The sequence below is a fragment of the Pteronotus mesoamericanus genome, unplaced genomic scaffold (genome assembly GCF_021234165.1).
Source record: "Pteronotus mesoamericanus isolate MK-2021 breed Mesoamerican mustached bat unplaced genomic scaffold, CSHL_Meso_final scaffold_137, whole genome shotgun sequence".
NCBI lineage: Eukaryota > Metazoa > Chordata > Mammalia > Chiroptera > Mormoopidae > Pteronotus > Pteronotus mesoamericanus.
In genome coordinates, this window is record NW_026555306.1 from 4,543,999 (window position 1) to 4,613,622 (window position 69,624).

The 69,624-nt window shown below is 49.9% G+C and overlaps 2 protein-coding genes and 1 non-coding gene across 3 annotated transcripts; 1 reads left to right on the plus strand and 2 right to left on the minus strand.

Annotated features, from left to right (window-relative positions):
- Nucleotides 1–5,646: 5,646 nt before the first annotated feature.
- LOC129082786 (cone-rod homeobox protein) lies at nucleotides 5,647–9,188 on the minus strand. The gene is made up of 3 exons (XM_054588515.1): nucleotides 9,086–9,188; nucleotides 8,277–8,428; nucleotides 5,647–6,297 (listed from the first exon to the last, which is right to left on the minus strand). The coding sequence occupies exons 1-3, from the start codon at nucleotides 9,186–9,188 to the stop codon at nucleotides 5,647–5,649; spliced, it is 906 nt and encodes a 301-aa protein (XP_054444490.1).
- A 10,052-nt stretch (nucleotides 9,189–19,240) lies between these two features.
- Nucleotides 19,241–19,404, plus strand: LOC129082990 (U1 spliceosomal RNA). Its single transcript, XR_008530454.1, has one exon. It is a non-coding gene; the product is annotated as a U1 spliceosomal RNA (small nuclear RNA).
- A 17,101-nt stretch (nucleotides 19,405–36,505) lies between these two features.
- On the minus strand, nucleotides 36,506–53,996 carry SULT2A1 (sulfotransferase family 2A member 1). Its single transcript, XM_054588662.1, has 6 exons — nucleotides 53,795–53,996; nucleotides 51,844–52,052; nucleotides 49,185–49,311; nucleotides 43,516–43,610; nucleotides 39,817–39,988; nucleotides 36,506–36,995 (listed from the first exon to the last, which is right to left on the minus strand). The coding sequence occupies exons 1-6, from the start codon at nucleotides 53,928–53,930 to the stop codon at nucleotides 36,883–36,885; spliced, it is 852 nt and encodes a 283-aa protein (XP_054444637.1). The 5' UTR covers nucleotides 53,931–53,996; the 3' UTR covers nucleotides 36,506–36,882.
- Between the last annotated feature and the right edge of the window lie 15,628 nt (nucleotides 53,997–69,624).

Here is a 69,624-nt window from a genome sequence, read left to right on the forward strand (position 1 = left end):
ATTATCATTAATCCTCATCCAAGGATATGTTTTATATTATTGATTTGAGAGAGAGAGACATTGATCCATTGCCTCCCAAACGTTCCTTGACTGGGGATTGAACTCAACACCGGGGATCAAACCCCAAACGTTTCAGTGCTCGGAAAGATGCGCCAACCCCCTGAGCCCCCTGGCCAGGGCTGAAAACTTCATCTTTGAAGTCGCCAAACAGGAGTTGCCCTCCAGGCTGTGTGGCGCTCGGCGTCATTCCCTTCTCGTCTCCCAGCCTCCATTGCGTTCACCTGAGCTGCCTGGGAGGGCAGGGACTGGATTCTGTTTGTCTTGGGAAAGTGACCAAGTGGCTCCTCTCTGTAAAATAGGGGACATGGAGGTGACCTCTACCTCCTGAGGTGGCGCTGAAGATGCAGAAAGGGAAGAATTACAAGGGATGTGTTAACAGTGCCGGCCACGGGGTGAGGGCTTGACAGAGAGTTTAGGCGCAATTCGATTGTCATGTGTGTCCCAGGCACGATTTCACACTGAGAGGACGGGAGTGGGGACGGCACCTCCTAGTGAAAACTCAGCTGTCTCTGCAAAGTCCCCTCCCTAGTGGATGAGGAGTCTGAACCTAATCCCCTCTAACTCCCCTGCCCTTCTGCTGAGGCTGGGCCCTTGGGTAAGAGGATTAGAGCATTTGCTAAATTAGTCCTGTTCCAGGACAGAGGAAATCCCCGGAGGGGCTCAGAGAGCAGGAGGGACAGGAGGGAGGATGAAAACCAACAGGCGAGGAGAGAGATGGAGAGGCAAAGAGAGCAGAGAAACATTGGCTTGGCCAAAAAGTTCGTTTGGTTTTTTCCCTGGAAGTTGGCTCTAGTAGCGCTTTGTTGTCTTTAACTTCATTCAAAACAATTTTGTTAGATTGTATTGTGACAGCTGTGATATCGGCGTGCATTAAACAAGAAAAGCCTTATCAAAATTGGTGAATTTGGGGGTAGCCACTTTAGTATTGAAGATGGAAGAAAAGAAGCAACATTTTTGGCATAGTATGCTGTATTATTTCAAGAAAGGCAAGGATGTAACTGAAACACACAAAAAAAGATCTGTGTAGTGTACAGAGAAGGTGCTGTGACTGATTGAATGTGTCAAAAGTGGTTTGCGAAGTTTCGTGCTGGAGAGTCCGTGCTGGACGATGCCCCAGTCAGGTAGACCTGTTGAGGTCGATAGTGATCAAATTGGAGCCGTTCATTGAGAACAATTAACATTCTACCACGCAGGAGACACCCGACTTACTCAAAGTAGCCAGATCAATAAAGTTATTGGTGAAAATGAAAATGTGTCTTTTATTTTTATGGACAAAACTAAAGGGACTTTCTGGCCAGCCCAGTCACTCAGGCCTGCATGCTCACTGGGCCAGGGAGCAACTGGGTGGGGGCAGCTCTTGGGGGACCGAGAACGGGGGTAGGTGCCAGGGAGGTCACGGGGGTGCGTCCCAACAAGACACGCAGACATCATAGTGCCATCTCTTTCTAGATGGGGACTTTGGTCAGGTTACCACCCTCCCTGCCAGAGGTGCTCATCTGGGAAATGGGGATAATAATACTAACACCTCTCGGGACGTAGCTGCGTGTGCCTGCGGGTTGTCCTGAGCGTTTGGAGTCAGGACTGGCTTTCACCAGTGTTGGGCAGATTGCACCTGCTCAGTCCATTTTTCTTTCTTTGCTTTTCCAGCCGATTTGTGGAGGCATAATATACAAACTGTACAGTCCACCTGTTTGAAGTGTACAGTTGGGCGCGCTCGGGCGCTGCTGCGCAGCCATGGAGCCACATCACGATGGAGAGGTAGGACATTTCTGGTCCCCAAAGATTCCCCTGTGGTGAATCCTGCCCGCTCCTGGCAACCGGTGTTTGCTTCCTGCCACGATAACCTCCCCTTTTCTAGGATTTCGGGTACGTGGAGTCGCACGGTGCGTGCCGCTCTGAGCCCGGAGGCTTCCCCGCATCACTGTGCTCCTCGCCCATGTCGTTCTGTTTGCCAGTTCGTGGCTTTTTTTTTTTTTTTAATCCTCACCCAAAGACATGTTTATTGATTTTAGATAGAAAGGAAGGAAGAGAGAGAAAGAAGCATCGGCATGAGAAAGAAACATGGATCAGAGGCCTCCCATGGGTGCCCGACTGCGGATTGAACTGCAACCTTTTGGTGGCTGGGATGATGCTCCAACCAACTGAGCCACTTGGCCAGGGCTCCATTTTTTAGTTATTGTGAATGACGCTGCCATGCACAGGAGTGTACAAGTTTTTGTTTGAATAGCTGTTTTCAGTTCTTTGGGGTATATACTTAGGAGTCGAATTGTTGGGTCACTATCTAATTTCAGGCCTGTTTTTGGTCACCCAAATAGACACGCGTACCCATGAAGTGGTCCCTCCCCTCCCTTCAGCCCCAGGCAACCTCTCATCTGCTTTCTGTCTCTATGGATTTGCCTATTATATTCCACTTATGTATACATTTACTGGTGGATTCTTGTATGTGCCCTGATTGGGGATCGAACCCACAACCTTGACATATAGGGACAACGCTCTAACCAACTGAGCTACCCTGCCAGGGGAATGTTTATTTTAACCACAAAAAGAAATAAATGTATATAGGCCTATTAGCGTGGACCAGTCTTCAGGACCCCCTACTTAATATATAATCATCACATTTAGTTCTCTCGAGGTAGCTCGTCTCGATGCCCCCTGTGGGGAAACTGAGGCTGGGCAAAATGAGTTGCCTAAGGTCACGTGACCAGCCGTGGCTGCACAGGCTCGGACAGCAAGTGTGTCTGACCCCATCCATCCTGTGTGCCGCCCCATGGGACTCAGCAACTGAGAGGACCAGGGACAGAGAAAGACGACTTAGAGGTGGAGAAGCAGAGAGTCAGAAGCAAAGGGAATAAAGGAGAAGGAAAAAGACAAAAAATAGAGCAAGAAGAAACAGGAACCTGGGAGCCTGAGAGACAGTTCAGAGGAAGAGAGAGAGAGAGAAAAGAAGAGAATGGAGAGAGATGGTGGGAAATGAAGGTGGTCCAGGGACAAGAGATGGGAGGGGTAGAGTGCAGGGCGAGGCCGCGGGGGTTGATGGGAAGGCTTCATCCTTGCGTGGGCCACTGAGGCAGGAGGTCTGGGGGACCCAGCGAGGCCACGGTGTGTGGAGGCTGGTCATCTGAGCCCATGTCCCCGCTTCACTGACTTTAGGGAGGAAAAGGCGGTGACCAGACAGAGGAAGGCTGTGGATGGGACCACGTCCCCAGAGATGGAAGGTAGGGAGAGAGGGAAGGGACGGACAGACAGAGCAATTCCTGTTCCTACCTTTCCGGTCTGCCCTTCCATGGAAATAAAAAAAAGTCACCCAGACTTTAAGTGGGATTCAATATTTTAATCCTTTTCACTCTGAGAAGGTCCAGGGAATGGGCGCCTGGAGTTCCAGGGAGTGGGAAACGGGGGCGGCGACGGTGCGACCGTGGCCCCTTCCTTCTGCCCCCACTTCCCTTGTCAGTCTTCCTGGCTTTGGAAAGTAGACCCTTTGGCATCCGCTCTGGACGGCTGAAGCGCCAGAGTTCAGGAGGTTAGCCCAGCCACCTCCTGAAAGATCCTATTCCTCGCTCTTTCCAATGCCTCGAGAAGTCTTGAGAGACTCTGAGATAGGGGTCTCTTGTGTCCCCCAGCCTCTGCTGCATCCCAGCCTCCTCCAGAACATCAAGTCCATCCATCAAGCGCTCCCGGACCCCCTGATCAAGCTGCCTTTCAGTTGCTTGCACAGACGTACCCTCTCCTGTGGATGGGGATCTCTTGTCTACACCCCAGACCCCAGGCTCCCCGCAGAGCGTGGGAGTGTCTACAGCATGTGTAACTAACATGCAGTCTGGTCCCAACTTGGGACCTACCCAGAGCACGATGTCCTCTCCCCCCGTCCCTCTCCCGTGAATCTAGTCTGGATCCCCCATCCTGCACCCCAACACGTCCATCCCCCTCCGTTTATCAGTGACCCACTCTGGACTCTGAGCCTCTCCTGGGTTTAATGTCACAGAGCCCAGCACGACCAGGCCCACAAGAGATGACCAAGTGGCATGTAAACCATCTCGGTGGGTCCTAGTGATCGCACTGTGCCCACTGGGGGTTCAGGAGGTGGGTGCTCTCTCTTCTGGCCTGAACCCAGGAAAATCATCCGATGCCTCCCAGCCTCTCTTCACACTGTGGCTTCCTCCTGACACCCCTTCCCATTCTGGGACCTGGAGCCCGCTCCTAGTGCCTCACGAGCTCCGGTTACACACATCTCTCCCCAAATCCAACTTCTGTGAACTCAGCCATCGTGGGAGTATTGACACCACAGTAATTGGCAAGCACTACAAATCAGGGCTCTTCTTCCTGGGGAGCTAGTCGTTATCCATCTACCTGCATCCCACCGCCTTCCCACCTCACTCTCTTTCACCTTATACCTCGTGAAACCCATGAGTGAAGCTCTACAAGCTGGAAATGAAAGGAAAAGTCAGGCTGAGGAGGCAGAAGCCAAAGCATCCAATTCCAGGAGTGTCCCAATGCCTGACTGCTTCCTAAAATTCTCACCGTGCTGTCTCTGTGTCTGTGGGTCAAACTGTATTGAAAGAAATATGATGCTGCCCCAGGAAAACACCCTCAGGCCAAGCACTGCTGTGTTGCCCACCATCAAAACCGCAAACAAAAATCTGAAAGAGGGGTTGTTTGTTTGAAATGGGGGCCTTCCTCCAAATCCTTTTCTCTCCCCGTCCCCCTCACTGGCTTTTGTATATTGATAGGTGGGGAGCCTGTCCATCTCCTTTTCTCTTTGAAATACCCACAACTGTAGCTGGAACACCCCTTGCAACTCCCGCAGTTCCTGCAATGTTTGGGTGAACTTCACCTTTAGAACACTCTGAAACAAAGGGAAAACGAACAGGCATGGATTGGGTAACCTGCCTTCCATTCTACCGAATGTGTCCCTGCCCCATGTCCGAATGGATGAATGGCTGAAGGGCGAAGTCTCGTTAAGAAGAAACTAAGAAGAAATAGATACTAGGTACAGAGCACACAGCCCCCTACACCTACCATGCAACCCTGGCAATTGTGAAGTCTGCTTAAGTTGCCAAATAAGCGTTCTTGATTTAACGGTATAATTGGCCTAAGTTTCCATGATGGGGCTTCTTCAAATCTGTCTTCAGAAGTTCTAAAAGGATCTCTAGCCATGTGCTAAGGACGCATGTCACATGGAAAGTTAAGGGATTGAGCCTCCCTACTTCTTTGTTCAACGGCATCTCGATTTCAACCTAACTATTACCCCCAAGTCAACTGCAAGTTTGGTTTCATTTCATGTCGGGGCAAGTCCTCGGCCCCCGTTTCTGGAGTCTGGGGCTCATGGGTTAAAATGCCAGTTCGAATCGGTGTGAGATGGTGCTGGGCTGAGAGAAGCGCTGAGCTGCCCCCAGACCGGGAGGAGCCCTGCCCCAGGGAGGAACGGGGTAGACGGTGTTGAGTTAAGCTGCCCGGGAAGCAGACGTGGCCACAGCCTCTGGCAGCATGGCCGGCTCTGGCTGCTTTCTCAGCGCTGCCGTCCAAGTATCGAAGCTTCAGGGAGGCAGATTCCAACAAGAGGTGGAGGGGGATGGAGAAGAGTTGCTTCTACAAGATCTGAAACTTCCAGGCACTCTGATCCTTGTAGTCCAGAGGGTCCAGGGGGTTGTAGGCGAACTTCCAGGTGCCTGTGGGGTCCTTGAATTCCAAGCTGTCCACGGGGCTGTAGGCGCCATAGCTCTGGCCTGCCAGGGAGGTGGGGGACTGGGCCAGGGGGGGGCCCACGGAGGGGCCTGAAAGGGGACTGAGAGCTGGGCCCCCCAACTGGGGCACCATGGGAGAAAGGTAGGGATCCAGGCCACTGAAGAAGGAGCTGGGAGACCCGTAGGCTGAGGGGGAAGGGCAGAAAGCAGAGGCCGGGGCGTAGGTCATGGCATAGGGTGCCGGGGTCAGCGAAGGCCCGGAGGCCACTAGCCCAGCCCGCTGGGCCTCAGGCAAAGGGGACTCCGAGGCTGGACTCCAAATGGACAGAGTGGCCACTGCTGTGGTCGGGGAGCCTGAGGGGCCCGGCAGAGGTGGGCTGTAGGAATCGGAGATGCCCAGGGGGTCTGGGCAGACATCAGTGGAGGGCCCTGGGGGAGTGCCCGCCTTCCTCTTGGTGGGACGAGCCTTGGCTTGTGCTCCTGGCGGCTGCTGCTGCTGCTGTTTCTGCTGCTGCCGCTGCTGCCTGCACTTAGCCCTGCGGTTCTTGAACCAAACCTGGGGAGCAAGAGGAGAGAGCAGGTGGGTGAGTGGGGAGAAAGCCCAGGAGAGCCCTCGTGGGGCTCAGCGGTGATGCTGCTTATTGGTGAGACACGCCAGAGTCACACCTCTCCACTTGGCAGTCCGTCATGGGCACTCCGTCTGTCTGTCCATCCATCCATCCATGCATGCATCCACTCATCCTTCCATCTATTCATCCACCCATCCACCCACTTACCCATTCATCCATCCACCCACCCACTTATCCATCCATCCATCCATCCATCCATCCATCCACCCATCCATCCATCCACCCACCCACCCGCCCATCCATCCATCCACCCGCCCACCCATCCATCCATCCACCCGCCCATCCATCCACCTGCCCATCCATCCATCCAGCTATCCATCCATTCATCCATCATTCATCCATCCATCTACCCACTTATCCATCCATCCATCCATCCATCCATCCATCCATCCATCCACCCGCCCATCCATCCATCCACCCACCCATCCATCCATCCATCCACCCGCCCATCCATCCATCCATCCACCCGCCCACCCATCCATCCACCCACCCACCCATCCATCCATCCATCCACCCGCCCATCCATCCATCCATCCACTGGCCCATCCATCCATCCACCCATCCATCCATCCACCCACCCACCCATCCATCCATCCATCCACCTGCCCACCCATCCACCCATCCACCCGCCCATCCATCCAGCCAGCTATCCATCCATTCATCCATTCATTCATCCATCCATCTACCCACTTATCCATCCATCCATCCATCCATCCATCCATCCATCCATCCATCCACCCGCCCATCCATCCATCCATCCACTGGCCCATCCATCCATCCACCCACCCACCCATCCATCCATCCATCCACCCACCCATCCATCCATCCATCCACCTGCCCATCCATCCACCCATCCACCCGCCCATCCATCCATCCAGCTATCCATCCATTCATCCATTCATTCATCCATCCATCTACCCACTTACCCATCCATCCATCCATCCATTCAGCTATCTGTCCATCATCCATCCATTTACCCACCCACTTATCCATCCATCCATCCATCCCTCCGTCCATCCACCCACCCATCTAATTATTCATATACATATAAATACGCTTATCCACCCAATATGTACATAGTCATATATATCCATCCAGTATGTGTACATACATACAATCATACAAACACACACACACACATACATTCATCCATTCAATCAGTTAATAAACATGCATTAACTGCCTTCTACATCAGTGATGCTGACATTCTACTTGAGATAGATTATAGCAAACAGTAAGCAAGTACATCACATGTACTTAGAAGGTGGTAAATACTATAGAAGAACCCATTGAACATGATAAGGGGGAGCAGAAGAGTGGGAGGGAGGGGGAAAGATCACAACTTTAATGACTGTTATTTATTTATTTTTGGAGAGAGGGGAAGGGAGGGGAAGGGAGGGAGAGAGGGAGAGAAACACTGGCGTGTGAGAGAAACAATATGTTGCACAGATTCCGAACCAGGGACCGGCCTGCGACCAGGCATGTGCCCTGGGATGGACACCAAACTGGCGAACTTTCTCTTCGATGATCGATGCTCAACCAACTGAGTCACACCAGTCAGGCAAGATTGCAATTTTAAATTCGACTGTTGGTATAGGTCACATTGACTGGCAAGGCGATTTGCTTGGTTGGTAGAGATCTTGAACAAAATGTGGGGGAGTGAACGTTCCAGGTAGAGGGAACAGAGAGTGCAAAGGTCCTGAGGCAGGAGTGCGTGTGGCAGGCGTGTTAGAGGACGAATCCGTGGGGACACCAGGGGGACGTGTGAGAGTGATAAGAGACGAGGCCAGTGAAGAATTTTTAGGGTCCTTTCTGACCGCGGCGGACCCTCTGTGACCCCTCCCTCCTCCCATGGCTCTGGGTCCCAGGAAGGGCTGGGACGGGCCTGGGGACCAGAACGTGGCACCTGAACCCTGGACTCGGGCAGATTGATCTTCAGAGCCACCTCCTCGCGGGCGTACACATCCGGGTACTGGGTCTTGGCAAACAGCGCCTCCAGCTCCTCCAACTGGCTCCGCGTGAAGGTGGTCCGCTCCCGCCGCTGCTTCCTCGGGGCGCCTGGGTAGGGGCAGGAAGGTGGGACTCGCAGACGACCCCGGCCTCCCGTTCTCTTCTGCAGCTGGTGCGAGGCCCTGAGGGTGTCCGTCTGCCCTGACCTTCCAGACCCGCCTCTGCCCCCCGGGGAACGGGTCCCTCTTTGCCTGTCCTCCCGGGGCGCATGCCTCACCCCGAGGAGAGCTGGCGTTAGCCTTGTAAGGAGGTGTACGGATTTGATTTTAGCCCCCTTTCTAAAATGTCTTAGGCACTAAAGCATGACATTGTGGATATGCAACCATTTCTAGCCTATCAAAGTGGCAGGTCTGTAATATTCAATTTAATGAAACATTAAAAAAAAAAAAAACCCAGCTAAAAAATAATGCCCCCCACAAAAAACGGAGACCTCACGTCGTCTCTTGGAAAGAAAGCGTTGCTGACAGATGGGAATTTCTCCGGCCCACCTTCCAGACCGCTCTCCCCACTCCCACGCCACCGCTCTCCTAAATCTCTATGGAAGTCCGGACGCTTTTCTCCCTGCAACGTGGAGTGGCCTTTTGCCTTGCGTGTGGCCCTCATGTCACCCTGTCCGTGCTGTGCCGTCTTCTTCCCGAGGGCAAGGCTCCCCAGAGGCCCCAAAGGCGGCCCGCAGGGGGAAGGCGGGGGAAGGGCTGTACTCACTCGGATAGGACGCGGCCGGGTGCATCAGGTCCACGCCGCCGGCGCCGCTCAGGGCCAAGGCGCTGACGGAGTAGTGCGGCCCCGGGTTCACATACGCCATCATGGTGGTCGCGGACGCTGGGGCCCAGGCCGGCGGGCCTGCAAGGGAAGGGCGGGCAGCGCTCCCACAGCCCCCAGCTACCTCGCGGGGACAGGAAGGCTTGGGTTCGAATCCTGCCTCAGCCTCTTCTCAGGTACGTGACCTTGGACTTCTGTGCCTCGGTTTCTCCACCTATAAACACGGCCCGCTGCTCAGGGCCCTCAAAGTTTCACTGAGGCCCCATAAAGCAGAGCTGAAGCTGTCATGGACATTGTAAAGCACAGCTTTTCTTCCTACTCCGTCCTTTAGGAACGTCTGACCCTGCCCTGGCCGAATGGCACAGGTGGTTGGAGCATCGTCCTGTACATCAAAAGGGTGAGAGTTTGATCCCCGGTCAGGGCACATGACTAGGCTGCGGATTCGATCCCCAGTTGGGGCATATTTGGGAAGCAACTGATCAATGTTTCTCTCTCCCATTGATGTTTGTCTCTCTCGCTCTTTTTTCCTTCCTCTCTCTAAAAAACAATAAACACATCCTAGGGTGAGGATTAAAAAAAAATCTAATCTTGTCACTTCCCTCTTCAAACCTTTCCTTCTTTGACCTCGGCAAAGATGTTCAGCCTCATGCAGAATCACGGAGAGTAGCGTGGCCGGCTGGGACAGGGGGTTTTCTAGAATGTGGGACTTCAGGGCCACACCTGGGAGAGTCCCAGACACACTGAGCTGCTTGGCCACCCTAAGGGAAGGTCACATCAAACACCTGGGCGACCCTGGCCAGGGAGGCTCAGTTGGTTGGAGCGTCGACCCGTAAACCAAAAGCTTGCGGGTTTGATCCCCACTCAGGGCACATACCTAGGTTACTGGTTCGGTCCCCAGTCCAGGTGCATATGGGAGGCAACTGATCGAAATTTCTCTCTTACATCGATGTTTCTCTCCCTCTGTCTCTCCCTTTTCCTCTCTCTAAAATCAATAACTATGTCCTCAGGTGAGGATTAAAACCAAAAAAGTTCAAATGATGACCTTCCATGCGCATTTTTGACCTATCAGGTTGTAGGTGGGCACTGGACAGATGAAGGTGCCTGTGTGTGTGTGTGACTAGATGAGTGGACGAAGGGGCGGGTGTGTGTGTGTGCAGATGCACATGTGTGCAATTGTATGTATGCATGATTACATGGGGGCGTAGCTGTATCCGCCTCTGTTCCTTGAACTTGTCTCAAAAATAGCCGGTTCCCAATGACTTAAATAAATCTTCGACTCATGTTTATTATATATGTGTTTGAGAGGTTTTAAAATATGTTAAAATTACATTTGAAAATAGGGGTGTGTGGGAGCATGCGTGTGTGTGTGTATTTTAGAGACCACATACCACCAAAGCGTTATAATGTAAGTTAGATAATATATCCACATAGAGTCCATATTGTATGTTCAAAGGAAAATGTGGGGTTGAACAGTGTGTATAGCATACTACCGTTTGTGATTTTTATTATTTTATTATTTTATTTTACTTAAGAACTTGAAACAATGTCAATTACAGTTGACATTCAATGTATTCATTTCAGGGGTACAGCATAGCCATTTGCAATTCTTAAAACAAGGCAGTGATTATGCATTATTATTATTATTATTATTATTAGCTGGTCCAGGCATAGGACATTTCCAGAAAGGACACGAGAGGGTAAAAGTGGCCGCCTCTGAGGAGGTGAGCTGTATCCAGACCTTGTTTTCACATTCTGGAAAAGTTTTTTTTTTTATTCTCACTCGAGGACATTTTTTTCCCGGTTGCTTTTAGAGAGAGGAGCAAGGAGACAGAGGGAGAGGGAGAGAAACAGCAACGTGAGAGAGAAACAGTGATCGGTCGCCTCCTGTACGCATCCTGACCGGGGGCAGGGCGGCGGGGGGGGGGGCGGGGGCGGGGGGGGGGACTGGACTCGCAGCGCAGGCGTTGGCTGGGGACCGCGCCGCGACGCCTCGCTGTCTGGAGTGATGATGCCCAACCAACTGAGCCGCACAGGCTGGGGCTGGGTAACTTTTTAACCATGAATGTGTGCAATGTTTTAAAAAACAAAAGCAACAATAAATCCTTAAAAAAAAAGAAAGAAAGAAAGAAAGAAAGAAAAGGACAGAAAAGAAAAGAAAAAAAGGAAACAAACACGAGAACCTTTCCATGGCCCCCTGTCGCCCTCGTTAAGATTCCTCAGAAAACCTCGCAGCTTCTCAGGACCCTGGTAGGAGCTCCTCCCTGAGCCGGGAATGCCTGTCCCTGCCCCCGCGCCCCCTCCGCCCCCCCCCCCCTCCCCCCCCCGCCCAAGTCCCCCCTCCCCAGCGAACTCCTCCTCCTCCAGGTTTCAGCTCCAATATAACCTTCCAGGGTTGCCCTTCCCACCCCCATCTCTCTCTCTCTCTCTCTCTCTCTCTCTCTCTCACACACACACACACACACACACACACACGCACACACGCACTCATTTCCCCTCTCCTGTTCTTCAGGACCTCGCACATACTGAGTGTGACACACACATAAGTTTGCCTGCCTGCCTGCCTCCCCTGGCTCTGTCAGCTCCCTGAGTGCAGGGACTAGTTCTATTTCCGTCCCTGCCGTCTCCGCAGCGCCCCCAATAAATACTTGAAAAAGAAGTACATCAATAAAAAAATGGATATTTATTTCCGCGCCCACCTCTCCCTCCCCTCACGGGCCCCTCCCTCCTGCCTGTCACTTGGCCGGGGAGTCCTATTTATTAGAAATTGAGGTTCTCCTGTCCCTTCGGGGACGATTTTTCAAGAGTTTACCAGCTCTAGGAACGAGGGACGTAACAAGAAGTAAGACACGCAGCATCCCCCTGGTGCTGGGAGTGAACTTCCAAGTTCAAGTCGGAGAAACAGACACTGAGCCAAGAACTAGGTTTTTCTTTAGAGGATCAAAATGCCTTCAGAGAGTTTCAAGAACTCGGAGGAAAATTAAATGGGGGCAATCGCACAAGGATGGGGCGTGGGGGGAAGGCGAGGTGTCTAATTAAGGTCGGAAGACCTCTCAGTAAGGGGCGGCCTTGGGGCTGCCCGTGCAGAGCTCCGTGGCGGCCACCGCGCGCTCTCAGCCCGGGCTGCTTCTCCAGGCTGAGGGCACAGCAGGTGCACAGGCCTGGAGGCTGGAATCGTGTTTATTCTTGTTGGAGGAGAAACAAGGCGTCCAGGGTTAGTTTAGTGAGAAACTAAACAAGGGGAAAGTGCACTAAGATTATGTAGGACCCGAAAGAGAGGCAACGGGGAAGCTCAGCGCTGATAATAGTAATAAAAGCAAAACCAGCATGAAGTCATGGGCATCTCCTGGTGTCCTAGGCGGTGTCCCTCCCACTGAGCAGGGCTGACGTGTGCGCCAGCCCACAGGATATCCCAGAAACGGCAGTGCGCCCCCCGAGGCTGGCTCCCCGTCTGGCGGACGCCCTAGCCGTCCTGTGGAGAGGCCTGTGTGGCGAGGAACTGAGGCCTCGGGCCAACAGCCTTGGAAGGAGCCCTGAGCCTAGCCCTCCCATGGCTGCAGCCTCGGGGGACGCCTGAGCACGGCGGCGTGAGGGCCACCCCCCCCCCCCCCCCCGCCCCACGCCGCGACTTCCCCCAGCCAGGACCCTGCAGTCGCACTGCTCCTGGATTCTGGTCCCTCGGAAACTGCATGACAGCAGAAACATTTACTGTTTGTGATTTGTTACACAGCCATAGGTAACTCCTGCCCAGGCCTTCTCTGCGCGGACGTCCCCGAGTTCCCCGCACAACCGAGGGCGGTCGGGACCGTACTACTGCTATGTTCCCGTTTTACTGGCGAGGACCTCTTCAGGCCCTGGCACTGAGACTTGCCCAGGCTCACACGCAGGATGCGGGTGGAGACCGGGGATTCCGACCCTGAATTCCCCACGGCCCTGTTCTCCCAGCCCCCAGCCGGGCTTCCCTGTGTTCTCTCTCTCTTCTCCTGGGAGCGAGGATGCTCTAGCGGAACATCCAGAGAGAGAGTGGAAGCAGAGGATCGTGAACGTGGCCTGCTCAGGACTATTCGCAGGGCCCAGAACAAAAATCTTCATGGTGGAATCTGCCCCCGGTTACCCTGCTAGGCGGCTGGCCTTTCTGGAAAGCCTAGAATTCCTCCCGGATGATTCCAACCTATTGGTGGGGAATCGGAGTCTCAGGGAGGAAGCCACTTGCTCTGGGTCCAGCAGCTGATAGTGATAACAACCTCCAAGATGGCCATCCGATAAGAGCACACAAGTTTCGAGCAAAGAATAATAACAAAAGTAATAGTGAACACCGACGGAAAACACTCCCTGGGTTTGGCAATAAGATGAGGCTGCTGGGCCCTGGCTGGGCAGCTCAGTTGGTTGGAGCGTCATCCCCATGCGCCAAGGTTGCGGGTTCAATCCCCAGTCAGGGCGCGTACAAGAATCAACCAATGAGTGCATCAATAAGTGGAACAGCAAATCGACGTTTCTCTCTCTGTCCCCCTTTCTCTCTCTAAAATCAATAAATTAAAAAAAGATGAGGCACCCGATGACCTCGGAACCTCAGGACTTGTCCCCTCAGCAGACACTCAGCCAAAGGCTTTTCTGTGAGCCTGACCTGAAGGAGCGCAGACAACAACAGCGACGTCTGCCTCTCATTGGGAATTTGTGACAGGCCCGACCGCAGACTTAGGGACATCCTGCCGGGGAAATTCCAAGGCAATGATGCTTCATGATCCCAAAGGGTAGGGAGAAGGAGACCGCTGTCCCTGCCCTGGGGCCCAGCGCTCCTGGGGTTCAGCAGCCCCTGGGCCCAGGTTCCCACCTGGGCAGGTGCTTCGGCAGGTGAGGCCTTTGAAGGCTCAGGCCCACCCTGTGGGTATTCATGGAGATCGCCCCATTCAACAGGCGGGGAAACCGAGGCTTAGAGGACAGTCTCTGTCCTCTAAGGCCTGTCTCGCATGTCAGTGGTAGAGCCAGGGCTGAGCCAGTCCCTGTCCCCTGGGCCTGTGCCCTCCTGGTCACCAATCAACTCGGCTTCCCAGGGACGCTCACCACAGCCCCACGGAGCTCGGACGTCCGTTTCTCAGATGAGGAGACGGAGGCTGAGAGTGGTTCTGTCAATTCTCGAGGTCGCACGAGGTGTGTGCGGCATAGCCAGGAAGAGCACCCAGGTATCTCAGGCCCCAGGGCCCTGCCCTGGGCCCTCACGGCTACCTGGGACCCCCACCGCCAAACAAGACGAGGCCAGCTCCATTCCCCGACTGTGACGTGGGCTTGCCACCTGACTGGATCCCTGTGGCAACTTGTCTTTGTCCCCATGTTACAGATGAGGCAACTGAGGCCCAGAGAGGCTACGTGAAGGGCCCACGGCTGCCCGGTGAGAAAGGACAGACTCACGGAGCTGCACAGCGGCCTTGGCAGGACTCCTCCCGACTCAAGGTCCGCCTTTGTCAGACCGCAGAGGCCCCGTGGGCTCCTCCACTGAGTGGGACAAGGATGTGAGATGCCCGTGCTGCTACCAGAGATGGGACAAGGGAAAAGCTGGAGCCTCTGGAAGCAGGGAGGGGCCCACGTTACCAATTCATCAGAATCGTCCCTAGATCGTCCCATTCCCAGCAGGGAGAAAGAGAGAGAGAGAAACATCAATGCGTGGTTGCCTCTTTCATCCCCCAGCCAGGGACCTGGCCTGCACCCCAGGCACGTGCCCTGGCTGGGAATCGAACCAGCAACCCTTTGGTTCGCAGGCCAGTGCTCAGTCCATTCAGCCACACCAGCCAGGGCATGACAGTTCCATTTCTGTCATCCAGACAATCTAATCAACACATTTTTAAGCATCCCGAGCACATGGCGGGCGCGGGAGGAAATCAGAGTTCAGCAGGGAGCTGGCACAAACGATGAGGAAGGTTCCCGCGGGGAGGAGCATTAAAGTGCTGCGGGGAGCGGTGCCAGGGGCCTGGGCGTGGGAGGGGAGCCCACGCCGGCGACAGCCCGGTTGCCGCGCTGCCCCTGCATCCCCCCGTGTCCCCACGCGTGGGCTAGTTCCCCTGTCTACCCTCATTCTCTCCTGCAGCGGTCGCAACCCAGCGGTGCCCCCAGACGTCAGGATGGAACCTCTGTCCCCTGTGGGATCGATCCACACACATCGCACATTCCTCACCAGCCCCCGTGTGGCCGCCGAAGGCCGAAGGCCGTGTCGATAGAAGGAACCCAGTTTCTGCCCCCGCCTGACCCCTGTCTCGCGCCCCCTCCCTTAGTCCCCTCCGGGGCTCCTGCAGACACTCACCTTCAGGAAGGAGGGACAGGGCCCACGTCCTGGGCAGAGCTGTCCGAGCGCAGAGGCTGAAGGAAGCTGGTCCCCTCACCGGGGGAGATTTTAAGCCGAGGCCGGGAATGATGTCATTTGCTGTGTGGCCTGGATCTCAGGGGGTAATCCTGGCCTGGGTGGGGGACTGGACTGGGCGCCAGGAGGTGACTTTGGCCGGGAGGGGGAGGGGCACCCATCTGCCTAATCCCCTCCTCCCCCTACCACGCCATCTTGGCAATCAGGGTTGATGGGGAAGGGAAGCCCCATCTCCTGCCTGTGACCAGGAGCCCCCACTCCTCAGGGCAGTTCTTTCTCGGGTCTAACTGGTGTCCCTCGAGCTTCAGCTACTGTCCCACGAAAGAGTAAGGGGAAAAGTGCTGGGTGTTCCTGAGGGATCATTGGAAAAATGAGAAAACAGGGCTTTCTGGGCCCCTCTCCTGGGTCGCCCTTTCTCTTCCCAGCATCTGCCAATTAATTCGTCTCTGCTCTGCCCCAGTGTCTTGGGGTATCTGCGCCTCAGTTTCTCTTTTCTTTGGGCCTTCGATGACACCACCTCTGCCAGTTTGCCAGAACGCCCCTCTCCTATTCTCCGTCTCTGTCTTTCTCTGTCCCGGTCTTTATCGATTTACCTGCATTTCTATCTTGGCCTCTCAGTCTCTGTGTCTCACTCTCTCTCTGGGACTCGGTCTGTCTCTGTCTCTCAGCCTCTGTGTCTCTCTGTCCCTGTTCCCTTGTCCGTCCGCCTGTCCCTGTAACTCCAGGCTACCCTCAGAACCTCTGTCCTTCTTTATCCAGCCTCTTAAGCTCCAATCTCTCTTCCTGTTTCTTTCTGTTTCCCCTGCTTCCTCCAATTCTTGCTCTTCCTAAATGTCTTTTCGTTTCTCCCTATCTCGATACTTCTCTTGTCCTGTACTTCTGGTGGTCCTTGTCTCTCTCAGGCTGTGTTTTCCTCTTTCTGTCTCTCTGAGCTCCCGGTCCCCATGGGGGTCTGTTCTACTTCCCCATATACGCAAACATGCATGCGCACACACACGCGTGCCCGAGATCATGGTAATCCCGCCGGTGGCTGGTCCTTGCGTCTCCCCATAAGGGGCCCTTTCTTTCTTGGCCTCCCCCTAAACTCCCTGCTAGCAGAGATTAAGGCCAGAAGCCTGGCTGGGGAATCAGGGCGGGACACAGTCACTCGAAGAGCCAGGGGTGACAGGGAGGGAGGGGCCATCTGACCCACAGACCAGCCAGGGGGCCACTTGCTGGGAGGATGCGTCCTACAACAGAGCACCCCGTCCACCGGCGCAGGGATGGAGAGGTGGCTGGGCGGGAAGAGGAAAGAGCAAACAGGTCCTTGCAGGCTCCCAGGAGAAGGGTCAGCTACTCTGGAGTTTTGGCTCTGGGGCTCTGGGCGGGAGGGTGTGGAAAGGTGGGTTTCAGCTCATTTGCCGGGCCGAGAGGTCAATTAAACTGAGTCCAAATCCACAAAGGACACCCTGAGGCAAATCGCTTCCCCTCCCCCCGCCACCCCCGCAGGGGGAAACCTTGACACTTAGCTTTTCCCTCCTCATTTTTCCTCCACTCCCCTGTCCAATCCATCCATAACCCTTTCAGTGGCTCTCCTAGCCAGGTGTGAGGGAAATGTTGATTGGTTTGCCCTTCCCACACGCCCTGGGGGACTGAGCCTGAAGCCTACCTGACCGGGAATCTACCCAGTGGCCTTTCAGTTCAAGGGATGGAGCCCAACCGGGGCCTTTTCATGGTGATTTTAGAATGTACTCTTTCTACTTATAAAATTTTTTCTTCTTTCAGAGAATTGTCCTGTTGAAAACTTCAAAACACTGATGGGAGAAATAAAAGGAGACCCCAGTCAATGATGAAATACCATGTTCATGGATGGGAAAACTCAATATTGATTGTTCAAATATCCATCATTTAAACTAATCTTTTTTTTTTGTTTTGTTTTGTTAATCTTCACCTGAGGGTATGTTTAATGATTTTAGAGAGAGAAGAAGTGAGAGAGAGAAAGAGGTTGAGAGAAACATCCATATGATAAAGAAACATGGATTAGTTGCCTCCCATATGCACTTCAACCAGGGATTGAACCCACAACCTAGGTATGCACCCTGACCGAAATCAAACCCACATTCTTTTGATGTGCTGGATGATGCTCCAACTAACTGAGCCAACTAGCTGGGGCTCAAACTAATCTTTGGATTCACTGCAATTCCAATCAAAATTCTAGAAGGATGTTTTTGTAGAAATTGACAAGCTAATTCAAAAGTCTATATGGAAATTCAAAGGAAATTCAAACTTACACTACTTGACTTCAAGACTTATTGTTTCCACAGTGATCAAAACAGTGTGGTGTTGCATAAGAACAAACAAATAGGTCGCTGGAACGGAATGGGCAGTTTAGAAATTGACCAAAACTTTATGGTCAACCGATTTTTCACAGAAGTGCCAATGCACGTTAACAGGGAGGTCTTGTTGATAAATAGCGCTTGAATAACTGGATGGCTACATGGGAAAAAACAAAACCAAAAACCTCAATCTCTGTCTCACACAACACACAAAAATTAATTTGTGATAGATTATAGTCCTAAATGTGAAAAAGCAAAAGCATGAAACTAGAGGAAAAAAAAAAAAAGAAAAATAGTTTCTTGACCTGAGAGTAGGTAAAAGTTTCTTAGGCAGAACACAGAAAAACAATAACCATGAAATAGAAAATTGGTAAATTAGATTTGATCGAAATTGAAAAATCCTACATTTCAAGAAATATCATTAGGTTAAAGAAAATGTTAACCATGGTGTGTTAAAAAGAATTTGCAAAATATGCAGGTGGCAATGACATTGTGTTCAGAATACATAGGACACCTTAAACTCAGTAATAAAATAGCTGGAATAGACACGTCACACGAGATATACAAATGGCTGATATGCTCACACATACAAAAAAAAAACCCCAAAACAACACTCACCATTATTTGTCATTAGGGAAATACAAATTAAAAACATAGCAAGATACCACTACATGCTCACCAAAATGGCTATGACGAAAAAGTGTGATATCATAAATGTTGGTGAGGTTGTGAAACAACGGGAACTCTCCCACCCTGCTGCCGGGAATGCCACGGGACAATCACTTTGGGGAGCTGCTGGGCTGTTTTCTCTAAAGCAGAACTATTTATCCTGTAAATTGAGCCAGTAATTCTACCCCCATGTACAGTCACGGGCCACAGGACGATGTTTGGGGTCAACAGAGGACCGCGTAAATGACAGGGTCCTATAGATTGTAAAGGGGCTGAAGAATTCCTATGCCTAATGACATTGTAGCATTCTTAATGTTGTAGCGTAACTCCTTACTCGGGTGTTTGTGGTGAAGTTGGTGTAAACAAGCCTGCTCCTCCATCAGTCATATAAAAGTCCAGCAATTCTGTATAGTAGGTAATACTTGATAATGATAATATATGACGATGTTACTGGTTTATGTATTTATTATGCTATACATTTCGTCATGATTTTATATAGTATATATATATATTTTTTATTTTTTGTTTTAGAAAGAGGGGAAGGGAGGGAGAAAGAGAGGGTGAGAAGCATCTATGTGAGAGAGAAACATTGATTGGTTTGCTTTCCCTTTGCCCCCGGGGACCAAACCTGCCACCCGGGTATGTGCCCTGACCAGGAATTGAACTAGTGACCTTTCAGTTCATGGGATGATGCTCAACCAGCTGAGGACTTTTTATCATGATTTTAGAGTGTACTCTTTCTTTCTACTTATGAAAAAAGTGTGCTGTATACTTACCTGGCAGGGGAGGTCCCATGATCGTGAAGATGGTTTTCCCAGGGCGAGGCTCACCCATTGCTCTCTGGGTGTGCCGACCTCTGCGATATCCCCAAGTGTGGGAAACTCGCCTGCGTAATTTGTGGTGGTGGGCGACTGTGTTCGCGCTCTCCCCTGGAAAAAGAAGAAAAGAAAAAGTGTGTTGTAAGACAGTACACCATGTCACACCAGCAGCAACCTCATACATCTCGTGTTTACCGTCTCTCTTGGTCGAAACATTTTCTCTTGCACTTGAATTAACCTCATGTTGTTTTGCACAATAACAGATTTGTCACTCAGGAGCGATAGGCTAGCTGGACCATACAGCTTAGGCAGGTGCTACGCTAGACCATCTAGGTTTGTGCAAGTGTATTCTACGATGTTCGCACAATGATGAAATCACCTAAAGACCAAATACTGGTCCCAAATGGGAAACAACTCAAATGTCTATCAAGCTGTAAAAGAATAGACTCTAACACAGGCATAAAATGGAATACTACTCAGCAGTGCAAAAGGAACTGTCTGCTGCGTGTACAACTCACAGGTGGTTCCTGTGCTGAGCAACATTATGCTGAGCGAGGCCAGACACACAGAGAGCACACCGCACGTCATGTTGTGATTTATAATAAGAAATACGTGTTTGTCTTAGACCCAGTCCTGGCGGCAGAGCTTCTCAAACCCTTCGAATTCCCTGTGATGAGACTGATAAAGGTATCTTTTGTTATGCTATTGAGATTCCTTTTGGAAAGCCGCTCATGATCTATGGATGGGCTGCTTGCCAGGGAAAGCAACACAGGATTAGAGGGCGGGAATTTTAGTTCTCCCCACCCCCACCTCCTGGGACTTGAGAGTGTCTGGAGTTTGAGCTTAATTGCCAACAGCCAATGATGCAATCAACTACGCCTATGTAATGGAGCAGCCATAAAAACCCAAAAAGATGGGGCTCTGAGAGCTTCTAGGTTGGTGAACCAGAACACATGCGCGTGCCCGGAGGGTGTCATGCCCCAAGTTGCCCAGTGACAGAAGTTCCTATGTTTGGGGCCCTTCTGGACCTTGCCAAACATACCCCATTCAACTAGCTGTTCTTACCCTTTCATCTCCTTTTATAATAAATGGGGAATCTAGTAAGTAAATGGTTTCCTGAGTGCTGTGAGCTGCTCTAGCAACTTCATCAAACCTGTGAAAGGCGAAGTAAAATGGAGTCACTTACGTCAAGGGTTTTTAAATGGAGGTGGGAGGCCACTAAGGAAGTGGACCTCATGCCTGTCCTCACCAGGTGGAGCCATGAACTTTTAAACTGGGCCAATCCACAAATATTTCAAGGACTCTGCAGAAAATGCCTGCCACTTGCTACAGTCATTGGACTTTGGCTTAGCGATAGCTTTAGCAAACCACTCCTGTTCGGTCAAGACTAGCTTTCTGCTTCCAACACAATCAAAACTCTTTCTAAACAACTCATGCACACATTCCTTTTTTCTTTTTCCTATTTTTTTTTTTTAAACCTGACTTTGCTCCCAAGTGGGATACTCTTTGGGTTGCTACCCAGATCTGTGAATCCAGACTTGCCATTCCTTGATCCCAGATAAAAATCTTTTGCCTGATTATTGCTCCTGAAAAATTGTAGGTTGAGAAAACCAAAGAGGAGGTCATGGGACCATCCCATTTATAGCCGGTTGGGCAGGACCACAGGTGACAACCAGGACTTGCAAGGTTTTCTGAAGGGGGCGGGGGAGTCTTGTGGGGCTGAGCTCTTAGCCCGTGGGACAGGTCGCTCTTGTAAACAACGGCAGAAACGGAGCCACTTTGAAATGGAGCCAAGTGGCCCTCTCAGAAGAAAGGCTTTGAGCATCTTATACCCCAAACCCCTGGAATGTTAAAAACAGGGCAAAATGACCCTTGAGCTGGGCCTCCGCGATCTTGTTGTCCCAAAGGACTGTTTACAGAGAGCACGTTGGCCTCAGGCTGAGGACTAGTGGGGTGAAAATTAAAAACCCTGTTTAGAATTTACGTAACTGTGTTATCTGCACCAGGAGAAACTCCTTCCTTCTCTTGCTGTCATTGTCCCCTTGTCTTTCTCATAAATCCCGCCCCCCCCGCCCCCCCCGCCCCCCCCCCCCCCCGCCGCCGCCTTTGTCTCCGAATTGGAACTCTAGTTGGGCTTCTGTCTGAACCCTTGCGCCCTGCAGAGCTTCTTATTCTTATTGATCTCCAATAAACATTTATTCCTCTCTCAGTTTGAAAAGACTTTTTATGTTCAAGGTAACACTGTCTCCAGACAGATGGTGTCAGAATCGAGTTAATCACTTGGAGGTGTTAGAAAAGACGTATCAGACTGTAGAATTACCAAGTTCAAGGACACATAGAGGAGGGAGGTATAAAGGGACTAAATGGCAATGGAAAAAAATATAATAAAGATGATATATTAAAAGAGAGAGAGAGAAAGAGAGAGAGAGAGAGAGAGAGAGAACACACAAGCGCTGGGCTGGGTGGCTCCGTTGGTTGGAGCGTTTACCTGCACCCCAAAAGGTTGTGCGTTCAATGCCCAGTCAGGGCACGTACCTAGGTTTCACGTTTGTTTCCTGGGTCAAGGCACGTACAGGAGGCATCCGATCAATGTTTCTCTCTCTCTCTCCCCCTTCCTTTCTAAAGTCAGTATTTATATCCTCGAGCAAGGATTGAAAAACGATACACAAAAAATGTTAAATAAGAAAATGGTAGCCAGAGGCTGGGGTGGCGGGGGAGGATGGAGAATGGAGAGGACTTAATGGGAGAGGGTTTCTTTTGGTGGGGGCAAAAATATTCTGCAGCTAGGTAGTGGCGATGAGTGCGTGGCATTGTGAACGCACAAAACTCCACTGAATGGCAGACTTTAAAACGGTGAATTTTATGGTATGCGAGTTAGCGCTCTCTCTATCTGTTTTAAGTCAGAAAAGTAATTGCCCCCCGAGGAGAGGGGGTACGGACTGCAAAGTGGCAGGAGGGAGCTTTCCGGGTGGTGAAAATGTTCTGTATCTTGGTAGGGTATAGGAGAAAAGCATTTGTCAAAGACCCTTTGAGAACAGCTGCTTTTCTGCAATAAAAAGGAATGAATCACGAGACACACAGGACGCAAATGGATTTCACAACCCTGATGCTGAACCAAAGGAGCCAAATAGAATAGAGCGTGCAGTGGAGAGACGGGAGAGGGGAGGGAATGGGCGTGAGGCGCGCTCCAGTTCACGCAAGTGGCAAAATCTGGCAGCCAGAGAGTGCTTGCCATTGGTCGGGAGGAGGGGGCAAGTTGGGGGACAGAGACGGGCTTCTGGGGTGCCGATGGTGTTCGTGTCTCGTTCTAGGTGCCGGTAAATTGGGTTCACTTTGTGAAGATTCATCAAGATGTACTTTTTTCACACGTAAAAGAGATACACAGGAAAATGGAGACAGCTATACCTGAACAACAAAATGAAAAAAGATACAAATAGATAAACACATACATAGGTGTTGTTTCACATTATATATTATGTTATTATTATATTTTATATGTTATATATAAAACTCCCTGGGCTCCAACAGGGCTTGCGGAGCCTGTGGTACTAGACCAGGTCCTGGGGACATTAACGCTGCAGTGACTGAACCATGGGGACACTCAGGGCTCCCATAAAACCAGGCCAAAGCTCCCCATCCCAGGAGCCTTGGAACCCGGAGAAACGAGGGCCTCAGTCCTGATGGGGACTGAGGAGCGCGTTCCCACCGGCGACCGTAGCCCCCACGCGGGTGGTCAGAGCGCTGGGCGGGCCGTTTGCTCCGGGGGCGGGGGCTGCCACCGCCGGCCTTCACAGGGGAAAGCAGACTCGGAGTGCCTGCCGGGGACACACAGTTAATGATGAACAGGAGCGATATTTGGGCCTGCGCCTGTCTGCCCGACAAAACCGTGCCCTCGATGTCCCTGCCGCACGCGGCCGGGGGCCGAAGGGGTCTTCTGCCGAGGCAGACATGCCTGAGCCGCTCCAGCTCTCCGAAGCTGCCGAGGACCCAGAGACGTGCTGTTGCTATCAGTTGCGTCTCTCACTGCTTACTGTGTTACAAACTGAATTAGAGGAGTTTAAAAAATATATTCAAATTGATTAAAAATGTATTTAACATCGTGCATTAACATTTTTTCTTGCCCTGGCCAGCTGGTGCAGTTGATCGGAGGGCCCTCCCGCACACGGAAAGGTTTCGGTCCATCCTGTGTCGGGGCGCCTCTGGGAGGCAACTGATGGATGTTTCTCTCTCTCAAAACAATAAACATATCTTCGGGTGAGGATCAAAGAATATCTTTTTTTCTTTAATGCTTTATACTTGGACACCCTAAAGCTGCAAGATCACTCATGTCAGAGAGCCCAGGCTCTGCATAGATTCCTGGCAGATCAGACCCTTCCAGAACTTTCTCAGGGCATGAACTCCCAGGCCATCTCTCTTTCATCTCCGGCTCAGACGCCCCCAGAGCCTCGTTTTCCCAGCCTCCGGCACTACCTGTGGCCCCCAGGGGGACAAAGACAGGAGAACTGGTAGGAAATCAGGATTTAGGTTCAGGATAAATTTATTTATTTATTTTTTAATTTTTATTTTTAGACAGAGGGGAAAGGAGGGGGAAAGAGAGGGAGAGAAACAGCAATGCACGGTTGCCTTTCTCATACCTGCTACTGGGAACCTGGCTGGCAACCCAGGCCTGTGTCCGGACTGGGGATAGAACCAGCAACCCTTTGGTTTGCAGGCTGACGTTCAGTCCACTGAACCACACCAGCCAGGGCATCAGGATAAATTTTAAACATCAAGTGTTGCCATCCTCCTAACCCTTTAGTGATGTTTCCTGCACAGCTGGGGACCGCGACCCCTCTATTCCCTCACCCTTCCCTCTGCCCCGCTGCTCCATCTCCTCTGCCTCCCCGCTGTGGCCGTCCTGGCCCCTTCGTCTCCCCCAGCCGGTTCTCTGACCCTGTCCTGGTCCCATTTAGCAAATGCTCCAATCCTCTTAGGCCAGGCCAGCCCTGGCAGAGCAGAGAGAGAATTAGATCAGATTTGGGGGATGGGCGAGCGACAGGCTATGTGTATGTGCGTCGGGGGTGGAGAGGCGGAGAGCGGACAGACCGTGGGGCAGAATGGAAACTTGTGCCTATCAGAGATGATACGAGAGGGTCTGCGGTTTCCCTCACACTGAGACCCCCGCTGGAGACAGGGGCAGTGAGAGGGCAGCCTGAGGGCAGAGAGAGGAGGACACCGAGGGTCAGAGAGGGCACCTGGAAGCCGCGGTGTCTTGTTCCCCTGCGCCTGGGAAGTATTTTCCCACTTGGACTCTCACACTCTTGGTCACTCTGCAGCCTAACGCTCCTGTCTGCTCTTTTAGAACCTCCCTCCAATCTCTGTGGGCCCCACTTTCTCCTCCAGAATTATTAATTCATGGCATGTGTATCTATATTTTTTTTTAAGCTTTTATTTATGTCTTTTTAGAGGGAAGGGAAGGGAAGAGAAAAAGGAAACATCAGTGTCTGGTTGCCTCTCGCGCGCCCCCTACCGGGGACCTGGCTCGCAACCCAGGCTTGTGCGCTGGTCGGAATCCGACCGGCGACCTTTTGGTTCTCCGGCCGCCGCTCAATCCGCTGAGCGACACCGGCCAGGGCGGCATGCGGCATGTGTGCCTCTATAGAACAGATGTTGGCAGTTCCTTGGTTCTCTCCACGGCTGGGGGAGTCTTGAGTAGGAAGCATGAGGCTTGAGAGGCTGCAGTGAGGTTGCCCTGGGGCTGCCCTGAGGAGCCCCCAGGCCTCCGCCTGCGGTAGGGTGGACCCTGGTTAGAGGGGATGTTTGAACGGCGCAGCAAGTGGCCCGCCCTTGAGGGTGGGTTTTTCTTCAGCATTTGCTGAAAGCTCAGGGCCTCATGCCAGGGGCACTGTCCTGCAGTGAGCGCCCAGGAACTCAAATCCCAGCAACCGCATTCCTTCTGAGACCTTCGGAACAGGGCGGGGGTGAGGCGCTGAGGCAGGAAGCTGCTCAGGGAACCAGCCCTTCCTGGTGTCCCTGCACTTTGCTGGGAGTTTTCGGACCTCCTCCCTACCTGGCGCCCAGACCTTGCCCCACCTTCCTTAACGCTCTGAGCTCACTTTTAATAGGCTTTGTGATTCTTTGTGAAGTTATATTCTTTCTTTTTTTAATCCTCACCCGAGGATGTGTTGATATGTTTATTGATTTGGGGGAGGGGGAGAGAAAGAGAGAGAGAGAGAGAGAGAAACGCACATTGATGTGAGAGAGAAGCATCAATCCATTGCCTTCCCATGTGCCCCAACCAGGGACGGAGCCCGCAATAGCAGCGTGAACCTGAAATCTTTTGCTGTACTTCCTCCAATCAGCCCAGCCACCCAGCCAGGGCGGAGTAGTTATGTTCTATAAATTCACCTCAAACACCAAAACAATGGATTCATTTCTGCCCCTACATTCCTGTGAGCCCCTGCTCACATTTTCATCAACTGATTGGCACGTCACCTTGTTTTATGTGCATTTCTGTGTATGGAGACCTTATGTAATATATACAGTGGGCTCTTTCACGTTGAACTCACGGCCACCAGCACTCAAAGCTGTGCCTGAGGAAGCTTATCCAGCGTATTTTTTCTTTCTCAGTAAGGCACATCAGAGCCCGCGTATGCTTAGGGACAACAGCTATGCGTGGGGACCATGTTAAGCCGCAAAATCACCAGAAAAAAGCAGAGAAATACCCAACGGCCCAGCACTTCCACCGCCGGGTTACACCCGAGAGAACTGGGAGCCGGCACTCAGACGGCTGTTTGGGCATCCACAGTCACAGGTGCACTATTCACCGCAGCCCAGGGTGGAAGCGACCCAGTGCCCGTCAGTGGGTGAACGGAGAAAGGACAGGCAGCATATGCAGACAACGGAGTATTAGTCAGCCGTGAAAAGGAACGAAATTTCTAATACGCTACAGCACAGAGGAAAAAAAGACATTCTGCCCAGTGAAATAAACCCGACACAGAAGGACAAGTAGTGTATGATTCCACGTATATGAGGAACTTAGTCAGATTCACAGAGACAGAAGTGGAGCAGAGGTTACACAAGGGGCTGTGCGGAGGGTGGGGGCGTCTGGCGTCGCAAGGATATGCGGTTTCTGCGGGGGGCGACGCGCAAAGCTTTCGGGTGTAGGTAGCGGTGACAGCTGCGCAGGGTCGGGAATGTATGTCACGCCACTGAACTGTATACTTACAGATGGTTAAAGTGATAAATACTATGTTATGCGTATTTTGCCTCAATTTTTAAAGGCCGAGAAATGCAAACATTGTGGCACTGAGTATACCTGGCAGACGTGTGTCTACAGGGCAGGAAGGCAGAGCATGCGCACGAGCCCCCGGCATCAGGGAACCCCCGAATCCGGAATCCACAAATGCGGGGGCCGACTGTACTTCTGAATGAAAGAGGAGGCAGAGAGCAATATCTAGAGACACAGGGAGGAACCCCAATGAAGAAGGACAGCTAGGCCAGAAGGTTCTAGAAGACAGACACCAACTCCCCCACTCCCACCTCTCCAGCTGTCCGTCATTGTCTTCAAAGCCCAGCTTGATCTCCTGCCCCTCCCCCTTTTCGCCCCTCCCCCCACGGAGTGATGCCGCGTGCACCGAGGGGGCAGGAGGCGCCCGGTGTCTGTGAGCATCTTGAGGGCAAGAGGCCGGACAACCGCCCTGGGAGGCCCAGAACCAGGGCTTGCCGGGAAATATCTAACGTACATGTGCGTACACGTGGGGTCTTTTTTGCATGTGCTAATTGCATGAGTATGTTTTCAGCAATGAGACATTACTCCCTGTCAAAAACCGCAGGCCCGCTCATCATTGGTCATCCACTGGGGGCTTTTCTCGGTCTAAACAAGGGGGTTCGGGGGCAAAGTCTGACAAGGGCCCTGTGTTCAGAACACATTCACTTTGGCAAAAGGAAGCCAGGCCTCCCTCCACCGGGCACACACCACATGCAACAGGCTGAAAATCTTCAGTTGTTACTAAAAGTCCTACCCCTGATGCATTTTAACAGGCACGTAGTCTGACATTGCCAAGAATTATTTAACTGTTTCTCTTACTCACGGACACGCATTAATTCAATAAACTCGGTTCATTGATAGCTCAAAAAATGTATTTGTGCATGTTCACAGTGGACAGGAATTCTCCCAGAATAATTTTTTTTTAAATGATAAAACTATTGAGTCAAAGATACTCTGCCCATTTGATCCTCTATCAGCTGTCACCCACTCAGGCTCCCAGAATCTCCCAAATTCTTTCACCAGCCGGCACTCCATCAATGGCAAGAGAAAGCCGCCTCCCATCTGGCGCCGCGCGGGGCCTGGCCGCAATCCATCTCTCTTATCTTAATCAATTCAATGGACAATAAAGTGAGCATTGCTTTCGTGTACCTGTTACTGCTATATGTCCATGCAGTAAAACTCGCCGATTAAAGGAATGCAATTCAACGTTTTTCAGTTTATCGATGCATCCATCATCGCAATCAATTTGAGAATCTTTTCATCACCCCAGACAGAAACCCCATATTCCATATCACCAGTTCCTCCCAATTCCCCTCCCCCAGCTCCTGGCAACCACTCCCCTACTACCCCTGCCTCTAGGGAACCGTCTGTTCTGGAGATGAACGCACGGCACATATAGGCCCTTTTGTGTTGTGTTGGGAGGTTCATCCCTGTTGTGACATTGGTCAGCATTTCACTTCTTTCTATGGTTAAATAAGATTCCATTGTGTGAATACATGATGCTTTGTTTCTCCCTTCGTCAGTTGGCAGTGGTTTCGGTTTCTTTCTCCTTTTTTGGCTACTGTGATTAGCGCCACCAGGGATAGTATCAGTGAGCTGGTCCCTCTGTTCACACCTTTATTGGCCCAATAAATGCTACCTTCCCAACCCCTGAGGGCTTTCCCCGCCTCCAGCAAGGTTATTGGGAGTGGTTATCAGGCTTGTCTGCCTGTTAGGGAAGAAGACTGATGGCTTGTGGTATTTATCTTCCAGAACAGAGCACAAATAGCAGGTCAAAATTATGAGCTAGCCCTAAATAAAAATGTCTGTATGTTTTATTTGATTTTGAATTTGATCTCCCAGGTAATTTCCAGCTCGTTGGTTGAACAGGGAACTTTGACAGCCAGGTGTACCCTGACCCTTGACCCCTGACCCCAGGAAGGTTCTGTCAGAAGATGAGTCTCCTAGGAGTCTGGACAGAACAGATTCCTCTCCAGTGTCCTCCTGATGGTCTTTGGCTGAGGGACATTGGCAGATGTCCCCAAGTCTGCCTCAGAAACAAACTACACGCCAAAAGATGGAGGGCTGGCCCCTCCCACCCCACCCCCGCCAGCCGCCAAGCCCGGGCAGGATCCCGCCTCTCATCTTTGCCGATCGAATCAGCAGAATGCTACATTTATCTTCCTTTCCACGCTAGGGAGCAGGGGTCTCTGCTCACAGTTTGTAGACCCAGCAATTGCTGGGTTACCGCTTGCGGGCGTCGGGGCCCTCAGCCGTCCCGGGCCGGTGTTCCCAAGGAGCAGGAGAGATGTCCCGAGAGAGCAGAAGGCACCGCGGGGCAGGAGGCGGCAGTTCAGGCTGCGAGGCGACTCCAACGACGAGATCGCTTTGCTTTGTTGCTTTTTGTACTTGGCCCCCTAGAGAATTGTCACGCACGTCGATTATAATAAAAGTCCCCGGGGATGAGCACTGGCCCTCGCGCTCACGCCTGACCCGCGTCCCCAACAGGCCCTGGACAGGCAACGAGTCCAGTCTGACGTTTAGACGCGCGTCTGTGCCGCTCCGAGGGGCTGGTCCGGGTGACCGGGAACACACAGAACAGAACCCGGTTCATCCATTCGCAAGGGACATTGGCCAACTGCCCACCCGCGCCGCGTGGGCACCGCCATCGCGTGGGAAAACCAGCCCCGCCGAATGCAAGCCATGGTCAGCGCCGGCGTGTGTGAACCCTGCCCGGCTCCGGGCCCGGGGGACAAGTTGGAGAACGGGCTGGAGAAGCGCCAGCGGGCTCCGGACGGGGACCGGGAGGAGGCTGCTGGGTGGCGGGAGAGGCAGGACGCCCGGGCGGGAAGGGAGAGGATGAGCCCGGGGCCGCGGCTGGCCCGCTGGAGGGGCGTTTCCAGCGATGGAGACCGCGCAGCGAGGACCGGCTGGGACCCCCACTCTCTACCGCACACCCCCATCCCCCATCCCTACCCCACCCCACCCCACCCCCTCCAGGAGCTACAGCCCAAGGCTGTCTTGCCCCTGGGGGTTTCCAGTCCCCAGGACAAGGCCCCCCACGCAGTGGGTGCTCCATGAAAGGATTAATCAATGACTGAGTTTCCCGATGGGGGCGGAGCTAAGGGCAGGGGATGATGGTCCCAGGACCCCCTGGGTCCCACCCAGGTGATATTTAAACCCCAGGCCTAATGGACAGAGCATCAAACGCAGCAGGCCCAGCAGCATTGAGAATGGAAGGACGCGGGTCTCCAGAGGGTGAGCCTGGGCCGACCGGGGAGCGGGTGGGGGCAAGGGGCGCAGGGGGAAGGCTGTGCCAGCGGTGCCCTGGGGCTGAGGCTGCGGGGCTCCCGGGCACCCAGATGAGGACCCGCCTGTCTGGGAGGACCGAGTGAGCCTGGAGAGGATGGAACGATATTTTCGGCGGCGTGACGAGCAGTGGCCTCCTGCAAGTGTCACAGTGGCCCCCGGCATTGAGTGGAGCGTGGCGAGGGCCGGGCGAGCCGCCAGCCGCCAGCTGCCGAGGAAAGCAGGCGCTGTTATCAGACCCATTTCAGAGATGCGGACACTGAGGCGCAGGCCGGTCAGAGGCTGCGGCGGGAAGGCGGAGGGTCCGGCAGCTGGTCGGGCGCCACACTGTAACCGCCACACTGTGTCCGCGGCCCTCAGGCCTGGGCCCCCGGCCTCCGCCATCTGCTCACGGTGGCCAGGCCCCGGCAGAGGGAGGGCGCCCGCAGGCTGGGGGCTGTCTGTGGGCTCCCGTCACCCCGTGTTCCTCTTCATCCAGGTTGCTTGGTGCCCTCGATGCCCCCGAGGCGGCGGCGGCAGCAGCGCACGGTGTACAGCGTGGAGCAGCGGGAGGAGCTGGAGAAGTTCTTCGAGGGCAACCATTACCCGTCCTACGAGGAGCGCGAGGCGCTGGCGGCCAGCCTGAGCCTCCAGGAGCACCAAGTGCAGGTATCCGCCACCTCCCCGCCCCCCTGAGCGGCAGGTGGGGAGTGCAACGAGGCCAGGGGAGCTGCCCTGGGCCATCCCCACAGCAAGGGGCCACCATGTGGGCCCAGGGCTGGGCCTCGAGTCCCCCTCGCAAACTGGCCAACGCAATCCAGCCAGGCAGATGCCCCCGTGGTCTCCCCGGACCTAGACCTCCAAGTCCCAGCCCTCTGTCCTCTGAGCCTCCCCGGTGCCACTGAGCCAATGGAGCGAGACCCGCCCTTCTCACCTGAGCCGCCTCACACCTGGGCAAAGGTGGGTGATGGATGCTTCTGTCCATTTACACTTCCTTCCTGTCCCCTCTCTCCCCAGGTGTGGTTCAAGAACCGCCGGGCCAAACAGACTAGGCTGCGCGGACGAACCAGAGAGCGAGGCCGGGGAGCCGGCGTTTCATCCCAGAGCCCAAGGGCCTGCGCCCCTGCACCTGCGCCGGTGGGCCCGGGGATCCCTGAGGACCCAGTTCTGCCCTCGGGTCCTGCGTTCGCTGAGGACCCGGCCTTCCCTTGGGGCCCTGTGTTCCCTGAGGATCTCGTGTGCCCTGGGGGCTCTGTGTTCCCCCAGACCCCAGGTTTCTACAGCGCGCCTCCACCCGGCCCCTTTGGAGGCGGCCCAGCAGCAGAGCCCAGCGTCTCCAGCAACAGCCAGGCCTGGTGGGACCCTGCTCAGGGCGCCCAGGATCTGGTCCCGGTTGCACCAGCTCCAGCTCTGGCCGTGGCCTCAGTCTGGCCTGAGGACTCTAATGCTGAGGATTTCTCTCCAGACCTTGATTTCAAAGAGCTGCTCTCGCTGTAAGACCCTATGCGAGGGCCCTCCTCCTGGTCTGGGTACCAAGGAGGAGAGGATGCTGCTGGTGAGAGCGACTTGGGCCCCAGGATGTTGCAGGATCTACAGGAGACTCTGTCCCAGCAAAGTCCTGCAGACCCTGCGGGGGCAGACACGGCCGGGGTGTCTTTGGCCAGCGCCGTGGGCATGTGGGGTGGGTGTGTGAGGGGTGTGGGAAGCTATGGTTCGTGGGTCTTGGTGTTGGGCTACCCTTCAGGAGCGTGAACGCGCCTCCATTTCCCCAACACTCGAACGTGTTCATGATGTGGCCATCGCACCTCGTGCTGTTCTGAAGTCCTAGCTGCATCACTCAGGGCACAGGTGATGTTTCTGTAGACCCCCAGGTCTAGGAGCGGAACTGCGGCTCGCGGTGGATGTTCGGCTTTGGTGCAGCTTCCTGTGAACCCTCCAAAGGACGAAGGCTAGCCTCGTTGGTCATTTCACTTGAATTGTGTTTAATTCATAGATAGTTTGGGGGATAACTGATGTCTTTATACAATACTGAGCTTTACAATCTATCATTCAGCCCCGGCAGGTGTGGCTCGGTGGATTGAGCACCGGCCTGCAAACTGAGAGGTCTGGGGTTCAATTCCCAGTCAGGGCATGTGCCTGGGTTGAGGGCCAGGTCCCCACTTGGGAGCACGCAAGAGGCAGCTGATCCATGTTTCTCTTGCACATTGGTGTTTCTCTCCCTACTTTCTCCCTCCCTTCCCCTGTCTCTAAAAGTAAATAAAATCTTTTAAAAAACCAAGCTAAGTATATCATTTATTTCTTTTCATTTTTACAAAGGTTCTCTACAAAGTGTTTTTATTTTAATCATCATGGTCTTGGGTACATATTTACGTAGGTTCAGTTCTAGTGCTTTATTATTGCCTGACATTTTGGGTGGTATTTTAAAATCTGTCCTGTTTACAGGATTCAGTGGGCGTATTTTGTTATCAGTTCATTCTATTATTTTGAGCCAGGGACCTGGCTCCAATTGTTCAAATTCTAATAACTTCTCTGGACATTGTTTGGGGCTTGATAATTTGAAAATTAATGAAGTGCACGGTTATCTTGTAAACGCTGTCTCCTGCACATTTTGGGTGGGGGTCCCATTTAGCTTCCTCCTTGGGTACCCCCACCCCAGCAGGGTAGGATGACCCCTCAACCCTTCTCTCTGCTTTTTTTGTGTCTCTCTGCCGCCCCCTTGTGGCCGTCCTGGACCCTGAGTCTCCCCAGCCGGTTCTCTGACCTTGCCCCGGTCCCATTTAGCCAGTGCTCCAATCCTCTTAGGGCGGGCCAGCCTTGGCAGAGCAGAGAGAATTAGATCAGATTTGGGGGTGTGGGAGTTCTGAAGGGAGTGCGGAGGGTGGGGGAGGGGCAGACGGCCTGCCAGGATGCAATGAAAGCCCCTCCCGCTTATCTGACAGACCCACGTAGGGTTGGACCCCGCCCCCCAACACACACACACACACACACACACACACACGGACGCACGCACACAGAAACCCACAGAAACCACAGCTCCATCAAACCCTGAGGTTGTAGGAGGGGCAGGAAGAAATGTAAGAATTTCCCACTTGTCCCCCGAGAGGGAACTGAGATCAGGGAGTCCCTGAGGACATCCTGGGGACAGGAGGGAGGAGATGAGTTTCACACCCACACCCTGGGCAGGCGGAGGAAGGGAGGGCCTCCAGATGCCCAAGGACCAGGAATGAATGGAAACCGGATTAGATTTTTGAACAATGGAGACAGTTTGCGGTAGTCCTGACTGGCTGAGTAGAAAGTGACTGGATTAAGTAGAACAGGGCCCCTTCCTTGCTCATTCTCTCAGTTCCATTTCACCGCTTTCCCCAGCTCCCTGCCCCCCACCCTCTCTCTGAGCCCGGGATTCTGTCATCTCCCAGGAAGCTCCACGCCAACTCGCCTCCTGAGCCCAGGCTGTGCCCTGAACCGTCCCCGATAGAAGCTCCTGGGCCTGCCCCTCAGCTCAGATCTGAGTTTCCCCATACCTGCGTCTTCCAGGGGAGTGCTGGACCAAGGATTTCTCTTTGCATAGCTGCAGCAAAATGAGTAAATAAGTTAATTAATTAATGGAAAATGTGCACCATCAGTCACATGGCTATCGGCTCGCTGTTGATCTTGCTGGCGCCTACCACGAGCCCTACACCCCAGAGTGGTCCATCTTTGGTGGTAACTGTGGTGGTCCTTGTAGATCTATTGGTCTCCATGGCATCCATGTTAAATATGTGAATCGGTGTGTTTTGCTCTGCAGAAAGTGAATCTTTTAGGCTCAGTGTGTATATGAAGAGAGTTCATTGTACCTTCAACAAATGGGTGAAGTTCAAGCTCAATGCCACTCTGGGTGCTCTGGGGTGGACACAGTAGCGGAGCGGGTAGAGGTATCCTTGCCTGGTGATGCTCAGAGAAAGGGGTGAAGGGTGTCAAACGGAAGTCCGGAGAGCCCAGGAGTGAGGGGGCAGAAGGGACCACAGGGGCCTCAGAATTCAACAGGCCTGAGTCACAGGAAATAGCTAGGGAACAGCATGGGATATATTGGGACCCAGAGATACGGGAGGTCCCATGGTCCAGGGGGAATGAGCATGGAGCAGATACTAAGAAGGCACCATATCCGAGGGGCCGGAGGAAGAGCCAGGCAGGGGATCAGTTTCTCGTTCTGGTTTCTATGGATCTCCATTTCTAGGATGCAATGATGGAAATTGGAGAAAATGGACACGGTAGCCCATTTTCCAGCAGCGACAAATGGCGTCTTTGAGAGGCACAGAGGGTGCAGTACTGAGGTAGACAGAATCCGGGCGCACTGGCTCCTCGGCCTGGTGAGAGGGGAGGCGGGCGTTGGACACGTCACCCGTCTTAACCCGAGTCTGCGCTCAGGAGCTCCCCATCCAAGCAGACAAGTTAGCTCCTGCCCCCCAGCTCCAAGTCCGCCAGGGCCTGCCAGGTCCCTCCCTAGAGCATGCGCACTGCAGAGGAAGCTTCAGGTCTAGCCACTTGCTTTCTCTCCGATCCCACAGGTCTCAACCTGGTCACCTGGCATTTTAACATTCTTATACCGCAGGCCACTTCAGCAGTGCCGCTGGGCGTGAGAACTGGGCACCAGTGTGTTCAAAGCTCCTGAGGGATTCATTCCAACATGCAAATCTCGGCCAAATCTCTGCTCAGGAGGAGATGGGCTTGGTAGACACAGTGCTGTCTTTCTTAAGACCACACCAAGACTTTATTTTGTGAAAATAAAATTCAAAATTGCTGTATCTGGGGGTCCCTCTGCAGAATCCACCAAAAGAAAAATCAAGTGCTATAAAAAAAAACATTTTAAAAATGTCTTAGAATGGAAATTTTAAAATGGATACATTTACTATAAATGTAAATTTATACATTTGTATAACTGGGCAGTAAATGGGCAGTAAATTATCTGCCCATAATTTTGTTTGTAAAAAAAATTAAAACCACTGTTGGACTCTGTACTTGAAATTCTGATATATAAAACGCCTAATAGAAAATATCCCTAAACTACTGGAGTTTTAAAATTGTTGTTACAGTAAACAACTTGCAAGCTGAGCTGGGTCAGATCAAAGATGTGGTTCGCTCAGGAGCACCCATAGGCCTGGGGGAGATCAGGTGTCCACATACCTGTTATAATGCCTCAAGGCCACCAGGGGGCACCAACATACCACGGCTCTGGAGCTGGGGCCCTTGGGTGGAATGGGAGAGACACTCCACATTCAAGTGGGAGAGAACACGCGGAGGTAACATTATATTTGTTTCTGTTAGTATAACTTAAAGCTTGTAGGGTAAGTGGAGGCAGTCTGGCTTCCTCACACAGATGCCTGGGAAACTAGGGGGAGCAGCTTCTCACAACCTTGAAGGAGTCTGACAGAGCAGTGTTCCCACAGCTTTGAGCCTGGGTCTCACGGCCTGCAGCCTGGGTGCCGTAAACTGCCCCTTAGCCTTGAGTAGGCGCGCATGCGCAGCTCACGCTAGGTGCGTTCGCTCTTTGTCCTGAAGCCGGCTGTGTTCGGGCCAGTACTTAAGGAGGTAGGGGCTTCTCACAGAGAGCGAGAGGGAGGTAGTCGGGGCGCCGACATAGACAGGGGGTTGTGGCCTGTGTGACTCCCGAATAAAGGCATGTCAAGCCCCCCCCCCCCCCCCCTGCCCCCGGCTCCACACATCTTCGTCCGTCTGTCTCGAGTGGACCTGCCCAGCCTAGGGAGGCTGCAACACAAAGCTGAAACCAAACAGCTAGAGAATGCCAATTCGGCAAGGATTTGGAACCATGTCGGGTGGGAATTTACATTGGAACCTGTTGCGCACATGTCTTTTGGACCCACAGTTCCAGTCCTGGGCATATACCCGGCAGAAATGTTCACCAAGAGACGTGCAGAAAGACACAGTCAAAGGCGCATGAAGGATTACAGCCCAAATTAGAAACTTCCCAGTTGCTCATCAACCATGTGATAAATAAAGTAAACTTTGGTACAACCACCCAATAAAATACTCTGTGTGAGCACAAACACTGAACATAAGATCTACCATCTTAACAAATTTTAGATGTACAATACAGTATCGTTAACTACGGGTACCATTCTACAGCCCGTCTCTAGAATTTACTCCTCTTGTGTCACTGGAACTTTGTACCCAGGGAACAGCAACCCCCATTACCCTCCCCCGACCCCCAGCCCTTGGCAACCACCATTCTACTCTGTTTCTATGAGTTGGCCAATTTAGATTCCTCATCCAAGTGAAACTACACACTATTTGTCTTCTGCCTGGCTTATTTCACTTAATAAAATGCCCTCCAGTTTCCTCCATGTTGTTGTGAATGGCAGAATTTCCTTCTTTAAGACTCAATAATCTTCCACTGTTTGTAGAGACCACATTTCCTTTATCCATTCGTCTCTTGAACATTTTCCAGGATAGATCATGTGTTAGGCCAAAGCTGTGTTTTAAACAGGGGAGAATTGGTAGGGAAGGAACCCAGGTTCACCCGCAGGAGAGCAGGTCACTAAAATATGTCTCAGTACTAAATACTGAACTAGTTCTATAATCAACATGGATGAAAACCGCATATAAAATACTGAGTAAAAATGTTAGCTGATGAAGGCATTATACAGTATGCTATTTATCTAAGTTTTAAAGGCCTCCATAAATACTATGTATTGTTTATAGTCAAATACCACACAGTCAGAGAATAATGTGGGGATGGGAATTTTATACTGCAAGGTCATAGTGATAAAAATTCGGAAGATACAGGCAAGGGAAAGAAAAGGAGCCTTAGCTGCTTCTGCAATTTTATTTCTCATTTTTCTAAAAATTTTGGCATAGCTTTGGTAATATTTATGTTATTTTTGTATCATTCTGTATGTATTGAATATTTTTCAAAGCTTGGATGGCATGCAGTGAACTAGAGGTGCCCTGGTAATTTTTAACTATTAAGTTGTCAAAGGTCAGGCTCCGGGGTGAAATAAGAGGTTTTATGCAACTACTGCCAGTCATTCACCGCAGGAGAACAAATATTCATCTTTGCGAGACCAAGAGGTCTCTGAACATTATTCCCACGGGAACAGCTCTCGAGGAAGATCTGCCATCTTCTCCTGGAATATTTTATCAAAGACTTCAGCTTGGGTCACCGTGAAGTGATTTTTCCAGTCCCCAGCAATGCCTGACAAACATAAAACAGAGACTCAGATCAGATGTCGGGACATGTCTCAAGACCCTAACACATCTCCTTCGTAGCAGGTCATGCGGGGGCCTTTTCCTGCCTGCAGCCACACCCACCCCTGTCTGGAAACGAGCTCCTATACTCTCCTCTCTCCCAGCCTACCGTGCACACACACCATTCACAGAGCAATAATGCAGCTCTATGTTCTGATGCGTCTAGAACCTGGCCACTTTTCATCACCTCTGTTTCTACCCCCTTGGGGTATTCTACTCCCTTGGCCCAAGCCAACATCATTTCTCACCTGGAGTATGGTATTAGACTTCTAATCAGTCTCTCTGTTTTGGATCTTTCCCCTTTGTAAGTTATTCGCAGCATGGCGGCCATCTTGACTTCTTGAGAAACAAGATGACCTGGTTCTAGATCATGTCACTTCCTGCTCAGATTCTCCAAGGACCTTGGGGTCACTCAGAGAAAGTGCTTATGGCTTCCCCACAGCTTCAGGTGACTCAGTCCCTTCTCATTTCACTGATTTCACCTTTTAGGACCATCCACTTGCTCACTCAGCTCCAGCGTGTTGAGTGTTCTGAGGGGGCCTCAAACATGCGAGGCACCCCTGTCTTCTCAGACTATTTGCAGTTCATATTCCTTCTCCCTGGAATGCCGTCCCCCAGATACACCCATGTCTTGCCCGTTGGCTTCTTTCAAGTCTTCACTCCAATGCAATTTTCCCAGCATGCTTCTCTCCCACCCTCAACCCCATTGGGAACCGTCTGTCCCCATCCCTGCTTCACATTTCACTTCCTAACACTTATCACGTATGACGTGCTCTCTGTTTTTCCTTTCTGTGTGTGTGTGAGTGTGTGTGTGTGTGTGTGTGTGTGTGTCTGTATGGTATGTATCTCCGTCTGTGTTTTAGAAAGTCGCAAACTTTTCTCTCTAAATCACCAAAGACTTAGAGTTTCAGAGTCATAGACACATGGCATGTACTCAAATATTTGCTGAAAGGATGTCTAAAAGAATCAGGGATGTACTATTATCACATCCATTTCACAGATGAGGAAAAAGAGACCATGAGGGATCACACAGTTAGAACGTGATGGATGTGGATTTGAAGCAAAAGATTTTGACACGAGCAGCCGTACTCTTAACTTATGATTATATTATTATTTTGCGTATCATATAAATTAATACCTAGGCATTATATTAATATGTTAACACAATCAATACATTAGTTAAATTAACATACAACAGAATATGATATAATTATATGTAAATTAGTGATATATATTATATACTTCTGTGATAGAAATAATATAGCAGAATGTCTAATAAATAATTGCTACCCATAAACATCTGCTGTCATTCTTGTGCTCATCGTCTTCATCTTTAGAACAATTTTTACTATAATTGATTTCTTACGCTCTTGTGTTCTCCATAGCACACCTGACTTTTAAAAAGCCAGAAACCAGCCCTTGAGGTCCCTGAATCTCTGTAAATTCACTATGGCTGCCCCACATGAAACATCAGATGAGAGAACGTTTCTGTGCAGGCGAACCTGAGAAATCAAACAAGCTGTCTGCTTCCAAAATGCAATGGTAGAAAAGGCACGGGGAGATTGTCCCATCCCACAAGGGGGGAATCAGAAAGAAAGGGATTGTGGGTCCCAAGCCAATCCAAACCTAGCAGGTCTTGGTCCATTAAATGAAAAAAAATTAATTAAAGTGTAGTTGGCATACAATATTATATTTGTTTCAGGTGCAAGACATACTGGTTCAGCTGTTTCATATACCTTACAGTGTGATCACGATAAGTATAGTAACTCTCTAGATTTTTTAAAGAAGATTTTAGTTATTTATTCTTAGAAAGAGGGGAAGGAGAGGGAGAAAAACATCAACGTGCGGGAGATCCATCACTTGCCTTCCGTTGCCTCTCACACACTCCCAACTGGAGCCTGACTTGGCCCGCAACCCAGGCGTGTGCCCTGACTGGGAGTTGAACCAGCGGCCTTCCAGTCTGCAGGCCCACACTCAACCCACTGAGCCACACCAGCCGGGGCTCCCTCTAGATTTTAAGGATTGAGAATTCGCCTCTTTGTCTCGATGCTCTGACCACCTGGCCCACTGGGGTGACGGCCCGCATCCCCTCCGCCCTGGGTGGCAGCCCCCACTGATTCGAGGCCTTTTGAATCATTTACGCTCTTCCTTCCCTGGATCACCCTGGACTGTAGGGCTCTGGGAAAATGGGCTCCTCCTGTCCCACGCAGTGCAATTCATCTTTAGCCCAGGGGTATGGACATGATTAATTATTCACCACAGTGTCTGATAGCAAGGCAGGCTGTCAGCAAAGTGAAAGTCTGTCCTCTTTTTTCCAGCTGAGTCATTGTTTATACACGTCTTTGTGCAGGCCAGTTCTCTGCGCTAACTCAGCAACGGGACAGCCCCAACACGACCGTCCCCACTCCTGCCCTCGCCTGCCTGGTTGAGCCCGGCTGGCAGGCGGGCAGGCGTAGCAAATTCACCTGGGCACCGCTTGTAGAGTGGATACCCCTGTGCCACGATCAGAGGACAGAGGATCTGAATGCCCTGCATAAGTCGGGTGACCATTCCAGGTCTAATCAACCTCCTCCAAGCGTCTGCAGGCCACGTCAGTACTCGGAAGAGAGACCCCCTGATGAGAGCGTGTGAGGAGTTCTCTGGGGGATGAGCGGTTAGAGCTGGCAAGTTCAAACACTCCCTAGTCCCAGCTGGCCGCACCCTGCTGTGAGCCCGAGGATGCGGTCTGCATCCTCTGGCGCGTTCTGAAGGGGGCCATTTTCATTTACCTTTTCGCATAAGTGGTCCTTCTAAAAGCCACTTGGGCAGGAGAGTGTAATTGGACATCTTGTTTTCCTTCATGATTTGGAAGGAGGAGTTCCGGAGGACTGAGTTCATTTCCTCCGGTTGTAACGTCTTGCCCAGGAAGCGGCAGATCTTCTGTAGAGCGCTTCTTGTGTCCTGGAAGGTGAACACGCCAGCGAGAGGACGGGAGAGGGAAAGAACGTGGACAAGGAGACGAGAAGGAGGGAATGGCAGGAGGAGGCGCAGGAGGGAGAGGAGGAGAGGGGGAGCACAGAAGTGAGGAGTGTTGAGTTGGATATGACCAGGAGGAGGGAAGGGAGGAAGGTAAAAAGAAAGGGCACAACTCTGTAAGAGATGGAGGCCACGTGAATTTCCCAGTGTAACTGAATTCAGGACACCTTACCAGTAGAATACGGGATGTGGGTTTTCTAATGAGACTTTCAGAAAGGCTTCTAGACACTTATGAAGAGGATTGAGCAAGCAGAGGCTAAGGGAGGACTTGACAAAGACTTAAGGGATTGATTTCAAATCCTGACTGTGCCATCAAATAATGCTGTTTGCCAGAACTAACATTTGAATACCACAGAGTGTTACAGGATTTTTAAAAAGATTATATCTTATTGATTATGCTATTACAATTGTCCTGATTTCCCCCCCTTTGCCCTCCTCCACCCAGCGCCCCCCACTCCTTCAGGCAATAACCCCACCATTGTTCATGTCCACGGGCCATGTGCATAAGTTCTTTGGCTACGCCGTTTCCTATCCTGTACTTTACATCCCCATGGCTATTCTGTAACTCCCTACTTGTACTTCTTAACGCTCTCGCCTCTTCGCTCATTCTCCCCCTCCTCCCTCCCAGCTGCCAGCCTTCTGGTAACTAACTTCTTTTCACTTGCTTTCAAGAGTCTTTCTTTGTTTTTAACCTTTGGTTTTTTAATAATGATGTGTCTTGCAGGGGGTCTCTTCGCATCCATCATAATTGGGACTCTTGTGCTTCTGGGGCCTGCATGTCTATTTCCTTTGCCAAATTAGGGAAGTTCTCTTCCACTATTTTTTTCAGCTAGGTCTTCAATTTCTTGCTCTTTCTCTTCTCCTTCTGGCATCCCTATGAGACAAAGGTTGACTTCTTAAAGTTTTCCCAGAGGCTGTTTATACTATCCTCATTTTTTTAGATTCTTTTTTCTTCTTCTTGTTATGTGTGGTTGCTTTTTTGCTTCCTTATGTTCCAAATCATTGATTTGATTCTTGGCTTCATCCATTTTACTGTTATTTCTCTGTAAATTTTTCTTTATTTTAATCAGTGTAGCTTCCGTTCCTGACTGGATCTTTTTTATGCTGCTGAGGTCCTTGCTAAGTTCCTTGAACATCATTATAAACAGAGTTTTAAACATCGCATCTAATAGATTGCTTATCTCCATTTTGTTTAACTCTTTTTCTGGAGTTTTGATCTGTTCTTTCATTTGGGCCATGTTTCTTTGTCTCCTTGTTTTGGCAGCCTCCCTGTGTTTGTCTCTATGTATTAGGTAAAGCTGCTTTGACTCCATGTCTTGGAAGTGTGGCTTTAACACAATAGGTGTCTTGTAGGGTCCAGTGGCACAGCCTCCCCTATCACCTAAGTTGGGTACTCGAGGTGCGCCCTTCATGTGGGCTGAGTACACCCTCCTCTTGTAGTTGAGCCTTGGTCCCATTGGCAGGCCAATGGGAGGGATTTACCCGGGCCAGTCAGCTGCAAGGACTGGCTGTGACCACTGACCCCCAGCCTCCGCCCTCCGTGGAGGACCAGCTGTGCAGGGGCAGGGCGGTGGTGCTCCAGCGTGGTCTGGAGCTGTCCGCTGGGTGTGCTGGCCCTGGGGTTTCCTGGGTGCTGCAGGCCAAGGTCAGCCCCCACCTGTATTTTGCCCGGGGCCAACCTGCCTGGGCTGTAAAACAATCTCAAATAGCTGCTACTTGTCCTGGGCTTGGAGATACCCAGGTGAAGCCAAGCTGCAACTCTAATCTGGCTGCTGCTAGGGCTCACTGAAGCCAGCCATTGCCTGCTTAATAGGACTTAGGAGCCAAGACCAGTGATTCTTATGACAAAGCAGCTTGGGTGGCCCCTAAGTTGAGTGGGGCAGAGCCTCTGGGGATCTCCAAGGTGGGTCACACAGTGTTAGCCCGGTTGATGGAGTCTCAGATATGGCGCCAGCCTACCAGCTCTGTGGGGGAAGGGCTCAGCAAAGGGACAATGGCCTCTGCTTGCCCCAGTGCCAGGCACTTCGGTCTCTCCCTGTGTACCACTGGTGCCCTTCAAGCTCCCACCCCAGCTGGAGCTCAGGGGGCTCGGATCTGAGCAAGTGAGTCCAGGCAAGTCTGAGCAAGTGAGTCTTTAAGAGGAACTGCTTGGGGCTCCAGCAGCCTCCTCCATTGGCTCAATCCCTGCTAGGAGTTGTGGGGACTTATCTTCCTGGCCCTGGAACCCTGGGCTGGGCGGCCTGGTGTGGGTCTGGGACTCTTTGCTCCTGAGATATCCCTCCTGAATTTTTACCCACGTGGGTGCGGGGCCAGCCTGTTCTGCATGCGTGCCCCCTCCTACTAGCCTGGGTGGATGTGGTGTCTTCAATTCCATAGTTGTCAGACTTCCATTCAACTTAGTTTCCTAGTTGTCCAAGATCTTCTTATATATTATTTCAATAATCAGAACTTGGTACATGGTACTGGAAGATTATTATCATTAAAAATGGATTTTAATAACATTTTGCTTTGAATAATAGACCTTCCTCTTGGAGCTACAGTGATTTAAAATTTTTCTTCATTCCATGAGCCAACATGCTATAACAGGAAAAAAAAAAAAAAAAAAAAGAAAAGAAAAGAAAAGAAAGAAAAAGGCACAACTGTAGCCATTACTACAATAAAAGTTCACTTTGTGGCTTGAAAGTATAATTCCAGGAAAGTACGGAAGCGTGCACCTGAAGCTGCTAAACTAGTTCCAAAGGACTTCTGGGTAAAAATGAGATTCATGTGGAAAACAGAAGATTGGGCAGAAGTACCCAGATGATGGAGAGCAACGTTTGTCAGGTAGAAGCAAACGCCTGTATTTATGTCCTTTTCTCTTTTCTCCAAGATCCCACTAACAGGCAAAGGTCTTCTTTGAACGGCTCACTCTTGTCGGTTTGAGCTTCACCTGACAGCGCCCCCTGCCGTCACGGGAGAGTCCAGTCCTGGGCCTGCCAGAGCAACTCTGCCGATTGATTTCACGACTTCTTCTTCCTTCTCTCAGCCAGGTTGGGCTGCCAGGCAGTTGGGCACATCTCTGGAACCAAACTTGGCTTCTTCCCAGTCCCTCCTTGTCCCTCAGTCCCCTCCCAGCACGAGGCTATCAGTGGCACCGCGTGTCCTACCCCTAGAAATTTTAGAACCAGTTGCCAGTGTGAGTATAAGTCGCTGTGCTCTGTCTCGATGCACAAAAATAAAGCCCTTAAGCTATGAAGTGAAACAAAGAAAAACACATGACGGAAGAGAACACGGGGCTGGGGGTGCCGACCAGGAGCAGGACAACGAAGCCTGGGGAGCTCCTCTCATTTCTAGGGACCCTCCATGGGACTAAACTCCCACTGAGAAGGAAAAGAGACACAGAGTTGTGGACGGAAGTAGGGCGAGTGCGGGCGGCGTTGAGACGGTGTGCTGACCGCAAGAACAAGAGTTACCTGCTTTAGCTCTTCGTAACTCACTATCAAGAAGTTCTCCTTCCCTTTCATGGACATCCAGCCACGAACGTGGTCGAACCACGATCCAAATGCCACTGCAGGGGAGAAGCAGAGAGAGGAGCGAGTTACAGGCTCTGTGAAAGCAGGGACCCCTCTGTCATGTTCACGCTTGTGGGCTCGCCCGCTCAGGCGATGCCCGGCACGTTTACAGCTGTCATAGCTATTTGCTGCATGAGTGAGTGAGTGGAGAGATGGAAGATTGTTACCCAGCCTCAGGCCTTTACCTTGAATGGGCAGGGTTCATTAGCGGGAGGCTCTGCACCCAGTCGCCAGGGTCTCCGAGGAGATCTTGTCAGAGAGCCACGTGGCCTGAGGAATGGGGCTCTTGCTGCCCCGAATCCGTGCAACGTTTAGAATTTTGGGTTGCTCATTGCCCTTGACATTTTTCTGTCTTTTTGCTTTCACTGTTGCTATCGTAATTATCGTTCCTTTGGAAATGATCTGCCTTTCCTCTGTTTAAGATTTTCTTTCTGCCCTGGCTAGTGTGGCTCAGTGGATTGGGCACCGGCCCACGAACCAAAGGATCACCGGTTCGATTCCCAGTTGGGGCACAGGCCTGGGTTGCAGGCCAAGCCCCTCAGTGGGGGCACTAGAGAGGCAACCACACAGTGATGTTTCTCTCCTTCTCTTCCTCCCTTTCCCTCTCTAACAAATAAAAAGATTTTCTTTCTGTTTTTTTCCCTCCCTCTACTGCAGCTTTCCTAGAGACCAGGGGAATGTTTATTTGTAATAAATCTTTGTGAGGCTAGGTGTGGTTCATCAACCTGAGATTTCATCCGTCAAGGAAACTCTCAGGTGCGCCTCCTTGGAAACTGCCCTTCCCTATACGGGTGTCCCACCTGCGGCCCGCGGGCCACATGCGGACCCGGATGGCCATGGATGCGGCCCAATGCAACATCGTAAATTTACTTAAAACATGAGATTTTTTTTGTGATACGTGTCGCAACGTATTTAATGTGTGGCCCAAGACAACTCTTCTTCCAGTGCGGCCCAGAGACGCCAAAAGGTTGGACACCGCTGCGTGATCTCCACGGAAGGTGAGCCTTTCCACCCCATCCTCTGTGTCTTAATTATTTTATAGTGTTTGATGGCTGTCTGCCCTGCCCAAGGCCTTTCTGACCACATAGGGTAGCGGGGAATTCTACTCAGTTAATCTATCACTCAAAAATGGGCACGAAGGAAGGAGGTTTTGAGGCAAAACACTGAGGGAATTTGCCCTTTTTGTCACAAGAGAACTAGTTTAAGCTACACTTGATGAACACATAAAGTGGATCCAGGGGGTCAAGAAAGAAAGAAATGGGAAACAGTTTTAAATCTTGAAATAAAATCTTGAAACAAACCAAATATAGAAGCACGGCATAGCAAAACTTATAAGAGGCCGCCAAAGCAGTTCTAGGAGGGAAGTTCAGATGACAAATTTCTGCATCAAGAGAAAGGAAGATCTCAAATAAACAACCCAATTTTATGCGGCAAGTAGGAAATAACAAAGATCAGAGAAGAAAAAAGTAGGCTAGAAAACATTAGAATAAATTAACAAAAACCAGAGTTGGTTTTTAAAAAAGATAAACAAAATTGACAAACCTTTAGTTAGACTAAGAAGAACAGAGCAGATGCAAATAAAGAAGAGGAGAGATTCCAACCGATGCCACATAAGCATAAAGGATTATAAGTGACTACCATGGACAGCTACATACCCAATAAGTGGATAACCAGGAGGAAATGGATGAACTCCTAGAAATTTATCATACAACCTACCAAGGCTGAATCATGAAAAGGTAGAAAATTTGAATAGCCCAATAACAAGTAAGGAGACTGAATCAGTCATCAAAATCTCCCAACAAAGAAAAGCCCAGGACCAGATGGTTTCCTGGTCAATTCTATAAAATATTAAAGGAAGAATTAATGTCCATTCTTCTCAAACTTCAAAAAAGAATCGAAGGGGGCCCTGACTGATGTGGCTCCGTGGATTGAGTGCCAGCCTGCAAACCAGAAAGTTGCTGGTTCAATTCCCAGTCAGGGCACATGCCTGAGCTTCAGGCCAGGTCCCCAGTTGGGGGTGCGCAAGGGGCAACTGATCAATGTAACTCTTGCACATTGATGTTTCTTTCCCTCTTTCTCCCTCCCTTCCCCTCTCTCTAAAAATAAATAAATAACATTTTTAAATAAAATTGAAGAGGGGAGAATACTCTCAAACTCATTTTATGAGGTTGGCATCACCCTGACACCTAAGCCAGATGAGGACACTCTAAGGAAAGAAAACTACACACCAATATCCCTGATGGATATAAATGTAAAAAACTTCAACAAAATATTAGCAACCTGAATACAAGAGCATATTGAAAGGATTATACACCATGAAATGTACTTCAATATTGTCCCAGAGCCTTGGCTAATGAGCTAAGAGGAAAAAAAAATAGAGACAATATATATGTATTAGAAATTACGCTAACCCTGGCTGGTGTGGCTCAGTGGGTTGGGCTTTGTCCTGCAAACCAAAAGGCCTCAGGTTTGATTCCTGGTCAGGGCACATGCCTGGGGTGCAGGCCAGGTCCCTGGTTAGGGGGCGTGCGAGAGGAAACAGACTGATGTTTCTCTCTTGCATAGATGTTCCTCTCCCTCTACTTCTCCTTCCCTCCCCCTTCTCTCTTAAAAAATTTAATTAATATAATAGTTATTACTTGAACGTTATATTTATACTTCCTAGAGAATCAAGGAGAACCTGCAGGGCAGCAATTCGATTTAAGAAGAGGCGGCATTCGGATTAGTGAAATCCCAATCAACATTCAGAATCACTCACATTCCTGCCAACCAGGTACAAAACAACTGGAAAATGGAATTTAAAGATGCCATTAATCTAAGAAGAAATGCAATACATCTGGAAAAAAGTTTAAGCTTTTCATTTAAATAATTATACGAGATCATTTAAGACGTCTGAAAAGCTCTAGATAAAGGGCAAAGATAAACAAAAGGACATACCTATAAGTGAAGAGATAAACTCTGTAATACACGCCATTTCTCCACTGCTTATTCTGTATAATTATCACAATAAAAGTCATAAAAATATCAACAATAACAAGTGTCACCGATAACAGGTGCACTCATATGCTGTGGGTGGGAAATTTATAGCAATAAACGCCTACGTTGTGGGGATGCAAACTGATACAATCGCTCTGGAAAACAGTTTAATATCTCTTAAAGGGGAAACCTCGTATTCGCTCTGCCTCAGCAGCTCCACACTCAGGTTTACACACCAGAAAGGAATCCATGCCCATGTGCACCCGACGTACATTATTCCCAGTAGCCTTCAGCTCAAAATGTCTCATTTAGTTTTTAACTCTGGACTCACAAAATGTTGGGAGAAGCATTTGACCAAAAAACGAATGGCTTCAGTGATGCTTGCAAACAGCGGTTGCAGTTCATTCCTTTGGATTTTCCCCTCGGCCAAAGCTCACCCAGCGCTGCCGCCTGGGGGTGGGGGAGAGGGAGCGGACAAAGGACCACACAGGCCACCAAAGCGCGCTTGGTGCAGGAAGTAGCGCGGGGTCTTTTGCACAGGGAATTCTAGGATTCAGGTTTCCCAGAGCCCGGGTGATGCAAGGGCCGCAAGCTCCAGGAGCCCCTTAGACTCTTCCCTTTGTTGGGAGGAGAGATATCAAGAGCAGGCGAGCCCCTCGGGCTTGGCCATCATGCATCGTCCAGAGCAGGGCCTCTGCTTCCTGCGTCTAAGGACACTACTTCCTGGGCCTGAAGTTCCCAAGAGTTTGGAGAATCTTCTACAGGGTTGCAGACAACTCCGGATGTTGGAATTAGTGGATGACAATAAGGATTTTGGTGTTGACTGGATAAGAGAGCCCTGTGGGTTGAGTCTTAAAATGCAGATAAGCAAGAGATCGCGATAGTGGCAGGTCTTCAGGGTATGCCTTTATCAGCCGCCACTATCAGTCGGACATTCCTGATTCCCGGCACAGCGGAAGCACCGTTCAGACTACTTTCTACACCAAAGGCCAGATCAAAAACAGACTGAGGGGCTGTTCTCTCCGCGTCTGGCTCCCACCCTAGGGTTTCACCTGTTGCCTTTTTTCCTGAAAGAGGAACCTGGAGCAAAGCCGGACTTAGAACTGTAGGGTTCAGCCAGGATCAGCTCCATACGAAACACCTGTGGGCTTTGAACATTGAACTTGACGCGGTGGGCAAACAATTCAGAGGCTGTGAACTTGTCCGTGCCTTGCAAGGGATTGCCACAGCAGAGCCTAGAAGGTCCAAAGGGCGCGTGGCAAGGACACCACCGAGTCCACTGCATTAATCTCGGTGGGATGTAACAGCGACTCTGGTTAATAAAGCACCGATGGAAGGGATGGCAAATAAATACCCATTATTTAACAAAAGTGCTTACGATGTGGCAAACACCACTCTAGGACCCTGGGTCAACAGGGAGCCAGTCAAAGAGCTCACATTTTAGGGGAGACACGGGGAATAAACGCGCAATTAGAATACACGCTCATTGGTGATGCGTACTGAGGCGGAAAAAGATAATGCCAGGAAATGGGGAGGGGCGCTAGTTTACATAGTGTTGAAAAGGAAGACTTCTCTAAGTATCAAGACATTTTAGCAGAGACCAGGATGAAGACGTTAATCAAGGTTGTGGGATTTAGATAAAGGGAAGAGGCGGGGGCACAGGGAGGCGGGTCGGGGAAGAGATGGCACTTGGAAATGTCAGACTCCTGCCGGCCCTTGGAAGAGGGGTTGTTCTATTTATTGACTAAGGTAGGTAGGCGGTAGGGACAGTTTGGTGCCTGGGGACAACGTGTTCGACCTTGAACACACTGCATTAGAGGGACCTGTGGCTCTCTCTTGTGCTGCTGTCCTTGGCTTTTGAGAAACAGGTCTGAAGCCAGGGAGACCTGTCACAGCAGAACTAGGGGACCTGTCCTATAATTTTGGGAAAATTTGCAAAAGTTCAAGTGTCTGGAAAGCCTAGAAACTCTGCACAATTAAAAGGATAGCGATCCGACTGTAACGCATGCATTTTTGAGACAGAATGGACAAGAGGATAAAGGGAGATTTACGAGGATGCATCTAAAAAAATGGTGGCGATGCCCCAGGCGGCAGTTCAGGTAGTTAGAACATCACCCGAATGTGCCAAGGTTGTGAGTTCGATCCCTGGTCAGGGCACACACAAGAGGCAACCAACAAATGCATCAATAAGTGGAACAAAAAATCATCTCTCTCTCTCTCAAAATCAAATAAAAAATAAATAAATAAATGAAATCATAAATAAGTAAATGGTGGCAAATCAGGATAGCACTGTCCACGAGGCCAATGGAAAGGTGACTTCCAGAAAGCCACAGATTAAGAGCGTTGAGGAGAAGAATGTGCCTGCTCTGTGATTGTATCGGGCAGCTAGGATGGTTTGCAATGGGACCAGCTGAAAGGCTGGCTGGGTCCTGCCGATCTGCGAGAGTCTGTGGAATTAGAAACGGTGGGTTCCAGTGGGGATGGGCCGTCTATCCACAGGTGAGGGAGATGTGGAGGAAGCAGCCTGGGTACGGGGTGAGGTCTGAGGGACGAGGCTGACGATCCTCCTGCCGCCATGTTTTACCCACACTCACCATTTCCTTGGATGAACCATTCGAAATACTGCTTCAGTGACTCCGGTTTCTTAACAAGATTGGAAATAGTCCAGAAAAAATAACCAGACACGAGAACGTCTCTGGGATTTCTGATGAGATAAATCACCTTAAAGAGAAAAATGAGAGGATGAAAGTTTTCCATCTTTCCTCACCTTGATAACAATGGAGCCCTGACTGGGGTCGCTGAATGGACTGAGCGCCAGCCTGCGAGCTGAGGGGTCACTGGCTTGACTCCCGGTCAGGGCACAGGCCTGGGCTGTGGGCCGGGTCCCCACTTGGTGGCGTGCGAGAGGCAACCGACTGATGTTTCTCTCACACATCAATGTTTCCCTCCCTCTCTTTCTCCCTCCCTTCCCCTCTCTCTAAAAATAAATAAATAAAATCTGTTTTAAAATGTTTATAAAATGAATAAATAAAACCTTTCAAAATAGGGAAAGAAGTCAATTCCTAGAATATGCCTATTAAATGTCAATGGATTCTTTTAATAAGTTAGTTATTGCATTCATTAATCAAATATATATTTTAAAGTTCCTATGAACTAGTCACTCAGATAATCCCAATAATATAACAAGGGAAGAGGACAGCATGTCCTTTCCTTTGGGGTTATTAGCGTCTACACACAATGGGAAGTGACCAGAAGGTTTTCTAAGGTGAGAGGTGTTGTATTAAGTACTATAGTTTAAAGATTACTAACAGGAGGAGGGCTAATAAATTATGTTATAGTCACAGCTACACAACAGACATTTATTTGTACAGTATGAGTCTGTATTTATGACGTTCAAGAACAAGCAGCCCCGCCCTGGCCAGGTGGCTCCGTTGGTCGGAGTGTTGCCCCATACACCTAAGGGTGGTTGGTTCAGCCCCTGGTCGGGGTGTGTACAGGAGGCAACCAACTGATGTTTCTCTCTCAGGTCAACATTTTCCTCTCTCTCTAAAAATCAATAAACATATTCTTGGGTTACAAAAAAAAGAAAGAAAGAAAGAAAGAAAGAAAGAAAGAAAGAAAGAAAGAAAGAAAGAAAGAAAGAAAGGATGAGCAAAACGGATCTATAGAGTTAGAAGTCAGTGGAGTGGTCCCCTCTGTGGATGAGCATTGACTGGGAAGGTGCAGAGGGAGTTTTGTGCAGGAGCAAAAATATTCTAAATCAGCATCTGGAAGGTAGCTGCCCAGCTGCATAAACATGTGAAGATTTGACACTCTAATACTCCAGATTAGTGCGAACACACACACACCCTCGCAAGAACCTTGACATTTGAATATCGAAGTTATACCCTGGACTCTGCACCAATTTTCATGATTTCAGGCTTCAACTCTCTCTAGGCCTCAGTTTCCCCATGCAGGGATTCAACAAACACTGAGGAATCCCTATGTGAATATGTTTAACACTATATAAGGTGTGTTATAAATAAGCTTGAGAATTGATGGGTTAAAAAAACCCTTCATTTTCTTTATCCAATCATCTGTTGAAGGACATTTAGGTTGCTTCCATACCTTTTTATTTTTAAAATATTTTATTTATTTTATTTTTAGAGAGGGGAAGGGGGGAAGGAAGTGAGGGAGAGAAACGTCAATGTGTGGTTGCCTGTCGTGTGCCCCCTACTGGGGACCTGGCCTGCAACCCAGGCCTGTGCCCTGACTGGGAATCGAACCAGTGACCCTTTGGTCCACAGACTGGGGCTGAACCCACTGACCCGCACCAGCCAGGGCAGGTTGCTTCCATATCTTAGCTATTATAAATAATGCTGCAATGAACATAGTGATGTGCATGTCTTTTAAAATTAGTGTTTTGGATTTCTTTGGGATGTACAGTACAGCTTAGGGAATCTAGTCAAAATATTATAGTAACTACGTACGGTGCCATGTGGGTACCAGATTTATTGGGGCATCACTTCATAAATTATACAAATGTCCAACCACTATGCTGTACACCTGAAACTAATGTAATATTGAATGCCAACTGTAACTGAAAAAAAGACCTTATTGTACTGTGACACACTGTGACATTTCCAAGTGAAGAGGATATTATTCTAAGCTTGGCAATCTAATTTAAGCATAAAACATTTTTTAAAAATCGCAAACCAATTAACACCTTCCAGAAAAGTGTTTTTCCTAGACATCATCTAAGACATGCTAAGTGTTGGATTTCCGCGATCCCTTCTGGTGATGACCCATGAGAAACTCGCGTGGCTGCTAAGCTCAACAGACAGATCCAGAAAGACATAGTGGTTAGTAAAACCAGTCATGATGCTGGAGCAATCACTCTGGATTTAGGATTGATTTACGAATTTTCTGCTTCCCAAATGGTCAGCTCTACGCCTGCTGCTTTTACCTGAGTGGTAGGAGGCATTTATATAATTAAGATGGGCTAATTATTTTTTACAGCAACAAAACAGGGGTTATCTAATATGTAACACAGTTATAAGTTCTGCTTGGGTTTAAAATGTGGTTTTCTAAGATTCTGGCGCTACCATTTTGCTTTGCTTCTGGTTTGGACCGTGGCATTGCCAAGTGCAGAATCTCAGGTCCCCACCCCTAGACCTACTACTGAATGAGACTGCACCTCACCCAGATCCCCTGGTAATTCCTAGGCAAGTTAAAAAACATTAATCACACATATCTTGACCATGGTGCACTGACCTTGGTCTTGGACTTGAAGAGAGACTTGGGGGAGAATTGGATGGGGACGTGGGAGGTGATGAGGCGTGGGCCTTCTTTATCTGTTATGACTTTATACCCGTGCGTGGTCTCTAACCAGGGTGAGCGTTCCCAAATGGGCGTTGATTGGATCCACGTGGTATCTCCCTTGGAGTGGATCAGGCAGAGAATTTCAATCAACCAGTTTGTTCCTGGATAAAGAAGAAAAAAGGATGGTCACTCATTTTTTAAATCTGACTTTTAAAAAATATCATGATGGCCCTGGCTGGCGCGGCTCAGTGGATTGAGTGTCGGCCTGCGAACGAAAAGGGTCACCGGTTCGACTCCCAGTCAGGCACGTGCCTGGGTTGCAGTAGGGGACGCGTGAGAGGCAACCACACACTGATGGTTCTCTCTCCCCTTTCCCTTCTCTAAACATAAATAAATAAAATCTCTAAAAAAATCATGATAAAATATAACATAAGCTATACCTTCTTAACCATTTTTGAGCCTACAGTCCAGTGGTGTTAAGTATATTCACATTGCTGTGCATCCAATCTCCAGAACCTTTACATTTGGTAAATCTGAAACTCTACACCCATTAAATAACAGCTCTCCATTTTTCCCTCCCCCCAGTCCCTGGCAACCTCCAGCCTGTTTTTCTTTTAGTGTTTGATGACCCTACACAGCTCATAGAAGTGGATCAGATGGTATTTCTCCCTCTGTGACTGGTGCATTTCATTAGCATAATATACTCAGAGTTCATCCATGTTGTACACATGTCAGAACTTGGTTCCTTTTAAGGTTGAATAACATTCCATTACATGTACGTACCACATTTTGGTGATCCATTCGTCTGTCAACGGACTTCTGGGTTGCCTCCCGCTTTGGGCTATTTGCCTACACCCGTTGCCCTTGACCTTTCACTGCCGGGCCTCTTCCAGCATCTCCAGCCTCAGTCCTTGCCCAGCATGCAGTCCCTTCCTCTCCCCGCGCCCCTCCCAGGGACACCGCGCTCGGCCCGGGAGTCCCTTGGCTGGGCCAGGATCTTTCCCAATTCCTGCCCGTTGTCTGTGCTGATACCTTTACTGAAGATACCCCTTTTCACTAAATAGTTTCACATTCTTTTTTTTTCATCTCAATTTAGATGCTTTTCTTATCTACTCCTTATGTTTTGGCTCCGATAGATGTGTTTTATTCGCTCCCGCCTCCCAGTTTCATTCAGATATACCAGACAATTGAAAATTGTACATATTTAAAGAGTACAATGCGATGATTCGGTGTACACACACACACACACACACACACATGCACACACACGTACGCGCGCACACATACATGTTGTGACATGTTTACCACAATCAAGCTGGTTAACAGTCAAGAATCAAGCCAGATCCATCATCTCACCTGATCGCTCTCTTCCCTATTTTTTCTATGAGGACTTCGCTGATCATCACCTTCCTTTCTCCCTGCAAACACCTGAATCTGCCTTAGGATTTGCTTTTCTTTCTTTTTTTTTTTTTTTAAGATTTTATTTATTTATTTTTAGAGAGAGGTGAAAGGAGGGAGAAAAAGGAGGGGAGAAACACCCATGCATGGCTGCCTCTCACACACCCCGCACCGGGGACCCGGCCCACAACCCAGGCCCGTGCCCTGACCGGGAACCGAACCAGTGAGCCCTTGCTTTGCAGGCCAGCGCTCAATCCACTGAGCCACACCAGCCAGGGCAGGATTTGCTCTTATGGGCTCCCTAGTACCTTCGATTACCGCCCCCCGCCCTGAGTCCTCATCGTACTGTGTAACTGCTTGGCTAACTCCTTTTCTCTGAATGCAGTTGGTAGTAGGGCGCAGCTTTAGTTCCCAAAGCCCTGAACATGGGCTGGCGCAGAGAAAGCTCGTGAATGGATGAGGGACGCAGCGACAGCCTGTCTCAGGGCCAGATCCACTCCGTTACCTGATTTGGGGAAAGACACTGTTAAGACATCTTCATCCTTAAACACAAAATTCTCCCGCATCGCTTTGAGATGCTCCAGCGTGTAACCCACGACAGGGAAAGGTATCCCTTCAAACCACATGTACCCGTCTGACATTGTGGTGAGCTCTTTGGACCTGGTGTTAGAGTTTCAGCTGCGGCCACTGCTAGAGGTTGTGACAGCTGCCAAGAGATCACCTTTTATAGTAAGGATAAAATAATCATTAATCTCGCCTGATTGGTCGAGGAGTTGCCTGCTGATAAAGAGAACAGATATTGTAACTCAGAGGTGATCACGAGGCTGATGATATTGAGCAACTGTGAAGAGAACATTCTGGGGTAATCTGACTTTGAATTCGTGGGAGGGAACCAGGCATTCAACAAGTCCAAGGATGTAGAAATGTGGGCAAATTAAAAATGTTCTTAATGAAATTTATTTTTAGAAGAGTTTTAGATACATAGAAAAATTGCGAAGATAGTATATCCTCATAATTTATACTTTATTCAGAATCCCCTAGTTTATACCTAATGTCAACTCTCTGTCCCAGGATCCCGTGCAGGACACCGTACTACATGGAGGCATCATGTCTCTTCAAGGCTCCTCTTGGCTTTTGAGGGAGAAAGACAAGAAACCAGAGGGCATCGAACAGTGTATTGACGGCCATGAAGGTGAAAGTGAAGGAACCTATAAAAACACATGGAGGAGCAGCTCACTAAGGTTTAGGAGACAGGGGAAGTTCTGAGAGGAGGTGATGTTTATTTACTTAAATCCTCACCCAAGGATATATTTTATTGATGTTGGGGGGGGGGGGAGAAAGAGAGAGAGGGAGAGAAAGAGAGAGAGAGAGAGAGACATTGATCGCTTGCCTCCCGTATATGCCCCGATTAAGGATCATACCCACATCCTTAAGAAAGAAAATTCAACCAAATCAGGAAAACAATACATGAACAAAACTCGAAGTTGAACAAAGAGCTAGAAATCATAAAAAAGAACCAAACAGGCATCCTGCAGCTGAAGAAGAATATAGTGAATGAGACGAAAAACAAAACACGACAGTGAGCATCGGCCTCCGAATGGGTCCAGCAGAGGAAAGAGTGCCTGAGTTAGGGGACGGGAGCTTCCAATTTATCCAGTCGAAGGAGAAACAAGTAAAAAGAATGACAAGGACTAAAGAAAGCCTGCATGTTGTATGGGGCAAATTTTAAAATTTTAAAAGCATCAAGGGAGCCCTGGCTGGGTGGTTAAGTTGGTTGGAGCATCGTCCCATACACCAAAGGGCTGTGGGTTTGATTCCTGGTCTGGACACATTCCTAGGTCGTGGGTTCAATCCCAGGGTGGGGTGTGTGCAGGAGGCAACGCATCGATATTTCTCTCTCTCTCTTCCCCTCTTCCTATCTCTCTAAAATCAAATAAGTATATCCTCAGGTGAGGATTAAAAAATAAAAATAAGAAAAAAAAAGCATCAAGAGAAACAAAGCTTATAAATTACAAGGGAACTCCCACAAGGCTACCAGTGGATTTCTCTGGAGAAACCTCACAGGCCAAGAGAAGGTGGGATGATATATTCAAATTGATGAATGAAATAAACTGCAGGTTTTAGGGACTGGGCTAAGCAAGTTCTTATCTCCACCACATTGAAAATCCATAATAGCAATTGTTAGTTCAACTAAGAACTCTCTATCTGGTAAAGTTATCCTTCAGAAGTGAAGGACAGTTAAAGAGTTTCCCAAGCAAGTAAAAACTGAAGGAGTTTACCACCACTAAACCTGCCACACAAGATATACTGGAAGTTCTCCAAGCGGAGACAAAAGGAGGCTAATTAGTAACATAAAAATACACAACCCATGGGTAAAGGCAAGTGTATAGTAAAATATGCTAATACTGTAATAGGGTGGTGTGTTATACACTTAGCTCTAGTATAAAGATTCAAGGACGACAAGCTATGGAAAAGCTGAGCTTTCAACTAAAGAATCAAATCCTTCTTCCTGTGAACAGTCCCTGAGCAGCTTTTACGGGCAGGGTATTATACCTTCAGTCCCTCTGTAATGAGTATTCAGGATTCTATCATCAGTCCAGGGCATTTGATGAATCTGCCCAGGGTTCTCATTTGTCTCCTTCACTCCTCATCTCTGAGTTAAAAATCTTGAGACAAGATTATCCCGAGTTACTCAGGTGGGACTTAAATCCAAGGACAGGTGTCTTCCTAAGAGAGAGAAGGGGAAAAGCCGCAGACGCACGGGGGAGAAGGTCACGTGGCGATGGAGGCAGGGATTGGAGGGGGTGCAGCCACATGCCAAGGAACGCCTGCAGCCACCAGGAGCTGGAAGAGACGAGGACGGACCCTCCCCTCGAGCCCTGTGAGGGAGCCGTGCGTGCTTACACCTTGATCTGGCCTCCTGGCCTCCATAACTGTCAACGAATAAATTTCTGCTGCTTTAAGCCACCAGGTGTGTGGCGATGTGTTACAGCTGCTTCGGAAACTGACACAGTGCCCTTTGACCCCATGCTTCGCAGCTCCTTCCGGGGCTACAGGTGTCCTCCTTGCCCTCCAGTGCCCCTCAGTTCCATTGTGCAAAGCCGAAGCTGACACCCCCAGAATCTCACATGATCGGGCTGGAGGTCGGGGCTTCCAGGCTGTTTAAGGCGCCAGGAAGGAAGGCCGCCCTCCGGGAACAGCGAGTTCTCAGCGCAGAATCCAGAACTTCGGTCCTGCGTGCTCCTCTGACCGCACGCGCAAAACCAGCACATGGTGGACCGACAAATAAAAGGGCTTCCAAAGTGAGAGGCAACAGGCATTTATTGGAGATCAAAGGCATGAAAAGCATAGCTATTTGGGAAGCACCGATGCAGGCAGAAGCCCCCAAAGTGCTGCGAATGGGAGACAAAAGTCACTGGGGCATTTGAGACCGAGGGAGGGGGAGCCGCTGCATCAGAAGCGGGAAGGCGTTTCTGTTAACACAGTGACGTTAATCCTACACGATGTTGTAAGTCCTCTGTCCAGTAGTCACCCGTCCCGGAGTCGTAATATCCGCTTCCTTGTTACCTTTGAAGAGAATGGTTTGCCTCAGGCCCAGTTCTAGGTCATTTCATCCAGTTTTACCTCTGGGTGAGCCACTCCCACTCCCTGTTCATGTGGCTCCATTTATATTGATCTTCCCCACACAAAACTATGGCACCTGAAAAAATTCCAGATAGTTTTGTATAGCTTTTTACTCCCACAGCCCCGTGCCAGCACCTGTAGGGTACGCGGACACCCCTCGGGGAGAGGCTGAGTGAGAGCCAGTGGCGGAGCGGGGAGCCAGTGGAACGGGGAAAGGCCTGAGGCGGTGCCCTGGGCGCGGGGCACGGTCCCCAGGGCACCGCGGGTGGGCTGTTAAAACGGTACCTGCACGTGGAGTCCCATCTCTGCCTTGAACAGAACGTTCGGGCCTCTGGGAGCCGGAACAAAGTATCAAACTGCGCTCCCTATCCCCATGGAGTTTAGGAGCATTCATAACAGCTCTCATCAAGAGGGAGAGAAACATCAACGTGGGAGAGATTCGTTAATCGGTTGCCTCTCATACGCCCCCATCTGGGGCCCTGGTCCGCAACCCAGGCATGTGCCCTGACTGGGAATTGAACCAGTGACCTTTTGGTTCTCAGGCCAGAACTCAATCCACTGAGCCACACCAGCCAGGGCATGACAGAGTTTTAGACCCAAAAGGCTATTTTGTGGTTGTTGCAGCAGATTTACAGCGACCCCACCTGCAGCACTGGGGAGCAGCTATGTGAATCTCTGGGAATCGTGGACCCCTGCGTTCTCACAAGGATCTTCCCACAATCCTCTGCTGCCTGCCACGGCCACGCCGTGTGCTCCCACACGCCTTCCTGCACCTTCTCAGTCCCGCTGGAGTCCCTGATGCGGTTGGGGGGACCCGCGTGCCCTTGGTGCGTTCTGCCCGCCCCCTCGCTGCTCACCGCCCCCAGGCTCACAGCGCAGGACTCAGCGCCCCGGGTGCGGCGAGAGAGGAATGGGCCGTCCCGGCGTGTCCTGCACAGCCGGGGAAGCCATGGCTCACTCACACGCTCTCCCTTTCCCCTTGAAGAGAAGTCACTGGCCTGAGAAGGTCTCTCCTGGCCCTCTGCTGTGCCATCTAGGGACAGGGCCACATGGATAAGGTCACACTGGTCCTCTTACCCTCTCCAACTTGCATTTTTTAAAACCCTCACAAGAGGACATGTTTATTGATTTTAGAGAGAGGGGAAGGGAGAGAGAGAAACATCAATGTGAGAGAGAATCACCGATCGGTTCCCTTTTGCACACGCCCCCGTCGGGGATCAAATCCACAACCCAGGCCTGTGCCCTGACGGGGGATGGAACCTGAGACCTTTCAGTTTATGGGACGATGCTCCCCCAAGTGAGCGACACTGGCCAGGGCTCCAAGCTCGTCATGTTTTGCTTCAATGCTGTGCTGGAACTTCCCTGCTGGACGCCAGGGCTCCCCCAAAGGCCGCCTTGCGTGGGGGTGACAGTCTCTCTCATTGTGCGCCAGGGGCCCCTGAGCCAAGGCCAAGAGGGGTTAGAGGCAGTTCACAGGCCATTACAACGTCCACAGCCACGACCCAGGACTGACGTCTGCCGCCCAGCGCACAGGTGGGCAAGGCTCCTTCCCTTGGCGTGCAGTGCTTGTGATCGAACTGCGGCTAAAGGGGGCCGTTGCTGAGTCCTCGGGGGTCCGGAGCTGTCTCTAGATCTTTAGTCAGGACCACAGTGGGCAAGTCAGCGCATGGGTGTGAGCCTGCCTTCCCCAAATGGCTCCCCTTGGCCTTGGGAATGGGGCTTCTTGGGCGTAACTCATAGCTTGAACTTCAGCCAAAAGGGAGACCTCATTGGCTCCAGTAACCAAATCTCAAAAACACCGTGCTGAGTGAAAGAAGTAAGACGCACAAGGTCATGTGGCGTATGATCCATTTATATAAAACATCCAGAAGAGGTCAGTCCACAGAAAGAGGAGCGGTTGGCAGGGGCTGGGAGGGTGGGGGGTTGGGGAGTGAGTGCTCAGCGGGTTGGGGGCGATGGTGAAAGCGCTTTGGATCTAGAGAGAGGTGGCGGTTGCACAATGTTGCGACTCTGCTAAATGCCACCGCATTGTTATCCTGAAAGTGGCTCATCGTATGTTATGAATTTTACCTCAAAAAACTGAAAGTGTACATTCCACTTTATTATTTTTTTAAAGGATTTTATTTTTTAATTTTTAAAAGATTTTATTTATTTAATCTTAGAGAGGAAGGGAAGGAGAAAGAGAAAGAGAGAAACACCAATGTGTGGTTGCCTCTCACGCACCCCCTCCTGAGGACCCAGCCCGCAACCCAGGCCTGTGCCCCGACTGGGAATTGAACCAGTGATCCTTTGGTTCACAGTCCAGAGCTCAGTCCACTGAGACACACCAACCAGTTCTACACAGAATTTTAATTAAAATTTTTAAGAATTATATGTATGAGGGGAAGCTTGAATTTTCTTGAGAATTTTGTTTATTTGCCAAAGACTATATACTGAGTCCAACACAAATAACACCGCTTTTTATTACAAAACCTTTTATTACAAAATCATAAGCATGTAATCCTGTAACAATATCATACTCAAGCACACCATATGACATTTTAGGCGAAATGTTCAAATTAAAACCCTAAATTATTAAACCCACATCATTACCCTACCAACCACACTCAAGCAGGCATTACTTCTGCCTGACCCTGCATACTGTTAGTGATTCACCAGGACCCTGATTTGAATGCAAATTCTTCCCCACAAATGTCCTGCTGGGTCCCCACCGTGTCCAGTGCTGTGTGGATCACCAGGGAGCATTGGCTGTGCCTTGTTTCAATAAAAGGAGTCACCCACATGAAGAGAGATCGCTTCTTTATTGGCAGAGTGATCAGGGAAAGGATTTATTTTGAGAGGCAGCTGATGGGTCCTATAACTTCTGTCCCTTCATAAACACCAAGACTTATCTACAAACTGTGGAAGAAAAACAGATGTGAGGATCAGAGTCAGTCCGTTAGCCTCCATGATGAGCCTCTCCTTGGTGGGAGATCTGGTCTACCCCCAAGACCCAAACATGAGTACGTGGAACGGGGGAGGGGTAGAAGGGTGTTAGAGTTCAAGCAGCCTGGGGAAGGCGGAAGTATTTCTCTCTCATTCTCAAATACAGCATGCTATTATTGATTATTTTATGACTTGATTTTAAAAATTGATTATTTTAACATAAGCTATGTAGTCCGCTATTGGAGCAAATTTATTAAATTGATAATTTTCAGTGTTAAGGAAGTCGTTAAAAATGGGCAGCCTCCTATGTTGACGGAGGTTAATTTAGAATTACTTAGCCCTGGCTGGTGTGGCTCAGCGGACTGAGCGCCAGCCTGTGAACCAAAGGGTCGCTGGTTCGATTCCCAGTCAGGGCACATGCCTGGGTTGCGTTCTGGTTTCCAGTTGGGGGCGTGTGAGAGGCAACCAATCGATGTTTCTCTCTCACATCGTTGTTTCTCACCCTGTCTTTCTCCTGTCCTTCCCCTCTCTCTAATACAATCTTATATAAAAACACATGGGTCAAAGGGGATAGCTTGGCCCATTCATGTTTTCAAAGACCTTAAAAATGTTTACATTTGTGTGAATGCATAGAATAAACCTGAAAGAATACATCCTGAACTGTTGGTTGTGTTTCCTGCTGTGCAACAGCAAACAAGAAGAGGGAAGTTGAGAAGGAATAGTAACATTCCATGTCCTCTATTCCTGTGTTGCTTTAATGCTTATTTTTTATTTTTTAAAATGATTTTAAGAGAAAGACAGAAGCATCAATTTGTCGTTCCACTTATTGATGCATTCACTGGTTGATTCTTGCACGTGCCCTGACTTGGGATTGAACCCACAACCTTGATGTATCGGGGTGACGCTCTAACCAACTGAGCTACCTGGCCAAGGCTGCTTCAATGTTTAAATGAGCAGTTCTTCACATGTTACTTGTGCAAATCAAAAATATTTGAAAGATGAGAGTGATGCATGCGTCACACTATAGGCAGCATGTAAGGATATACAACCGGAACCCAACAACGAGTCAGTGAGAACGGGGTCGTTGTTAACATTCCCTCATGCTCCTCTGTCCAGGATCTTTTTTTCTATATTTATAATATAAAATATCTGCCATGAGGGAATGGCCTTAAAATGTTTATGTTTCTTAAAGTTGTCTACCTGGAAAATACGAAGAATAATGTGAATGGGGCCACGTTACCAGAGGAGCTGCCTGGCCCGGCGTACGTTTCAAACATTTGGATGCGAAAACTGAGCAAGATGACCTTGGGCTGCGCCTTGAGCCACCCTGTGCCCCAAAGGACTGTGTGCGAAGGCGATGAGAAAGCAGATGTTGTGACTACTGGACTGAAAATGAAAAGCATTGTTTGGAACTAGCGTCCCTATGTTAGCTTTCCGGCACCAAGCGAAACGCCTTTGTCTCTATTGATGTCATTGTCCCTTGTCTTTCTCAGAAATCCGCCCCGCCCCCCCCGCCCCCCCCCCCCCCGCCTTTGTCTCCGAATGGAACACGGTTTGGGCCTCTGCCTGAGTCAGTGCTTCCCAAATGGCTATGCTTTTTGATCTCCAATAAGTTCTTGTTGCCTCTCACATTGACCCCCCCCTTTTTTTAAGTTAACATGAAATAATAACCTTATGTTTTGAACATAAATAACTACCCTGTCTATTGAGTTTTGGTTCTCCACTTTGCTGTGCTTGTCCTCGTTTAATTATAACCGATGGCTATATTACTTTTCTTTTAAACATGGCTCGCTTTCCTCACTGCCTTTACTTTTTTTTTTTTTTTGATCTTATTTATTTATTTTTAGAGAGAGGGGGAGGGAGAGAGAAAGAGAGGGAGAGACACATCGACATGTGAGAGATACATTGATCAGCTGCTTTTCACACGCCCCTGGCTGGGGACCTGGCCTGCAACCCAGGCATGTGCCCTGACTGGGAATTGAACCCGCAGCCTTTTGCTGTATGGGATGATGCTCCAACACACTGAGCCAACCGGCCAGGGCACAAACACACAGTATTGCACTTGTCTGTATTAGGCATTGTTCCAAGTGCTTTATAAAATCAAATTCACTTGAGGTAAATCCAATTCATATGCCCATCTTCATAATCACTGTAAGGGAACACATGGTTATCTAAACAATGCCCATTTTTTAGGTAAGAAAGCAGACTCAGAGAGGTGAAGTAAAGGGTGAATTATTAATCAGCTCTTTAGCTCTACAGGTATTTTTTTTTAGCCACTTCCCAGGATGGCCCCTCAAACCAGAAAGCTAGCAGGGGTGTAGGAAGAGGGTGAAGGAGAGAGTTCTTTCCATGCATAAAACTGATTATGTCTTGTGAAGGATGGTAATAAACTCCTCTGAGCACTGGCCGGGCAGCTCAGTTGGTTGGAGCATCGTCCTGCACACCAAAAGGCTGTGGGTTCGATCCCCGGTCAGGGCACATACCTAGGTTGTGGGTTTGATCCCTGCTCAGGGCACATACAAGACGCAACCAATTGATGTCTCACTCTCACGTCGATGTTTCTCTCTCTCTTTCACCCCCTTCCTCTCTTTTTTAAATCAACAAACATTCTAAAAAAACTGTTTTAAAAACCCCTCTGAAAGTCTTCTCTACAAAGTAGGATTTCAACATTGTGGACAATGTAATCAATGGAACAAAATATGTATTTATATTTACTTGGCTTCTAGGAAGCTCAACTCCGATTGTACAGTCCCACCATAAACAGCCTGTGCAGTGCTTAACTTGACCTCTTGCTAGGCTACTCTGAATTCCCTTGATTTTTAATCTATTCATTTTACTATTGTAAAGCTAGTTATCTTCTTCAGCTGTCTTAAACTTTCTGGGCCAAAGCAGGAAAAAAAGAAAAGGAGGGAGGAAAGAAGGGAGGGAGAGATGGCACGTCTACTGCGGAGCGTCCAACGTGTGGTGGTCCTGGGGTCCGCCTAGGAAAGCAGGCAACGATGGGGACTCGGAGCCGGGTCCCTCCCAGCCTGTGACGGCAAGGGGACCCCACCCCTGGTGGCCGGTGAAGGACACACAGGCCCCGGTGCCAGGCGGGGGTCCAACTGTTAAAATCCTCGCTGGGGGCGAGCTGGACGGCGTCCCAGCGAAGGGACACGCACGAGCTGGCCCAGCGTTTCCGAAAGTTGAGAAGCCCAGGAAATGATAACTATACAATGAGCTGATTGGCTATAGCTACGCACCGCCGATATCCTATTGTAAGGTAATAAAAAACTGTGGCTGAGTATCAGACGATTAAAAGGCCTGTGTGGAGGCCCCAGAGCCCCCCTGGCGTCACGCCGAGGAGCGCATGTGCAGACCAGCCTGGGGCTTGGCTATTGGCCAAGCTGCAGAGAAGGGTCAGGTTCACCAAAGGCAGGCGCGGGGGCGGGCGCGGGGGCGGGGGCGGGGGCGGGGAGGGGCGCGCGGGAAGGAAGCAGGACTGCCCGCCCACACGGGACAGCGCAGCTGCTGTGGCTGGGTCGCAGGTAGGGCGGAGGCTTTCCTGGGAGCCCGGCGAGAACGGTTACAATGCGATAGCGGAGAAGCAGTCGCCCTGCCCAGATTAGAAGGAACTGTCCCACGGGGGTCTTTATCTGTGTGCCACTGATATTACAGACAGTGACCCCAACGGCACTTCCAAATGAGTAGTTGTGTGAGTTTTGACAAATGCCTACGTAGAGCCATCGGTGGGGCGGGGGGACATGGAAACGGTTGCTGACTTCGGCCACGACCGAGTCTGGGCTGGGCTGGGGGCTTCACCTCACGGGCTGACGGGCTAAGACGCTCGAGTTCTCAATGCCTAGTTCCGCGTCCGCAAAATGGCCGCTTGGATGGGGAGAGAGAGAATGGGTGGGAAGTGCACACCATAGGAGCTGTTTAATGGAACTGGATACTTGGTGGTCTTTAAAAGACACTTTTAAAGACCAAGTGGCATTGGGATGATAGCCCTGGCTGGCGTGGCTCAGTGGGTTGCGTTCTGGCCTGCGAACCAAAGGGTCACTGGTTTGATTCCCAGTCAGGGCAGGTACCTGGGTGACAGGCCAGGTCCCCAGTAGGGGGTGTGCGAGAGGCAACCACACATTGATGTTTTGCTCCCTTTCTTTCTCCTTCCCTTCCCCCTCTCTAAAAATAAATAAACAAAATATTTTTTTAGAAAAGGATGAAATTCGATACTGGGTTTGGGTATTGTCTAGCCTCTTAAGCCTTAGTTTCCTTGTTTCTCTGTGGGCATAGCGACACCTACAATCGCTTCCTGGGGTCATCACGATGGTTAAACGAGACCCGACTTGTCCTCCCTAAAGTCCTCCCAAAATTCAAGCACAGAGATGGATGAACTCGCCAGCGTCTCCTGACCACGCTTCTCCTTCCCACATCTTCTTTTCAAAGGAAACTAAACTCACTTCTTCATCAGCATGGGGTCAAGGACAGGTCATTCAAGCCAGCGGCCCATGGCAAACCAGAGCCCAGAGGCCGAATCCAACCTGCCCACCGTCTGCTTTTGCACGGCCTGCGAGCCAGTGGTTTTCTCCTACTTCAATGGTTGCCAAAAACAAAACTCAAAAGACCAGGAATATTCCGTGATACCTGAGAATTATGAGATTTCAAATTTCAGGGGCTATAAAGAAAGTCCTGTTGGAACATGGTCGCGCTCATGTATGGGGCTTTTTAAAAAATTGCTGTGGCTGCTCTTATACCATAAGGCAGAGGGGAGCACATGAGAGACCATGTGGCTGCGGAAGCTTAAAATGCTTACCATGGGGCGCTTTACGGGAAACGCTTGCTGACCCCCGATCTCAGCCACTCGTCGCCAGATCATCCAGACCCCAACTGCCCTTGCCGTTAATCCAGAGGGGCCCTCACTTTAAGAGATCTATGAGACTTCCCCCCAAACTCCATCCTTCCCCAGCGGCTTACCTGTAAGGAGAGCATTGCTTCCATTTTCTATCTCGATCGTAATCTTTGGTCAATGAACACCAACTACGATTAAAAACATAGTGCTTGTTGGTGCAACTGTTATACTGTTTTCCTCTGTAGGTGAAAGGGAAGGTGCACTTGGGGGGATCTGTGGGGAGAGAGAGGAGCAGAAGGAGAAAGGTGAACGTAGGAGGTCTCATAGTTGACCACCGGGAAGCTAACAGCGCGGGCCTTCTCGACGACACGGAACTGTTTTCAAAGTGGTTAAAACGTGTCGAAGAGTCAGGATTTGGACTCAGGGGTATCCGATACCCCAAATCATGTAGCCCGCTGCCGTCAACTGCTTCTGGATCCGAGGCATCCGAGACAAGCCTGCCGCAAGAGACACTCACCCTGCCCGGTGCAGTACCGCCACCGGCCTTGGAATTTCTCGTCCAGAGAACACCAGGCGAAGTCGGTGTGCATGGTGGTACAGCTGTAGTGGACTACTTCGTGGTACATAAATGGAAAGACACAGGGAGTGTTAACAAATTCTGAAAAAGAGAAAACGTGGAATGGGGGGCAAGTTTACAAAGGGAATTGGTGTTCTTGTTCTTTCTTACAATCCTCATTCAAGGACATTTTTTCATTGCTTTAAGGTGGCGGAGTGTGTCGGGGGGAGGAAGAGAGAGAGACCGATGTGAGAAAGAAACATGATTAGTTGCCTTTCTCATGAACGCCTTGACCAGGGATCAAACCCACAACCTGGGTATGTGCCCTAACCGGGAATCGAACCTGCTACCCTTACGGTCCATGGGACGACACTCCAAACAACTGAGCCACACCAGCCAGGGTGACTGGGCTTCTAAAAGCCACTGTGATTTTTGTTTATCAGCAGTAGGCTTGCTCATCTACTGCTTGCAAATCCGCACGAGGCCGGCCTGGCTAACTGCCTTCCCGTGCGTGGCCCAAAATCTAAGTGGACATCAAAGGGAGCCCTATTGCATCCCAGAGCGGAGGGCTGCCTGGGGAGCCTGGCTCCTGTTCCATGTAAACCCTAGAGACTGTGCACCCCATCTCCTAACCTGAAACTCTGGCCTTTCTTACAGTCCCCTTCTCCCTCTCTCCTAGAAAAATAAATCTCTCAGCCTTCTGAAGGTGGCCCCTAAGTATCTCTCCAAGTCACCCCCGTCTCTCCACACCATTCGTCACCCCCTAGCATTGTGCCGTGGCTCCACTCTGGCCATAACGTTCCTGGAGGCTTCCAGCATTTCATCCCATCATTCTTTACTTGCAGGGAGAATCTTCTTCCTCCCTCCCTCCCTCCCTTCCTTTCTTCCCTTTCATCTTTCTTTCTTTCTTTTCCCTGACCCAAAATTATGTTTAAAAAAAAAATTGCTTTTAGAAAGAGGAAGGGGAAGAGAGGCTGCGGGGGGGAGCATCAGTGTGAGAGAGAAACATCGATTGGTTGCCTCCCACACGCACCCTGACTGAGGGCTGAACCCACAACCTTTTGGTGCCCAGGATGCGCTCCAACCAACTGGGCCACCCAGCCAGGGCAGAATGTTCTTTCTTAATTACTAATCTGACCCTGCCACTGACCTATTGCTCTCAGGACAAGAAATAGCATTGGCTACGATGCCCTGCTTCACCTGGTTCCCCGAAACACCTCACCGTGGAGCGCCTTCCCTGGTGTTCTCTCTGCTCAGGCCTCAGAGGGGTCTCCGGTGTGCGGCCATACTGTTCCCCTCGAGGATTGGCAGGCATGCTCTCCTCTGCTCGGCGGGCCCCCTCGCCCCGCCCCCGCCTGTTTAGCTCCTCTTCCGTTCAGCCTGCATGTGAATCTTCCGGAAACGTCCTTAAACACCCAGACTATGCTAGATCTACTTGTGCTGGACTTTCTTACTAGTTCCCTTTTCTTCCATTCATTTAACACGTAATGACCTGTTCGGAGGCTGTCTCATTAGTCAGAAACGACCGCAGGCATCTTGTTCAAGGCCAAACCCAAGTCATCGACTGGCAGGAAATGGTGCATAAACGGAAACTTAAGTAAATGTGGTCCTTTGTAAGCCTGACACGGTTTTGACACAAGATTCGTTTATTATTATTATTATTTAGCAATATTTACTACTTATCTATATAGTATCTATATGTATTATTTAATAGTAATTATATTATTTTAACAAGTATGTCAGAATTTTTATTATTTAACTATATAACATTTATCATTTAATGTTTAAAATTACTTAATAATTTTTATTAGCATTAGTTTTTACTATGTTCATTATTAATGAGCTATTATTTATATAAGAAGCTATTATATAGCTCACCCTGAGCAGGTCATATTGTGCACAGCTTGCAAGCACCTACACATCTAATGACATCCCTACATCAGGCCAAGGACTTGGGTACTGTCATTAGGCTCCTCCTAAGGCCAACCTTGTGGTCCCCACTTGGGTCCCCAGCATGTGATTCTTATATACCAAGAAACCCTGCTCTCCGCTTGGAAAATAGCTTCCTTCTGACCCCAAAAGCAAGAGAGCTGACGAGCCACATTTCCCCACCATATACTCTAGGCGATGTTGGCCTAACTCCAAACAAGTAATTGCTGATTGAAATAGCTTTAAGAACCAATCAACATATTTCTTTTTAAAGATCAATGCCTATTTCTGGAGCTCAGTGACCTCTCTCCATGTTATTCTTTTTATTAAAAAAAAGATTTTATTTATTTATCTTTAGAGAGCAGGGAAGGGAGGGAGAAAGAGAGGGAGAGAAACATTGGCCCACAACCCAGGCACGCACCCTGGCTGGGAATCAAACCCACCACCTTTCAGTTTGTAGGCCGGTGCTCAATCCACTGAGCCACACCAGCCAGGACCAATCAACATATTTGCAACCAAAGTTTCCCTTTCACTTGCTTGACTACTATCCCCATATAGTGTTCCCACATCTCTATTTCTCCCTTAAAACTCCCAACTCCATGAGAGAGCCACATAGGTTAAAACTGAGCACCAGCTGTCTATATGCATGTAGTTTGAGTCTTCCAAGAACGGAGACACCGAGGCACAGTTACCTACGTTGAGCCCACATGAGCTCTGCGATTAACTTTTTAACTTAAAAAAGACACAAAAAAAATGGCTGGTGTGGCTCAGTGGATTGAGCACCGGTCTGCGAACCAAAAGGTCACAGGTTGGATTCCCGGTCAGGGCATATGCCTGGGTTGTGGGCCAGCTTCCTCAGTTGGGGGCGCAAGAGAGGAAACCAATCAATGTATCCCTCACACTTTGATGTTTCTCTCCCTCTCTCTCTCTTCCCTCCTCTCTCAAAAGTAAATAAATAAAATCTTAAAAAAAAACAAACCAGACACCAAAGATCACATGTGTCTGAAATGTTCAGAAAATACCAGTCTAAAGAAAGAGATAGCAAACTAGTGGCTGTGTGGGGGTAGGGGTGACGGCAAATGAACACAAAGGGTCTTTTCAGGGGGATGAAACTGTTCTAGAATTGGACCGAGGCAATGTTCACACCACTCTGAAAATTTATTAAACATCATCAAATGGCACATTTAAAATGGGTGAATTTTATGGTATGTAGGTTATACCTCTACATAGAAGGCTGTTAAAAGCAACAACCAAACAAACAACAAGAGCCACAAATGCTGGTGTCGGTACCATAGGAGAGGCGAGCTCTTTTCTGGAGAGGCAGGGAGGACATCAGGCTGGGGAGGGGACCGCTGGCTGGAGCGGGTGTGGCTGCTGTGGCCAGGGAGGGCCTTTCGTGCCAGAAGAAAAGCAAAGGAAAGAGAAAAACAGCAGAAAAGTGCAAGGAACGTTCAGGAATATAATATTGTTTCATGGGTGGGGGCTCACATTGGAAATGCCAACAAGTAAAGAAATACATCCCCACCTGGAATCTGAAGTGGTGCATGGCCAATAAATTCTGAAAGAGACAAAAAAAAAATGGTGAAAATTAAGACTACCTCCAAAAATACTCCATTCCTAGACAAATGGCTGTTAAAAGTACCTTGAAGTTCATGTAGCACAACTGCTCTCTTGTTGTGGGAAAACTTGCTATCACGTTTTGGATTACTTAGGATTACTTCTAATTGGTGAAGGAGTCGGGGGTCTCATATCTACCTAAGATATAGCCTATTAATCCAGTATGAGCTCCGGCTCTTCCAAAGGTCTTTCTTTGAGTAAGTTAGAATAAACCCAAAGTCACACAACTTCCCCTGCAATGGTTGAAATTCCACAAGTCTGGACGTTAGAGGGACCATCTTAGCTTTTAGTCACATGTCAATGTTTTAGGAAAACAGCTTATTTGTTCAGTGCGAGAGCACCGAACATTCCCAGCAGCCTTGGTGGTTCTGTTCTGTTTTGCTTCCTAGAAAATGCTGCTCTTTTTTATTTATTATTTTATCACCCGTGGACCTGTTTCAGGGAGTGTGTGTCTTGGTGGCATTGCCACCTTACAGCCAGGTCAGACCCAGTTAAAGACTAGAAAGGGAACATGAAGACGTGTCATTCGATACCATTAGCTCATCTTTCATTGGCTAGTTCTCTGTTCCGGTCATTGTCCTCAGCTGACCTTCACCACAGCGCCATGGAAGAGAGATTATAATTGAGAGCTCTCTTCTCCTTCCGTCCCCCAAAGGTTCACAGGTGAGAGGTCACAGGCAACTGAGAGCAACCAGAAGTGATGTGACCCCTGACAGGTGGGAGCGCAGTTTGCGCTCTACACGCCCGACTTCTGAGACTGTGATTGGAACACAACATTGATGTTACCTTGGGACTGTCACTGACCTGTGCGAGTGACTTAAAGTGTGCATCTCACTTTCTTTATCATTGATAT

Bases quoted from the DNA above. Each gene is read 5' to 3' on its own strand.
- LOC129082786 (XM_054588515.1), bottom strand. From the start codon at position 9,188: ATGATGGCGTATGTGAACCCGGGGCCGCACTACTCCGTCAGCGCCTTG. The intron at 8,429-9,085 runs GTGAGTACAGCC...GCCCCTACCCAG, and splicing joins CCCGGCCGCGTCCTATCCGA to GCGCCCCGAGGAAGCAGCGG. The intron at 6,298-8,276 runs GTGCCACGTTCT...CTTGCTCCCCAG, and splicing joins TGCCCGAGTCCAGGGTTCAG to GTTTGGTTCAAGAACCGCAG.
- SULT2A1 (XM_054588662.1), bottom strand. From the start codon at position 53,930: ATGTCAGACGGGTACATGTGGTTTGAAGGGATACCTTTCCCTGTCGTG. The intron at 52,053-53,794 runs GTAACGGAGTGG...TTCTTTATCCAG, and splicing joins AGTGTCTTTCCCCAAATCAG to GAACAAACTGGTTGATTGAA. The intron at 36,996-39,816 runs GTAAATGAAAAT...TATGTTTGTCAG, and splicing joins AGGACCACTTATGCGAAAAG to GCATTGCTGGGGACTGGAAA.